General features: G+C 40.0%; 3 protein-coding genes across 4 annotated transcripts; all 3 read left to right on the top strand.

Annotated features, from left to right (window-relative positions):
* The first annotated feature begins 9578 nt into the window (after nt 1–9578).
* Nucleotides 9579–34219, top strand: LOC119777303 (creatine kinase U-type, mitochondrial). Its single transcript, XM_038276126.1, has 8 exons — nt 9579–9800; nt 15554–15649; nt 16972–17193; nt 22987–23072; nt 28912–29035; nt 29599–29733; nt 31360–31485; nt 33424–34219. The coding sequence occupies exons 1-8, from the start codon at nt 9639–9641 to the stop codon at nt 33535–33537; spliced, it is 1065 nt and encodes a 354-aa protein (XP_038132054.1). The 5' UTR covers nt 9579–9638; the 3' UTR covers nt 33538–34219.
* Nucleotides 34220–44919: 10700 nt separating this feature from the next.
* Nucleotides 44920–55155, top strand: pdia3 (protein disulfide isomerase family A, member 3). Its single transcript, XM_038276125.1, has 13 exons — nt 44920–45210; nt 46467–46545; nt 46625–46742; nt 50300–50407; nt 50533–50656; nt 50839–50955; nt 51985–52110; nt 52221–52403; nt 52604–52712; nt 53487–53615; nt 54715–54794; nt 54884–54941; nt 55026–55155. The coding sequence occupies exons 1-13, from the start codon at nt 45077–45079 to the stop codon at nt 55143–55145; spliced, it is 1485 nt and encodes a 494-aa protein (XP_038132053.1). The 5' UTR covers nt 44920–45076; the 3' UTR covers nt 55146–55155.
* Nucleotides 55156–56595: 1440 nt separating this feature from the next.
* On the top strand, nt 56596–60481 carry isg20 (interferon stimulated exonuclease gene). 2 transcript variants are annotated; one of them, XM_038276127.1, is made up of 4 exons: nt 56596–56704; nt 57351–57983; nt 58165–58365; nt 59605–60481. In XM_038276127.1, exons 2-4 carry the CDS (start codon nt 57375–57377, stop codon nt 59809–59811), a joined length of 1017 nt encoding a protein of 338 aa, XP_038132055.1. In that variant the 5' UTR covers nt 56596–56704; nt 57351–57374; the 3' UTR covers nt 59812–60481. The 2 variants fall into 2 exon arrangements, with proteins under 2 accessions (XP_038132055.1, XP_038132056.1); XM_038276128.1 differs by having other exon boundaries at nt 56596–56714.
* Nucleotides 60482–69982: the final 9501 nt, after the last annotated feature.

Here is a 69982-nt window from a genome sequence, read left to right as displayed (position 1 = left end):
TGCACCCACTCGGACATTTGGAATACATTGGCGGGCAGTATGGGGGAAATATTGCATGTTTTTTGTGGACTTTATGGACCTTTCTGCCTCGGGTGCTGGGCACCTCCATTATTTGAATGTCAGCAGACAGCAAGAAGCCTCCCAGATCTCCAGATGCATTTGAGATATCAAAAAAGTACACCAGAGTGTTGTTCAGCATGGGGGTGAGTAGAAAATGAAGGCTAATCATGTTTTGGGTGTACTATTCCTTTAAGGATTAAATCTCTTTAGGTAGTTTCTGCATCCATCGAGTTTCTGGCCACTTAATCACGTGTGGGGTCGCGAGGAGTGCTGGTGTCTATCTCCAGCTGTCTACGGGCGAGAGGTGGGATACACCCTTGACAGGTTGCCAGTTCATCGCAGGGCAACACAAAGAGAAACAACCATTCACACACACACTCACACCTAAGGAGAATTTAGAGAAGCCCATTAACCAAACAGTCATTTTTTTGGTCAGTGGGAGGAAGCCGGAGTACCTGGAGAGAACCAACTCATGCTCAGGGAGAACATGCAAACAACAGAACGACCCCGGGCCAGGAATAAAAACTCAGAACCTTCTTATTGCAAGGCGGCAGTGCTACCCAGTGGTCAAACTTCATCGATCATTAGACACACTAACCGACGCTGCGTGATGTTATTATCGTTGTCTTGGCAACCACAGTGTTTTACATCACGTGGCAATGTTCAGCCAATCATGTAGCCTAACGTAACTGGCATGAAGCAGGACCAGAGCAGATCTGGTACCTACACCGGCATGGCTGTCTGCTGTCAGTTCCCAGCCTGATAAACCAGACCAAATGTGAGAATAAATGTGTAATTTAGTCTGGCCCTGATGAATGAGACATCGGAAGATTATTGATGAAAACAACCTGTTGTCTTTTAAACCGCTGTCTGTGCCTATTGGCCAACGCTCTGACCTATGAGCGCAACTGAATGTGACATAGTAAGCGTGAGAGGAAGCTGGTGGGGGGTGTAAACAAACAACTTGTCGGTAAAACGGTGAATAGGTCGTCCTTAAAAATGACTTGGCGTAGAGCCTCTTCCTGCTCACGTTTCAACTAAAACCCCAAGTCTAATCCTTCCAGAACTGATTCCAAAGCTGAGTCAAAAATCGCCATCAGAGCCAGCGGTCATTCACACACGGCTATGCCGAGAGAGGGCCGCTGCAGACAGGCTACGGTTAGCCCTGGCTGCCCTTAGCCTTGGAGGACCGCTGGTTGCTGCAGTCCTCTAAACTTTGGTAACTGTTAATTACGCATTAAATCGGTAAATGGACCATATAGTGATATCTTTCAAAGCACAGGCATAACTCCCTAAAGGACTGGTGTGGACAGTCCCCACCAATCATTTCTATAGACTTTGGCTCTCAGCAATATGTGGGACAAATTTCTAAATTCGATTTTGCTCCTTTTGAAGGAGGATAATCACTGATGTAGCTGAAAGGGAAAACATCCAATCAATCCATCCACATTTATTCTGACTAGATTGATGAATGAAACTGAAATTGTGTGCAAACTAGAGAGGCATGATATATTGCTGTTGGCATCAGAATCGGCTGTTATTTATTCATTCTTTTTCTAATATACATTAATTTCTAACTACCCATAAATATAAATATCAGTTTATTTCGGTTCTATTGTGTTCTCAACAATAGGAAAGCATAAAAAAAAATATATGTTTGAGCTCAATTTTGGAAAATACAAACCCTATTAAAGCGTTTGTGTGGAGTAACTGTAGGTCCATCAGCCACCACTCTTAAAGTGTCCCCACCAAATTTCATCACAAATTTACAACTTTGCTTTAAAGTATATTATTCTCGCCTCAAATGATCTTAAAATGTACTTTTATTGAACAACAGCAACAGTAAAGAGAACTTTTAACTTTCAATGGTGCGCTCCATTGTTCATGCTAATGTTCAATAGTTGTTGCCATCTTCCTTGTTGTGCTTTCTCCAGCGTCGTGGAGCTTTGCCGTCACGCCCTCAAAACCGTGCCCACTTTGCATCCAAAAATTAAAAATACATCTCTGCGTTGTGATTGGCCCGCCAGTTCTAGGGCCTGGGGCATTGATCGAGGCTAAACCACTCACAGGCATAAATGATTTTGGCCGCTGCTGGGTGGGGCAAGTTTACTAGGCTAGTCAGTTCAGGTTTGGAGAGTAGAGGTTAGAGATGGACATTAGGAGATTAAGTAGAGGATAAGTTTAAATTTTCGGAATTGTCTTGGTGCGACAAAGGTTCAAAACTTGTATTCTGTTTTCTAATGCTAAATAGCAACAATGAGCTGGACTACTGACTCCTTTGCTGCTATATTGCTGCTATTCTGGAAATGCAGTGTTTCAACACGGTTGTTACTTCGCAAGTTTTGTGACCAATAATTTTTATTCATCTAGATTTTTATTATATACACTTAATAAATTATACACATTCTTTATCTGTGTCACTGTGTGTATTCTCATAAAGATTTAGTCTGGTGGATATAGTGAGTTGACTTTTCAATGGAACTATCCTAGTTCTCCAAAATAGGATAGCTATTTGACCGTTTGGGAAGCTGCGGAGTGCTGCGCACAGATGTCGGCTAGGTAGCGGTGGAAAATAACGGACGGAGGAGGAGATGCGCAAGACGGAGACAGCGGGGCTGCAAAGGGGGGCTAACTGAAAAGCTAGAGAGAGATCACCACAGACCATCCCTTCCATCAATCCTCCTCTCCGACGTCCGCTTATTGGAAAACAAAATGGATAATTTCTGACTCCAACTGTCTTTAAAAAAGGAGATATGTAACTGCTGCGCCATCATTCTGACCGATTATTGGCTGCGTCCAGCAGTATCGGATGGTGCTGTTGGCCTGGGAGGCGCTGATGCTGTACCGCTCCGATAGGAACAAGGAGCTCTGCGTGAAATGGAAACTCTGTTTCCCAGGCAATCTTCAGCATCTAGAGGGGAAGCACAGCCCTCTGCAGGTGAAAATGAGGAGACCACTCTAGAAATGCCAAATGCCAACTCTGCCAAATACTGAAACATCCCCAGCTGGCTCCTTCCGGCCTCCTCCGGCTTCCACACCTTCTCCAGCATCGTCTGTCGCTGCTAAACCTGCCGATGGCACCACTGCTGCTTCAACCACGTCAGCCTCTTCAACCCAGGGGGCTACCACCCTCACGGCATCGTCATCATCGTCCTCTTCCTCACCTGAGCCAGGAGAAGCAAGTGCTTCAGGAGCCGGAGGCAGTATTAGCAGCTCAACAACAACTGCTGCTTACCTTATCAAGGGTGCACTTTAAAACTTTAATTGTCTAGAGATCTGTTCTAAACGAAATTTCCTTTTGTGTACACTAGTGTATACAAAATGACAAAATAAATCAGTCAAAGTCTTAGGAAGCCAAGTCTCTTCATTTTTTAAGGGTTTTAATTGCATAATCTTTTAGCAGAGGAAACTATCACAGCAACCTGGGCTTCGTTAACAGAACCGCAGACAGATAATCAGAGCCACACTGCATTAAATCTAAAGGAGTTCAGAGCAAGTATTCAGTGCCTGTTAGACACAATACATTTACTTTTCAATTGGCAGACATGTGTCTATTGTAAATATTCTCTAATAAGTGTTATTCAAATTTTCTTTACAACTAAATTCTGCCTTTTTATTAGCATTATTCTGACTGCAGACACTCTCTTATTGTTTCAAAATGTTCTGAAGAGGATGCTCACTGTGGTCCATAATTTTTTTTCACTTTATTAATAAGTTTTCTATGTGAAAACATCTCTAGAGGTTCTAGAAAAGTTCCTAGAACAGAGCCGACCGTCTTCATTAGCTCGTTGAGCTTTTTCAATTAGTTAGCTCTGATGCTGTAACGCCAGCAGAGGATGGAAGAAGGGATCACACTCTCCACAACAGACTGGAGCTCTGTAAAGCAAATTTAAATAATACAAAACAAATACAGAAACAGAATATGACCACTTTCCCACTGGACGAAAAACTAGTTTAAACCCGGGAACAATGGGCTTTTAGTGGCAATGGGAACAGCTCACTGACGCGTTACCCGGGTCAAACGACTCAGCAAGCGATCTGTGTGAAAATCTCCTCGGCTCTGATCTGCTGTGGGAACACCAGAGTTAAACCCACTAAATGACGTGACATCATTGAACTCAACGTACGAACGTCAACACAAGGCGCCAGTCTCTTTTGACCTAATAAGCCGAAACAACTCTGTTTACATTCGATAAACATGGAGCAGTTCATTCTGATGAGGGGGATTCAGACAGATAATAGAGCAAAACAACAAAGCACACTGACAACACACTGGCTTCCTTCCATGTTGATCTCCATTGTTTACTTTCCTTATTTCTGTCGCACTGGTGACATCAACACTGTAATGATGTCACCAAACAAGCCGGGGCGGGGGCGCAGCGGCCACGCAGCTGCCATTGAGGGGTTAGACCAGCTTTTGATGCCAGTGTGAAGGGAGCCAAATGCAGATTGTTTGCAGGTTGATTCAGGTTTAAAAAACACATTAATGAGCTATTATCAGTTTTAAAGAGGCTAAAGACAGTTAAACGAGCAAAAAATAAATTCTTTTCATTTTTTTCCTCTTTTTTTTGCAAAAGTGTGTTTTAGTAATTAAATTGAAAGTGAGAATCAGGTTCACCTTTAAGTTAGACAGTTTGTAGCTGAGGTTTTACAGCAGATATTTGATTATTTTAATATGACTTAGTCTAACATCGACCTTTAACCAACTGAAGATCTTTTTCTTTCTATTAGAGGCAAGGCAAGGCAAGGCAAATTTATTTGTATAGCACAATTCAGTACAAAGACAATGCAAAGTGCTTTACATGATTAAAATATAGGAAAATAAAACAGAATCAAAGCAAGTAGGAAAAAAATAAAATAAAAAATACAGAAACAAAAAAGAACATTAAAAACAGTTGGACTAAAGAAAACAAAAAAGTTGAACTAATGATGTTTTAGTTAAACTGTTTAACTAGAACAGTGGAAGGCAATCCTAAACAAATGTGTTTTTAGTCTTGATTTAAAGGAACTCAGGCTTTCCGCACTTTTACAGTTTTCTGGAAGTTTGTTCCTGATAATTCAATTCAATTCAGTTTATTTATATAGCGCCAAATTCACAACACATGTCATCTCAAGGCACTTTACAGTTCAACCAGATCATACAGTCAAATTGATACAAAGTTTTCTATCTAAGGAAAACCAGTTGATTGCATTGACTCATTGACTCAAATACAATCCCCCACACTAAGCATGCTTGTAGCGACAGTGGAGAGGAAAAACTCCCTTTTAACAGGAAGAAACCTCCAGCAGAACCAGGCTCAGTGTGAGCGGCCATCTGCTGAGGCCGACTGGGGTTCAAGGAGACAGAAGCAAAGATACAAAAAGCAGCTGTAAAAGGCGGCCCCGTCCAGGAAACACACAGCCAGGCAGACGAGCTCCAAGGCAGCTCCCATGCCAGAGGACGAAGAGAGCACATCCACTCAGTCACGGTCAGAGAAACAGGACCACACTGGAAAACAGGCCGATCTCCAACATCTATTAACAAGGGTGTTGATAGAAGCAGCACAGCTGATGTTTTTTTTCCAGGATGACGTCACAACCAAACAGGAACAGACGAGGCAAAGCTACTCTGAGGAAAAGCAGAGAGAGCAGAAGGTTAGAGATTGAACTAACAGATTCTGCAGAATAGGAGAACAGAGAGAGAATGAAGCAGAATGATGAAATGGGGGTCCCTATGTCCTCCAAAAGTCTAAGCCTATAGCAGCATAACTATAGAGATAGCTCAGGATAACCTGAGCCACCCTAACTATAAGCTTTATCAAAAATGAAAGTTTTAAGCCTAGCCTTAAAAGTAGACAGGGTGTCTGCCTCACGGACTAAAACTGGTAGTTGGTTCCACAGGAGAGGAGCCTGATAACTAAAAGATCTGCCTCCCATTCTACTTTTAGAAATTCTAGGAACCACTAGTAAACCTGCAGATTGAGAGCGAAGTGCTCTGTTAGGAACATAAGGAACAATCAGATCTCTGATATAAGATGGAGCTTGGCCATTTAAGGCTTTATATGTGAGAAGAAGGATTTTAAATTCTATTCTTGATTTAACAGGAAGCCAATGAAGAGAAGCCAGGATAGGAGAGATATGATCTCTTTTTTATTTTCATTAGAACTCTGGCTGCAGCATTTTGGATCAGCTGAAGGCTTTTAACTACAGTTTGTGGACTTCCTGATAGTAAAGAATTACAATAGTCCAGCCTTGAAGTAACAAATGCATGGACTAGTTTCTCAGCATCACCCCTGGACAGGATATTTCTAATTTTTGCAATGTTCCTCAGATGAAAGAAGGAAATTCTAGAAACCTCTTTGATATGGGATTTAAATGACAGGTCCTGATCAAAAATAACACCAAGATTTTTTACTTTATTATCTGAAATCAGTTTAATCCCATCCAAATGAAGTGACTGGCTAATCAGTTTCTTTTTCAGAGACTCTGGTCCAAAGACTATAACTTCTGTTTTGTCTGCATTCAGAAGCAGAAAGTTAAGAGTCATCCAGGTTTTTATGTCTTCAAGACATGCCTGTAATCTATGTAATGGGTTAGCTTCATCTGGATTTATAGACAGATATAGCTGGGTATCATCAGCATAACAGTGGAAATTAATCCCATGCTGTCTAATAATTCTACCAATTGGGAGCATGTATAAAGTAAAGAGAATTGGTCCTAGCACTGATCCCTGTGGTACTCCACAGGTAACCTTTGAGCGTGTTGAAGATCTATCATTAACATGAACAAACTGAATTCGATCAGATAGATAAGATTTAAACCAGTCTAGTGCTGTTCCTTTAATTCCAACAAAATATTCAAGTCTTTCTAAAAGAATATTATGGTCAACTGTATCAAATGCAGCACTAAGATCCAACAGGACGAGCACAGATACAAGTCCATTATCTGAGGCCATGAGAATATCATTAGTGACTTTCACCAGAGCTGTTTCAGTGCTATGATGAGCTCTAAAGCCAGACTGAAACTCTTCAAAAAGTTCATTATGGTGGAAGTGATCGCAAACTTGTTTGGCAACTACTTTCTCAAGAATTTTGGATAAGAAAGGAAGATTGGATATAGGTCTATAATTGACCAAGTCATCTGGGTCAAGAGACGGTTTCTTAAGCAGAGGTTTAATTACAGCAATCTTAAAAGCTTTAGGTACATATCCCTGTAACAGAGATAGATTAATCACATCTAAAATGGAGGAGGAGATCAAAGGGAATACCTCCTTAAATAACCTGGTTGGAACTGGATCTAACATACAAGTTGAAGGCTTAGATGAAGACAATAATTTTGCTAATTCAGAGAGTTCAACTGGATCAAAGCAGTCTAAACCCGGTTCAGATTCCATGACTACCTCAGGTACAATCGCGGATAGAGGAGTGCTTATGATCTTATTTTTAATAAGATCAATCTTATTTATAAAGAATCCCATAAAATCATTGCTGCTAAGAGCAGGTGGAATGGACGGTTCAACAGAGCTATGGCTCTGGGTGAGTTTGGCAACTGTATTAAAAAGAAATCTAGGATTATTCTTATTCTCCTCTATTAATGAGGAGAAGTATGCTGCTCTTGCTTTACAAAGGGTCCTCTTATACAGCAGTAAACCATTTTTCCAGACTAGGAAGGACTCTCGCAGGCCTGTGGAGCGATATTTTCTCTCCAGTTTCCTAGCATTTTGCGTCAAAGTACGCAGCTCTGCATTAAACCAAGGAGCAAGCTTTCTATTTTTAACGGTTTTCATTTTCAAAGGAGCTGCGTTGTCTAAGGCAATACGCAGAGAACTAGCAACCCCATCAACAAAATCATCAACCTGTGAAGGGGAATAAGCTAAGCTTTTGCACTCTGCAGCACTGCTCAGTGACACAGAGCAGAGAGAAAGTGAAGCAGATTCTTTAAAATTTATAACTGCACTATCTGATAAAGATCTACTAAAATTGAACCTTCTTTTGGGGGAGGAGAACTCTGTTAAAGTAATCCTGAAGGTTATTAGAAAGTGGTCAGAGAGGACAGGGTTGTGAGGAAATACTGTTATTTCTTCACATTCTATGCCGTATGTCAGCACAAGATCCAAAGTATGAAGATGAGAATGCGTGGGACTATTCACATTTTGAACAAAGCCAATAGTGTCTAAGATAGCATTAAAGGCTGCTCTTAAGCTATCGCCTTCAATGTCAGCATGGATGTTAAAATCTCCCACTATGATGACCCTGTCAGTATTTAATACCAAATCAGAAAGGAACTCTGAAAACTCATCTAAAAATTCAGAGTAAGGACCTGGTGGACGATACAAAGTTACAAAAAGAAGAGGTTTTCTTGCCTTGAAATTTGGATCAGGGAAATTAAGGGTTAAATGTTCAAAAGAGTTGTAGGTATTAATTGTTTTGGGAGTAATCAGTAAGTCAGACTGGAAGATTGTTGCTACTCCTCCTCCTCGCCCAGAACTTCTGGGGATGTGAAAATTTAAATAGCTTGAAGGAGTTGCCTCATTTATGCTCACATAATCCTCTTGCTGCAGCCAGGTTTCTGTAAGGCAAAACAAGTCAATGTGATTATCACAAATCAAGTCATTAACTAGTAGACTTTTAGAGGAAAGCGATCTTATGTTAAACAGACCGCATTTAATTGTTTTAACTTTTTCCCCAATTGGAGTTATTTTGATTTTAATTAGATTATCATGATTTACTCCTTTGGGATAAGTGGAATATAGCAACTTTGGGATAAGTGGAGCATAGCAACTAAATGCTGCTTCTCCATGTTTAGTTCTGGTTCTAGGTATGCAGAGCAGGCTGGAGCCAGAAGACCTGAGTCGTCTGGAGGGTTGATACACTGATAGCAAGTCTGTGATGTATTTAGGTGCTAAGCCATTCAGAGATTTATAGACTAACAGAAGTATTTTAAAGTCTATTCTCTGAGATACAGGGAGCCAGTGGAAGGACTTTAGAACTGGGGTGATGTGCTCTACTTTCTTAGTCTTAGTGAGGACACGGGCAGCAGCGTTCTGGATCAGCTGCAGCTGTCTGATCCCCTTTTTAGGCAGACCTGTGAAAACACCGTTGCAGTAATCAATTTGACTAAAAATAAACGCATGGATTAGTTTTCCAGATCATGCTGAGACATTAGTCCTTTAATCCTGGAAATGTTAGAGACACAAAAAGCACTTGGATTAGTGTTTTAAAGCAGTTTGGGGTTTGATGCTAGACGGGCATTTATGTCAGATTGGGTAAAAAAAAAAAAAAAAAGTGGTATCATGCTGGTCCCAAACTTAGTCTATTGATGCATAAAGCATGTATTTGACATTTATTTTACTTTTTGGCTGCAGTAATCAAGTTGATCTCTTTTTTTTTTTTACTTCATATCTTAATTTATTAAATAAAGAAAATGACATTGAGTTATTCACAGTTTTGTGTTTTTCAACAGGCTAGATTTCCGCTTCTTTTAGTGACTCATGTTTCTGCACTGCTGTTGACCATTAAAAGCATCAATGCTGCTGCTTTATCTGGTTTTTCTATTTGCACAGTGCGGATTACCCTGACCTGCGCAAACACAACAACTGCATGGCCAGTAACCTGACACCTGCCATCTACGCCAAGCTGTGTGATAAGACCACACCCAACGGGTTCACCCTGGACCAGGCCATCCAGACAGGTGTGGACAACCCTGGGCACCCCTTCATCAAGACTGTTGGCATGGTGGCAGGAGACGAGGAGTCTTATGAGGTCAGATATAATATTAACCAGGGATTTTATCAAACAAAGTCCTTCCTCCTTGAACTACAGGTGGGGAATTTACTGGATGTATTGCAGCACTAGTGAAAGCATCTATTTCATTCAATCTAAATATCTGTGGACAAAATGCACTGATTGAATTATGTGGAATATCAGACTGGAAAAGGTGCAAGGTTCAAGTGTCGTCCATGTTGTGTGGACACAAGCAGTCCCTGTGGGGCGTGGCGGTGCTGACAGGTGGCCTCAGGCTTTTCTGTCCTGGTTTCTAATGCTGACCCAGGATCTTAAATACACGCCTTTCCTTCCTTTTCTGTCCCTCTAATATCAGATAAAGGCCACCGGTGCCTCAGAGGTGGGAGGGATACTGTTATGGTTGAATCAAAGTTTATTTAAAGTTGTCATGATGCTCGGTCCAGGTTTGGCGTTAACACGTGTTATTTTCCTTTCCTCTCAAGTCTAATGTTTGTACCTTTGAGGTACCTTTGTACCTCTAATGAAGTTTTTTTACAGCTCCAGCATTTTTGGAAAGTAAATTGTTTTAAAGAAATCATGCCAAAAGCCAAATGTTCATCTTAAATTAAACAGTATACCCCAAGCCTTCCTACTAATAGGGTTTATTTAGTCCTTCTTGTGTCTGAAATCAGCAGACTTCGCTGTACGCCATCCATCAACATGCAAACATCCCAGGCTTTACCTTCAACCTCATGAATTCAAGCCTTTATTTTGTATTCCAAGTCAAACTCCTGTCTTATCCTCTTGGTATCTGATTTTTTTTTGCTTTCTCACTCTTGATCTTTGACTTTTCTTTATTTCTTTTACACCTCTGCTGAGGAAATTAGTTCTTTGTTCTAGTTAATTGTTATTCTTATGATAATCTTATGTAAATATCTTATAATATTTTACTAATAATTTTACTAACAAGTTTACTAATAAGTTACCAGTTGCAGCAGTTTGAAACGACTGTGCTGCAGAGTGTTGTTTGTAGTGATAGTCTGAAGAATTCAAAGCCTGAAGGTTTAAGAAAACCTTTATTGGTTTTTATTCCTGCCAATGAGTTACAGGCTGTGTTCAAGCAAATGTATAAAGAGATAAACGGATTAGTGTCTGAATTGACTCTCTCTGAGCGTCATTGAGCAATAAAAGCTGTAAGATATACTAAGACTATCAGACTGTCGGCTTTTAGTTTCCTGTTTTGTGCATATTTTTAAAGTTGAGTCTAAAGTTTTTCACACAAATTGCAAAGATGGATTAAATGTTATTTTAACTTCATTTAACATTTCTTCCGATTAGATGTAACGTTAAACATTTAGAAATGGTTCAGCCAGTGAACTACTCTATTGACGGAGCTAAGTTGGAGACGATACATTAACTGGATGATATTTTTGGCCGTTATTCTTTTTTTTGTATCATTATCGATCAATATGTGTATGATTTCACTGATTCATTCGTTAACGCAGCAGCATTGCTTTGAGATTATCTGTAGCGCATGCATTGCTGCTCCCTCCTTTAGCTTTCTGTTAAGGTTATGTTTGATGTGTTAATGATTGTTTCAGCGGCACATATGAGTTAGACTGATGTTGAAATATATATTCTGCATTATGCAGTTTTACCGGTTTACCCTGAATACATTTATCTTCTGATCTACGTTAAGCAATAACTGTTGGTCTGAGGATTATGACTGATATTTGTCAAACACAAGGTGTTATTAACATGCTTACCTTGGTGGCTGGACATTTACACCGGCTATTAAAATCCAAGTAAATGTCATTAACCTTGATTATAATTCAAGCAGAGTTATTAATCATCAACTACCAGGAAAATATCCGTCTCTTTTAAGTCAAAGGAAGTTGATTCGGCCACTGTTGTAAAATAACCACAATTAAAATAATGGGGCATTTTTATTAAACATAGTATTCTCTATCACTCTCTTATTATGTGTAATAAACTCCATGATCATTACAAACTACTGAAATAAACACAGAATACATGAAAAATCAGTAAGCATAAAATAAGTCCTTGAGGTAAAGTCTTTGATTATGTTCAGTTAATTAGCTCCACTGGTATGTTTCACTGAAAACTGTCCATTAGATCAGCAACAGATAGATGTGTCTTCCATAGTCTCTGGTAACATTTAAATAAATTAAGTTTCATTTAATCCAACAATTATCAATGCACACAATAAATTTGATCTGACAGCATTGAAATATACAGAGACTTACAAACAACCTTTTGCCAGAATTTAGGCTTCAAACATTAATGTACAACATTGTAAGTCTTTGTGAAGAATCAACAGCAAATGGGACACAATCACAAAGTGGAAAGAAATGTATAAAGTCTCCATATAAATGCACCTGCTCTGTGATAGTCTCAGTGTGATAGCATCATGGAGAACAAGGAACTCACCACACAGGTCAGAGAAAATGCTGAGGAGAATTTCAAAGCTGAATTTGGATACACAAAGATTTCCCAAGCCCTAAACATCCCAAGGACCTCTGAAGAAGATAATATTGGAATGGAAGGACTATCAGACCACTGTGACAGAGGGACCAGGCCATCCCTCTAAAGTTTCAGCTCAAACAAGGAGAAGACTGATCAGAGATGCAGCCAAGGGGCCTATGGTCACTCTGGAGCTGAGGAGAGAATCAGTTAGTCGTATACTGGAGAAATCTGGCCTTTATGGAAGAAAGCCATTTCCTAAAGATATCCATAAGAATTTTCGTTCAAAAGTTTCCACAAGCCGCCTGGGAGACACAGCAAACATGTGGAAGAAGCTGCTCTGCTTAGCATCACCCTGAACACACCACCCCCACTATCAAGCATGGTGGTGGCAGCATCATGGTTTGGGCCTGCTTTTCTTCAAGTTCAGGGAAGGTGGTTAAAATTTATGTGAAGAGCCAAATACAGGACAATTCTGAAAGAAAAACTTTTGGAGTCTGCAAAGGACCTGAGACTGGGATGGATATTTAACAAGAGAATGATCCAAAACAGAAAGCAACATCTACAATGGAATGGTTCACAAATAAATATATCCAGGTGTTAGAATGGCCTAGTCAAAGTCCAGACCTGAATCCTATCAAGAATATCTGGAAAGGAGTAAAACATGGTGTTCAAAAACTCTCTCCATCCAACCTCATTGAGCTCTAGCTGTTTTGCAGGAAGAATGGGTAAAATTTTCAGTCTGTCGACGTAAAAAACCTGATAGAGACAAAACCCTGAGAGACCTGCAGCTCTAATCGCAGCAGAAGGGGGCGCTACAGAGTATTAACTCAAGGAGGCTAAATAATTTTGCACCCCCAAGTTTTCAGTTTGATTATGTGTTGAAAAAGTTTTAAATATCCAATACATTTTGTTCAACTTCAAGATAGTGTCCCTCTTGTTGTCGATTCTTCACAAAGAATTTGAATTTTATATCTTTATGTTTGAAGCCTGAAATGAGGCAAAAGGTTGAAAAGCTCAAGGGGTTGAATGCTTCGCAAGGCAGCCCTAACCCTAAGTGGTGATATGAGGATGAGAGGCTTCTGTTGTCATGGTAACTGATAGGTTAGCGGATAACTACAGCTAACAACAGCTAACTACAGTTAACCCACAGCTAACTAGAGCTAAGAACAACTAACTACAGTTAACCCACAGCTAACTACAGCTAACAACAACTAACTACAGTTAACCCCCAGCTAACTACAGTTAACCCACAGCTAACTACAGCTAACAACAACTAACTACAGTTAACCCACAGCTAACTACAGCTAACAACAACTAACTACAGTTAACCCCCAGCTAACTACAGTTAACTCGCAGCTAACTACAGCTAACAACAACTAACTAGAGTTAACCCACAGCTAACTACAGCTAACAACAACTAACTACAGTTAACCCCCAGCTAACTACAGTTAACCCACAGCTAACTACAGCTAACAACAACTAACTAGAGTTAACCCACAGCTAACTACAGCTAACAACAACTAACTACAGTTAACCCCCAGCTAACTACAGTTAACCCACAGCTAACTACAGCTAACAACAACTAACTACAGTTAACCCCCACCTAACTACAGTTAACCCGCAGCTAACTACAGCTAACAACAACTAACTACAGTTAACCCACAGCTAACTACAGCTAACAACAACTAACTACAGTTAACCCCCAGCTAACTACAGTTAACTCGCAGCTCACTACAGCTAACAACAACTAACTAGAGTTAACCCACAGCTAACTACAGCTAACAACAACTAACTACAGTTAACCCCCAGCTAACTACAGTTAACCCACAGCTAACTACAGCTAACAACAACTAACCACAGTTTACCCCAGCTAACTACAGTTAACCCACAGCTAACTACAGCTAACAACAACTAACTACAGTTAACCCCCAGCTAACTACAGTTAACCCACAGCTAACTACAGCTAGCGACAACTAACTACAGTTAACCCCCAGCTAACTACAGTTAACCCACAGCTTACTACAGCTAGCAACAACTAACTACAGTTAATCCCCAGCTAACCACAGTTAACCCCCAGCAGCTAACTACAGTTTACCCACAGCTAACTACAGCTAACAACAACTAACTACAGTTAGCCCCAGCTAACTACAGTTAACCCACAGCTAACTACAGCTAGCAACAGCTAACTATGCCGGTGAAGATTCTCAGTCTTCCAGGTCATTCCAAAAAAGTTAAAAAGCTTAAAAAAACAAACCGCTGGACTTTGTTTTCCACCTGTCCTCTTTGTCCAGTATGTGAACATTCTGGTCCTCAAACTAATGTCCTTTGTCCTTAACTTGGAGAAAAGACAAGACTCTGCTATCCATCTACAACTTAAGGACAAAGGACATTCTTTTGAGGAGCAGAATGTTCATTTTGGACATAGGTGGTTTGAGAAGGGTGTGAAGGAAGCCATTCATGTTAAGAGAGAAAAACCTGCCTTTATCAGAGAGGGTGGACTCAGGTTCCAGCCCCTATCATCACAACCCCATAGCTATGCAGGGGACCTAAACATTTCGCCTGATCAGCCAGGCCATCAATGACCCTAACAACTCCCTTTTCAGGGACATAGGCCAGTATCCAGTATTGCAGGCCAACAACGACCTCAATGACTCCCCATTACAAAGGTGTGGACCTGTTCATTCAGTTCAATTTGCATGTTTTCTAAGCCATAACAAGGCTTTGTTGGGTTACTCTGTCTATAAGCAGGGAACTAAACGCTTCTCCAGACATTTTGAATTGAAAAAGCTTCCTGGATGGGAAGCGGAACATCTTCATACTTGGAAAACAAGGTCCAGTGGATTGTTTTTTAACCCTTCAAGTACAGCGCACCAACAGGCCAGGTACTTTCCGTGACTGGTTTTAAAAACAGCTGTCTGGCGCTGTGATGTCAGAGGAACAGCTGCGTTAACATCTGTATCGGCATCAACAAAAAACTGTATCAGTAATTCTCTGCTAAATATTAGCGTGATGGTCAGGAGGCTTTTAAACTGTCAAAACTGGAAGCTCATCCCCAAAGAGAAATGTTGAAAATGCCTCTGTGTGGTACATCATGTAAAATTTGATTGGGATGGAAAGGTGCAAATGATTTGATAAGCAGTTCTGAATGTCACAGTTTAAATGAATATGTATGGATCCTTTTTATGCTGATTTTTGCTAACAAAATATTTCTTTTTGAAACCAACTTTTTGTGAAGAGTAATATAAGATCTAAATCTTCCATGGCTGTGATTAATCAAGGGTATATGTTCATATGCTTCTCTTTAGGTGTTTGCTGACCTGTTGGACCCTGTCATCAAAGAGAGGCACAATGGCTATGATCCCCGCAACATGAGGCATCCCACTGACCTGGATGCCAGCAAGGTACTTACTACCCCTGACTAGTCACTCCTCTCCTGTGGTTGGGTTATGTTTTTTGATGGGAACGATTTTTATTTTAGGCTGTTGAGGAAAATGTCTCTAACTCTTATTTAATTTCTTGAAACCAACCATGATGGATGCCGTCAAACAGCAGCCAATGAATGCAGAAACAGCAGGCCTGGATATATTGTAATTGAAAAATATGTTTTGGCGCCACAGAACGTAAAGGTGATTGTTCAAGCTGCAACTCTTTGTCTGAACTATGAACTGATCAGACAAAAAAATATCTTTATTTTATTCCACTGTTTGTTACCAGGTTGTTAAAAGGAGAATGACGGTCTCATTATGTCAGGGTCCAGATTATTATCACACTAGATTACTTGGTTTCACCTAAGCCGCTCTTGCTGTCAGTTTGTTGCGGTAATAAGACTAAAATGCAGGCAGGTGCTGTAAGAGGAAGAGTTCATACAAATGAAAAGAATTTTAATGTCAGTGTTAATGGAAAAAACATAAAAAAAGAAACACATTTTGAAGATCAGTCGCCTTCGTTTGGAACTGTACGAGGGAAACATGTTGATTACAACAGTATAGTTGCAACAAAGAAGTGAACCTTAGTGGAATAAATACACTGAAAGAGAGGAGGAATTTGATAAAATGGAATAGAAACATTTAGAGAAATAGAAAACTAATCAAACATAAAACAAGAATGCTGAAAGTACACAACAAAAGGGTGACAATAAGAATCAAAGCCCACAGAGACAAGGTGGTAAATGTATCCCACAGTCCAAAAAATGGGCTGAGATATGAAGATAAAGATAAAAACAAACCGAGGTCTATAATCTGAAAGCTTCAACGATGAGGCAAAGTCTTCAAGTTCAGAAGAAAACACAAAAACTGCAGTTTATTACATGGGAGATGCTGGTCTGATGGGAAAAATATTTGACCATGGAGGACATCTCACTGACTGAAAGATACCATAGGTACAGAACAAGCCCAAATCATCACCTCCATGCCTGACTCTTGAAATGTTTTTTACTGATGGACCATGATCAGGGTTTAGGTCATGGTTGAATATCTTAACCTTTTTCTGTCCTAAGAGCACGGTCCCAGAAATAGTTTGAACATCTATGCTGTTTTCGAAAGAAAGGCCAGCTTTCTCCTTAGAGGCCAATATATAAACGTTTTTATTCAGATAAAACCTTACAGAGATTTAAGATCTGTTCTGTAAGACAAACATGGGCTTAACCATCATCACTGTCTACAGACGTTTGCTTAGAAATATTTGCAGGAATACTGCTTGACGTTGATGCTTTTGCTTGTTTCAGATCCATTCAGGCGTGTTCGATGAGCGCTACGTGTTGTCGTCCAGGGTGAGGACAGGCCGCAGCATCAGGGGCCTGAGTCTGCCCCCTGCCTGCACCCGCGCAGAACGCCGAGAGGTGGAGCGGGTGGTGGTGGACGCTCTGGCCGGGCTGAAGGGAGACCTGGCTGGAAGATACTACAGTCTTACTCAAATGACCGATAAGGAGCAACAGCAGCTCATTGATGTAAGCGATGCTTGGATGAGATGTTTTAAATCAGCAAAAAGGGTAGCTGTGTTTTCATAGACTATCATAGAAAATCATTTTTTACAACTTTTATTCTAAATGCAGATTAGCATTGTTGGTATGTTCGCCTCATGAAAGTTTACATTTCGATTGTCCTCATTTATTCCTCAAATTTATTATAACATTAAACAGAATATATTAAAATTTCCTCAGTTTTGATTATTTGTTTACAGGTGCTGGTCATAAAATTAGAATATCATGAAAAAGTAGATTGATTTCAGTAATTCCATTTAAAAAGTGAAACTTGTATATTATATTCATACATTACATACAAACTCATATATTTCAGATGTTTATTTTGTTTAATTTTGATGATTACAAATGACAACAAATGAAAATCTCAAATTCATCATATCAGAAAATTAGAATATTGTGAAAAGGTTCAAAATTGATGGCCCCTGGTGCCACACTCTAATCAGCTATTTAACTCAAACCACCTGCAAAAGCCTTTAAATGGTCTTTCAGTCTAGTTCTATAGGCTACACAATCATGGGGAAGACTGCTGACTTGACAGTTGTCCAAAAGACGACCATCGACACCTTGCACAAGGAGGGCAAGACACAAAAGGTCATCGCTAAAGAGGCTGGCTGTTCACAGAGCTCAGTGTCCAAGCACATTAATAGAGAGGCGAAGGGAAGGAAAAGATGTGGTCGAAAAAAGTGTAAAAGCAAGAGAGATAACCGCACCCTGGAGAGGATTGTGAAACAAAACCCATTCAAAAATGTGGGGGAGATTCACAAAGAGTGGACTGCAGCTGGAGTGAGTGCTTCAAGAACCACCACACACAGACGTATGAAAGACATGGGTTTCTGCTGTCGCATTCCTTGTGTCAAGCCACTCTTGAACCACAGACAGTGTCAGAAGCGTCTTGCCTGGGCTAAAGAAAAACAGGACTGGACTGCTGGTGAGTGGTCCAAAGTCATGTTCTCTGATGAAAGTAAATTTTGCATTTCCTTTGGAAATCAAGGTCCCAGAGTCTGGAGGAAAAGAAGAGAGGCACTTCATCCACGTTGCTTGAAGTCCAGTGTAAAGTTTCCACAGTCAGTGATGGTTTGGGGTGCCATGTCATCTGCTGGTGTTGGTCCATTGTGTTTTCTGAGGTCCAGGGTCAACGCAGCCACATACCAGGAAGTTTTAGAGCACTTCATGCTTCCTGCAGCTGACCAACTTTTTGGAGATGCAGATTTCATTTTCCAACAGGACTTGGCACCTGCACACAGTGCCAAAGCTACCAGTACCTGGTTGAAGGACCATGGTATCCCTGTTCTTAATTGGCCAGCAAACTCTCCTGACCTTAACCCCATAGAAAATCTATGGGGTATTGTGAAGAAGAAGATGCAATACACCAGACCCAACAATTCAGAAGAGCTAAAAGCCACTATTAGAGCAACCTGGGCTATCATAACACCTGAGCAGTGCCACAGACTGATCGACTCCATGCCACGCCGCATTGCTGCAGTAATACAGGCCAAAGGAGGCCCAACTAAATACTGAGTGCTGTACATGCTCATACTTTTCATGTTCATACTTTTCAGTTGGCCAACATTTCTATAAATCCTTTGTTTTTATTGGTCTTCAGTAATATTCTAATTTTCTGATATGATGAATTTGAGATTTTCATTTGTTGTCATTTGTAATCATCAAATTAAACAAAATAAACATCTGAAATATATGAGTTTGTATGTAATGTATGAATATAATATACAAGTTTCACTTTTTAAATGGAATTACTGAAATCAATCTACTTTTTCATGATATTCTAATTTTATGACCAGCACCTGTATATTATATGATACTTTTAATGTTTTTAAAATCTGTATAAAATGTCCATAAGCCTAAAGGGTCTCCTAACTTTTTCATCCTGTGGATTAACTCATCAGATTCAGGTAGAGTAAGTTATGATAAGGTGGATCTGGAAAATGAATTTGATGATCGCAATTTTATAAAAGTCCCCTTTAATTCCCTGTGGCTCAGAAGCCAAGAGCGTTTGTACTCGACTTTTATTTCTCCATTGTCTTCTCGAGATAATGACATAACTATCTTGCTAGCACGGTTAAACCATAAAAAAAATTTTTCTCGGGACCATGAGAAAACAGGTATTGATTTCTCGAGATAATGAGATAATTCACCTGTCTGAGCAATGAATGAGGCTGGCAAATAGACCTGGATTCCCAGTCTATCCGTGCCCGCAGGGCCCATAGTTGTGCAGTCGTGGTGCTGCCTGTGCGCAAATAATCACCATTGTCAGGTGGTGGTGGATGATTGGATTGCATGGAATACAGTAGAAACAAATCTGACTGTTGTTTTTTTTTTTTTATCAAAATCTTTAATCTGGAATCATTTTGCGGGTTAATGCATCTTATAGCTATTACAGGTGAAACACCGTGGCGGTTTTGCTTATGAATCAGAAGTGGAACTAAATCATCAAACCAACAAGGTCATTTTGTTCCCTAAAAATGAAGCACAGGATCATTTACAGAATGACACACAGGCTGCCATGACTTATAAATCCTCTCCCGCTGTTGTGGTATTGAAGGATGTAATCAGTTTAACACACAGCAATCTTGTTATCATGAGTAAACGGCTTTCATTATCTTTAGATAATGAGAAAGTTAACTTGTTTTCTCTAGAAAACCACTGTGAAAAAGTATCTGAGGGACACGATGGCTCTGGGCTTCCGTACTCCGGGCCTTTAGGGGTAATATATACGATTAAATTGGGTTTATTGCCAGACAGAAGGGAAGAGAGAGTTGCCAGTAGGGCACAGATCCATGCTAGTAGTAAGAACAATGTAACGCTCGGCCTATTAACATAGCAAACTTTGCAGAAATGTAAGTTGTTCCAGAAATGATTGCGATAAATGAAGTCTAGGCAGAAGTTAAACTGAAGAAACTAAATTACCTGCCCTAATCATCAGAGGCTCACCTGCCTCTGACGCAAACCAGTCAACTTTGAACCTCCAGGAAGCCCAATCAACATCCAGAGTTCATTTTAAAAGGTCTTCAAATCCACTATCCAGCCTGCTGCCCAGCTAAGTGCAAGAAGTGGCTGCGCTGTGTCTAATATTGACTCAGATGACCCCGATTCAACCCCCCTCCATCCCCTTCTCCACCATCGTAGCTAAGCTCCATCTAGCTTCTTCAACCTTGTCCCTATCAGACTATAATTCCTCCCGGACTCTTACTGCATTACCCATCACATCTCAACCGGTCTGTCATGAGACCGCCATGTTGCGCCTGGTTCTGCCAGAGGTTTCTTCCCAAAGGGGAGTTTTTCCTCTCCACTGTCGCTTCATGCTTGGTCATCATCGACAGGCTCATGCAAACCTGTGTTTATCCAAGCGGGATCCAATCCTATGGGTCCCGAGTGAAGCACTAGTATCAACTCACACAGTCACCTGGATCTGACCAATGCAGTTCAACCAGATCATCTCTCCAACCAGCAGTCTATGGACTGAACCAGCTTCATCCATCTCCACTCAACCACCAGTTTCAGGCCTGGGGGGGAAACATAGCTGTTCTCATACACCTTCTTATGGATATTAAAGTAAAATTTAGCGCCAGTGTTTCCTTAAAATAATTATATAGATAAAATTCTTCTGATTTTCTTTTCCTTTCCGTTTGAGTTTTTCAGTTTGAAATGATCATATTGTCATTGGGGTTCAATCCAAAGTGTACCCACAATGCAATTGTTGTTTTCAGCTTTGAAACCAGTTCCATGCTTGTCTTCCAATTTTTCTGGCTCACTTCTCGTCATCATGAGGATCTTATGCTACGCTTGCTATGCTAAGGATGTGATAAGGGGGGCAGGGCTTGAATGAAGCTTCTTTTCATGCGGGTTGTTTTTAAATTCACAAGAACTAGTACGGACTCGTGTACGTTGTCTTTGGTGAGTAAAAAAGAAAGTGTGCATTCAGGGGGAACGGGAGCTGGCACAGAAAATCTGGGTCAACTGGAACAGAAAGCGTTCTTGTGACGTCACCACATTCAAAGCTGGTCTGGAGCTACGTTTCGCCTCCTGTTATTAACAGCAGACATCCCTAGTTCCAAAACATAATTTCTCGTCGAACCCCCCCCACCCCACCGAAGACAACCGACGCCCAAAACATACACACTTCATCATTCTTCACCTTCACTAGACATGGATATACTTAAGTATATTCTGCTGTAAAATGAGTCTTATATTTTCGTTTTTCACTCGAGAGTTCAACCTATTTCACAGGATAGACCGCTTTGAGTGGTCACTAGGTGACTGTCAGAGAGTAAACCAATCGCCTGGAACGCTTGTTGAACAGAGCATCGCTTTGGACAGATATGCACAGGTTTCACAAGCAGCCTCCTCCCCACACCCTCTTTCTCTTGTTGTCTGCGTAATAACAGTAGTTCTAATCCGCACTGGTGCACGAATAATGGTACTGCCTGCACGCCCTCACTCGCAAAAAAAAAAACCTACCTCATAAAGTCTAAAATCCGGGATAATTTATCCGACTCGCGGGCATCCGTGAACAACTATCTATATCAGGGAGACTCCAGTAACTTCCGGGAGACTTGGGATGTCTGTAATAGTCTCTAGATAATAATAAAAAAGTATAACTTTTTTCATTTAGTGGGGGAATAATGATTAACACAGTCAGATAAACACAAATTAAACAAATTTCTTTAGCCAAATAAAACAAAAAAATCGCCATCAGAGCCTTATAGTGAAGCTTAAAGTATAATATTCTTGCCACAGATGATCTTAAAACGTACTTTTATAGAACAACAGCAACAAAACAGTGAACTTTTAACTTAATACTCTGAGCTCAGTGAGGCTAGACTGGAAGCTGCTGCTGCCGCAGTGCATGCTGGGACAGCTGTCAGTCTGGAGAACGGACAAGTCTGCTCTGATGCATGCTGGGTAAAGAGGGAGGGGCGAGAACAACATCCAGGGACTTTGTCCGTTCATGGTCTTGTCAATTGGAACAGGACTGATCACACGAGAACACACAAGTACACGAGAGAAACGGACCCAGACTCTTTATTGGGACGAGGAAGACATGAGGAAAGAAAACAGACCAGCTAATGCAAATGATGACCTTTTCTGAATTGACCATTTAATGAACTGATTCATAGAGTATTATGGCTGACCTACCTGGAGCCAAACAGTTAAAGGCTGATTAGTGCAGAGGAAAACTTTTAGAAAATAACAATTTAGATTTTCTGCTAAATTATTGTGGTTCAATAAGATACTGATATATTCCCAGAGCTGTAATGAAATGTCCTAAAACGAAATCATGTTTATAGCCTGAAAACAACCTTCTGCTGCTGCTGGCAAAACTCTGTCCAGTCATGACAAGAATTAGTGATCTAAAATGTGACTTCATGAAGTGAAGATTTAGCTGTAAGCTTATTAGTGAAGCTGGAGGAGGTTAGCTAATGGACCTTCCATCCCTCTCACTTAATCTTAATGGGATTTATTTCAAGTTTAAAACTTTCTTCAGGTTTTTAAGCTCTAAAGTTTATTTTTCATAAGATGCAAAGTTTTAAGGTAATTTTAACTTTATAAATCAATCAAAATACAACACAGACAAAGAAGAAATAATTAGGCTTAATTATAAATAGTGGTTTGTGCTGGAACATATGTTACAGTCTTTTATCATGGCCTAAATTGTTAGATCAACGTATTTTTCCTGAAGGATAAACAGTTTTGAGTTCTACGTTGTGTATGAACAAATCTTTGATTTATACCTTTTAGGATCACTTCCTGTTTGACAAACCGGTGTCGCCCCTCCTGACCTGTGCTGGCATGGCCCGTGATTGGCCCGATGCCCGTGGGATTTGGTAAGTTCAAATAAAAATGTTGCATTAAAAGGGAACAGCGTTTTTTTTTTTTTTACATTGGGTCCTTGATTTTACGTTATTACATCATGTTCTACTCACCCATATGAGTTTTGTGTCATTTGGAGCCGTTCTGAAGATATTCCGTTAGGTTATATTCAAGTAACGTCTTCCTATGGGCAACGACTTGAAGGCACAAACTAAACTGTTCATCATTTATTCTTTATGGTACGCCAGCATTCATAGCATGTAGGTGAATCACTGTCCCCCAGACATCCGCCGTTATATTTTTTAGATTTATATATTTTAAAACAAAGCGGACTGTGTATGACGTCATCCGCGTGCGCCGGCTACCATTGATTCATCCTGTCCGCTGAACTGCTGCTAGTTTTCCTCACATGCCTGGAAGATGTCTAGTGCTGCTACCACAGATGATCTCGCTCTCCAAATGGAATTGAATGATTCAGATTAGCTAGAATGAATAAAAGGGGTAGAGCGTAGCCGCCTGTGGCCCGGGCTGCCTGTCACTACTCCAGTCTGGTGCGCGGATGATATCATACACACACCACTTTGTTTTTAAAACATATAAATATAAAAAATATATAACGGCGGATGTCTGGGGGACAGTGATTGGCCTACATGTTCTGAATGCTGGCATACCATAAAGAATCAATTATGAACAGTTTAGTTTGTGCCTTCAAGTCGTTGCCCATAGGAAGACGTTACTTGGATATGACCTAATGGAATATCTTCAGAACGGCTCCAAATGACACTAAACTAATATGGGTGAGTAGAACATGATGCAATAACGTAAAATCAAGGAAAAAATGTAAAAAAAAACGGTGTTGCCCTTTAAGCATATTGTGGTATTGTTTATTATATAACAGGACTTTTTCTATCCATTCATGCTTAAAGAATTCATTTTCCACAAATTTGTATTTTGACTGAATTGATTTGTATTTTTTTTACCAGGTTGTAGTGAAAATGCCTTCATTGATAATGCTAGAAGTATCAAATGTCAGCGTTTTTACTGGAATCAGTTTAATGTGTCAGCCAGCTGTAATCAAACACCTGCCTCCCTGTTTATATCCCCACCAAGGCTTATCAGACGTTCCTCTTTTTAATAATTCAGCCGTTGCCTCCTCAGCTCCTCTTTCAGGGGAACTGGAAGCTATTTTTTTCTCCGCCTGCTTTTCCTTACACCCTTTATCCTGTGATTTCCTCCCTGTCTCTTATTTTGTCCTTTCTCTTGTTCTTTGTTAGATCGAGGCTCCACCCTCAATTATTATCAAACAAAAGTAGTGTGAGGGGGGAAAGGTTTTGTTACTCTAAAGTAATGCTTAGATGATGTCCAGATTTTATTCATGAAAATAAAGACTTGATATGAAACATAATTGTTTTCAGTAAATACTAACACAGGCTGTGGAGCAATAAGACTCTGAGTTGGCATCTGTGATTAGAGCAAAAGGATGAATGTTTTTCATGCTGTTTGCCAGGTTTTACTCTAAAGTGACCTCATTTCAACAGTTTGTTTAGAAAATTCAAGCTCTTATCAAACTGTTATCATTTTTATTTCAATCTTTCCTTTGATAGCATTTTTTTGCTTAAAATATGTAAAATTTAAAACAGCTGAATCGTTTCCTCGCTGCCATGGGGTTTCTGTTGTCAGTTAAGCTTCTCATTAATCAGCATTATATAATTTGGCATAAAAAAGAGAAATGGATTTCAAAAATGTCTCAGTTAAAAAGAAAAGCCATTCATAGAATTTGAAGTTTACAGCCTCAGTTATATAAATTATTAATGGATGTTTGATTTTATAAATTGGATGTTTAATTTATAGAGTTAGCATATGAATAATAAAGGCTAAGTCTGTTTTACTCCTCATTAAGAGACTTGTTCATCTCACCCAATTACCGTATTTTCACGACTATAAGGCGCACTTAAACGTCTTTTTTTTCCCTCAAAATGTGCGGTGCGCCCTATGGTGCGGTGCGCCCTATGTGTGTTGTAACTGCGACTTTTGAGACCACCTCATTGAGGAGATGATGAAAGAGTGGCTGAATGTAAGGAGACCAGGTGTTTTTTTTCCACCCCTCACCATCGCTGTTAATATGTAACTCCATGCGTGCCCATCTCACAGCTGATGTGAAAAACATGGGGAAACAAATTAACGCTGTGCTCGCTGTTCAACCGCTCGACATCGGTGTGAACCGGACCCAGCAGGTGCAGCAGAAGCAGCGAGTTTACATGCAAAGTCAATGGTTGACGCGCATATAGGTGCAGTAAAAGGTCCTGCAGCGCATTTTGGTGCAGCACGTCGGGAGCGTTTAAGCATCTGACGCACCGCCAACGCGCTGCTGCAGCTCAGATGGAAAAATTGAAGTTTTGTTGCTGGACGCGCCGCATCAACCAATCAGAGAAGCTGATCTGGGAGCTGACAGCGAGACACAGCGCTCTGATGATATTAACGCAAATGAAAAGGCTGGATGAATGAGGAGATGATGAAAGGCAGGTGTATGTGAGGAGACCAGGTGCTTTTTTCCACGCATCACCATCGCTGCGTGCCCATTTCACAGCCGATGTGAAAAAAAGATGAATCAAATGAACGCTGTGCTCGCCGTTATCCCGGGGGTCTGACAAAGGAGCTTCCACCGCTCGACATCGGTGTGACGCGCCCGTTCAAAGTAAGGCTGCGAGCGGCGTGGGAGCGATGGATGACAGACTGAGACCACAGTTTCATGATAAATGGAAGGCAGCGCCGTGCAAGTTACGCCACCGTTTGCGGATGGATTGTAGATGGACTGTGTCTGCTGGCTCTGTTGTTCAAGCTTTCGCAAAAGCCGGCATCATTTCTGAGGAGCCGCGCTGCACGGAAAGTGACTCTGACAGCGCAGAAGGGGAAATTGGCATGTCTGATTTAGCGCAGCTGTTTTATTCAGAGGAATGCTGAGGATAACAGAGGATGATGACTTTGATGGGTTTAAGGCGAATGAAAAAGGCTGGATGGACGAGGGGATGATGAAAGCTTGGCTGAGGGAGGTGTATGTAAGGAGACCAGGTGGTTTTTTCCACGCATCTCCATCTCTGTTAATTTGTGATTCCATGCGTGCCCATCTCACAGCCGATGTGAAAAAAAAGGTCAAAGAAATGAACGCTGTGCTTGCTGTTATTCCGGGAGGTCTGACAAAGGAGCTTCAACCGCTCGACATCGGTGTGAACCGCCCGTTCAAAGTAAGGCTGCGAGCGGCGTGGGAGCGATGGATGACCGACGGAGACCACAGTTTCAGGAAAAGTGGAAGGCAGCGGCGGGCAAGTTACGCCACCGTTTGCGGATGGATTGTAGATGCTTGGACTAACGTGTCTGCTGGCTCTGTTGTTCAAGCTTTTGCAAAAGCCGGCATCATTTCCAAGGAGCCGCCCGGCACGGAAAGTGACTCTGACAGCGAAGAAGAAGGGGAAACCGGCATGTCGGATTTAGTGCAGCTGTTTAATTCCGAAACAGAGGATGAGGACTTTGATGGGTTTGATTAATACTCTGTAATAAATACTTGAATAAAGCACAATCATACTCAGTTTTGCTCCCGCTCTATTTTTCTACCTAAAAAACTTAATTCAACAGCAGGCTCTGGGCCGCAGCGCATCCGGGCTCACATCAGCAGGTGTTTTTTCATCTAAATAATCTAAATCTTTTTAAGTGAGAAAGCCCACCGGAAAATTTAATCATTGCAGTCAGTTCATCCAGATTATTATCCTGCCTATGTTTTAAGTTAATTTATGCGTCAATAAACGAAGAAGAAGGGGGAACTGGCATGTCGGATTTAGCGCAGCTGTTTAATTCAGAAACAGAGGATGAGGACTTTGATGGGTTTGATTAATACTTTGTAATAAATACATGAATAAAACACAATCATACTCAGTTTTGCTCCCGCTCTATTTTTCTACCTAAAAAACTTAATTCAACAGCAGGCTCTGGTCCGCGGCGCATCCGGACTCACCTCAGCAGGTGTTTTTTCATCTAAATAATTTAAATCTTTTTAAGTGAGAAAGTCCACCTGAAAATTTAATCATTGCAGTCAGTTCATCCAGATTATTATCCTGCCTATTTTTTAAGTTAATTTATGCGTCAATAAACTGTATCAGAGGAGTAATCACAGCCCTGTGTCATCAGCGATGTGTCTCTCACGGCAGGTTCCCAGGTTTTAATAATACTTTGTAATAAATACACCTTGCAGCTTTATTTGCTGTGATCAGTGGGAATAAAGTAGTTTTAATATGTTTTTAAGTGAGAAAATCCACCTGAGAGGACATGTACCTGTATATAAAAAACGCGCCCTATAGTCCGGTGCGCCTTATGTGTGTGTTAAATACAGAAATGGCACACATAACTGAGAGTGCGCCTTTTAGTCCGGTGCGCCTTATGGTCGTGAAAATACGGTAGGTTTGAGTTTTTCCAGGAAGATTTATGATTTCTGACCCCACAGCCAATAGAATCCCACTCAGCCCTTCACTGCATTGATCTACATACATGAATAGAGGCCAGTCGAATAAGCAGTCTAGTTCAGATCAGATTTCCTACATCAGTCTTTTTTTAATTAGACCAGACATTCTTCAGTTTTAACATATATTAGGTTCAATTAGGAAATACACCTAGTCTTTGTATGTGAGACAACAGAAGCGTAATGTTAGCCAGCTTTTCTCATCTACAACCCGTGTTAACTGTGTTTAGCATCATATTACCTCCACCATACTTCACAGCTGGTACTATGCTGTCAGATTATGATGCTAACTCTGCTCCTTCAGGTATGCTTCTCATCATTGTAAGTAGGTAGCTCAATCTTTGTCTGGGAACCAGTCCATAGCTTCAATACCTTTACACTGCAGGTGCTGCTGACACACTCCAGCCCCATGAGGTCTAGCATTGTCCTGCATTAGGAGGAACCCAGGGCCAACTGCACCAGCATTTGGTCTCACAAGGGGTCTGAGGATCTGATCTCAGTAACTAATGGCAGTCATGCTACCTCCTCTTTCTTGTCATCCCACACCATTGCTGACACACTGCCAACCCGGTCATGCTGAAGGATGTTGCAGGCAGCAGATCGCTCTAAACGGTGTCTCCAGACTCTGTCATGTCTGTCACATGTGCTCAGTGTGAACCGGCTTTCATCTGTGAAGAGCACAGGGCACCAGTGGAGAATTTGCTAATCCTGGTGTTCTCTGGCAAAAGCCCAGCATCCTGCACAGAGCTGGGCTATGAGAACAACCCCCATCTGAGGACGTTGGGCCCTCATACCATCCTCATGGAGTCGGCTTCTAACTGTTTGTGCAGACACATGCACATTTATGGCCTGCTGGACGTCATTTTGAAAGGGTCTGGCAGCGCTCTCTTCTGTTGCTGAGTTGTTGCCCTCCTACAGCCTGTCATAATGACCAAAACATCAGTCTGAAAGCATAGGTACTGAGAAGTGGTCTGTGGTTCCCACCAGCAGAACCACTCCTTTATTGAGTATGTCTTGCTAATTACCAATAATTTCCTCTTGTTGCTTTTTCCATTTCCACAGCGACTGAAATTGATTGTCGATCTGTGTTGCCTCTTAAGTGGACAGTTTGATTTCACAGAAGTTTGATTTAATTCAAGTTATATTGTGTTGTTTACATGTTCCTTTATTTTTGAATCAGTCTATAAGAGCTTTTAAAAAGGTTAAACAGTTTAAATTAACATTGAAAGGCCAAAGGGAATAGTCCGCATGTAGATTGTATGTTCATGCAACTGTGAGGGACAGATGGGGCTTTAGTCCCATTCATCTGAGCTGTTGATCAAGCAGAGCAAACTCCCTCTCTGCAGGCACAACAATGAGAAGACATTTTTGATCTGGGTCAATGAGGAGGATCACACCAGAGTCATCTCCATGGAGAAGGGAGGCAACATGAAAAGGGTCTTTGAGAGGTTCTGCAAAGGTCTCAAGGAGGTAAGACAGCTGAGAATGGATCCTTCTAGATTATTCAGGGAAAAAACTGGTGAGTAAACAGAGGATAAACAGAAGTTCTAGTTAATGTTTTCTAAATATATCTCTGTCTTTTAATATGTTAAAGTCAGCCAGCACAGACTCTGTTCTGCATGATCTAATCCAGATGCTGGGTGTTGTTATTGTGGAGCGTTTCTGCTCCTAGACACCTTTATAAACTCAATAAAGGAGCATTAGTCTTGTTTAAAAGCAGGAAATGGCTTCCACAGGTCATCCGTCACAGATAAAGCCTGCTGACAGACATACACAAAACAGCGTCCAAACTTGGTCATGTGAACATAAATAATTTATTCAAACTTTCCCGTTCCCTGCTAGTCAGAGAGCAAACGACAAGCGCTGCAGCACATGCTGCTGCTCTGGTGCACAACTGAAAACAGGCACATGTTTATGGTTTGATTTCCAACTCCCACTTTCACAGCGTTACATTCTTTTAGATTTCTCACTTGAAAGTTTTGTAGGAAAACTGAAGAGCTGCACAGCTCTAACTGTGAGCATCTCCCCATCAGGTGGAGCGTCTGATCCAGGAGAGAGGCTGGGAGTTCATGTGGAACGAGAGGCTCGGCTACATCCTGACCTGTCCCTCCAACCTGGGAACTGGACTCAGAGCCGGAGTCCACGTCAAGCTGCCGCTGCTCAGCAAGGTAACACAGCAGCTGCAGCAGAGCCGGACCAAAGACCAACATCTGCAGGAGTTTTAGTCCTTGTTTCTCTGGAAAATTATTAAACAGTTATTTTACTGTGCAGCCCAGAGGATGGATTAAACTTTTTATAACCACTAAATTACACTATTAACACCTCTAGAACTTACCTGATTTCTGTCAGATTACAGCTGCAAACTGGGTTATTTGTCTGCTGTGCGGCCCAGGCCTCCAAGGGGCCCGAGGCAGGGTGGGATTATGGGGGCCTCTTATTTCTGACAGTAATATAAATTGCTGTGTTCAACAGTTCAACAATCAGATGATTCAGACAGTTCATATTCATCTGATGTCACTAAAAGCAATGAAATCAATTAGCATGCTGTTTATTTCCCGTAGAAGTTCTTGTGGTTTATACTGTAACCTGTAGTACAAGAATGAATGAATGAAATGAAAAAAAAAAACTAAAACAGACATAACTTAATCAAACAAACGATAAAATATCAATTATTTTCTTTCTTCAAAGATTTATTTTTTTTGACTGTGTGTCCATCAGGCCCCAAGAAAATAAATCTAAATCATTCTTCATGTTTAAGATTAAACATATTTTGATTGAAAAAACACAAAATTCAATCATGAATTTATGCGTTTTTCTTTCTATATTCTTATATGGATAATCGTAAATGCAAAAAACCTATACAACGCAACGTTCTCCGGGGCCCTCTGTTTGCCCTGGGGCCCTAAGCAGTCTCTTTAGCCCCTTTTACTCTACCCTTTTGAAACTGTGCTGAGATTGGTCCGAGCACGGTAACCGAGATAATTGTTGAGTGTAAATTGCCAGACAACTGAACCGGACCTTGCCAGTCACAACTGAACCCCGGTAACATGGTAGTAGCTCATCAGTAGGGCTTGGCGAGGTTCAGTTGTGGTTCTGTTTTCAGATAACAAACAGAGCATCAGCAGACCGCATCATCTCCTTACAGTCAGCCTCCGTAATCAGGAAATTTTAGACATTCATAACAATACAAGCTTCCCTACCGTGCCGCACCGTTTCCAGTGATGATTCTGCTTAGCAGTGTGATGAACATCAACGTCTGTCGTTGTTTCCTGCGTCTGTAAGCCCTGATTAGATGATCGTTTGTTGTATCCACTTCCCAAAAGCCGACTCTGCCAAGTAAATTCATCAAAGGCGGTCTTCTTCGCCTGACTTTCCACAAACTTCCTGAATATTAGGGGCACCGCCATGTTTGTTTGGTTGTTTCCCTCTAGAGAGCAGTAGTACCGTAGATAGCCACTAGGAGGTGAGGAACCGTGCTAGCGTGGTGTGTAAACGGTCATTAGGAACAGCGCTCAGCACGGATTGGTTTTCAGAGGGTAGTGTGAACGGGGCGTTGGTTTGCCCTGCCTCAGACCAGCCCCGTCTCTTAGCCCAGGTCATTAGATCGCTGCAGGCGGGTCGTTTTTGTAGTGAGAAAATCTAACAAATGTTCAGTAACCTTTTCTTTTCTATTCAATCCAACAGCTCATACCGACATGTTTTTAAAAAGCTCCATTTTCTCTGGTTTTACAAAACACGGGTCGTTAATCAGAGACTCACAGCGTTCAGTGGGACTCCTCCTCTCTGCCTTACAGGATCCACGCTTCAGTAAGATCCTAGACAACCTGCGTCTGCAGAAACGAGGGACCGGCGGCGTGGACACTGCTGCTGTTGGCGGAGTGTTTGACATCTCCAACCTGGACCGCCTGGGACAGTCTGAGGTAGGACACCTGGGACGGGAAGGCAGCCTTCCTATCTTTTATCCACAGTGAAGAGTATCCACATGTCACTGGAGGTTCTATCAGTTAATGTAAAGTGATCAAAGCAATGCTTGGATGGTCAAGATCCAGTTTAATTATGTTATTTATGCATCTTTTAGGAGGTTACAAATGTTAGAGTGCCTGATTTTTTTTTAATCAAATTCTGACATTTTTTTTTTTTTTTTTTTCAAATTTTAGTCACAAAAGGAGTTCTAGATCAGGTGTTGCTAATCTGAATGAGAGTGGGGGAAAGGTCAGAGAAATAGAACAGGATTTCTCAATAAGTCCTAGTTTGGCTTATCAGATGAAAAAATGCCTTTAAGAATGCAGGATAATCTGTAAATAATGAATTCCAGGCCCAGAGCAGAGGAGATGCATGTTTATTGATTCACTCATCACTGAAAACTTCAGAATCTCTGTCATGGCTTAGGTTTTAAAAATTCCATTATTGTTCCAGTTTGGAAAAAAAATCTTATCAGAGACGGGGAAGTTTACAACAGAAAATACTGGGCAGGTTTACAAAAGGACTCAATAGGATGGATGGCGTAATGTATGGATGTGAAATATTTAATGGAAATGTTGAAAGTAGAACAAATGGTCGTAACATTTTTAACAACTTTCTTTCTTGTTTAATCAAACAGACTGGTTTTTATTGATCTTTTATGGGAGGTGCTTTAACCATTTGGATCTGTTCAGAAGTGTCAAGTAACAAAGTACAAATACTTTGTTACCTTAAGTAGAATTTTTGTTTATCTATACTTAGTGGTGTAAATCTTTTTTAGGCAATATTAACTTCTACTCTTTAGATTTTTTTGCTGTTATCTCTGCTATCTACTCCTTACATTTAAAAAAATACTGTTTAGTTTTGTTTAATTTAAAGTCGTAGGGAAATCATATTTAAAGGTCAAATCATTCTAGCTTAAATGTGTATAAATGTACTTTTTATCAGACCATATTGTCCCAAAAGTTTGAAAATTTCTATTTAAAAAAAAAAATCTTCTCTTAAAATCTGTGTTTTTTTTTCGTTATCTTCTGCAGGCCAGTTAGTTATACGTCAGCCTGAACACCTAAATTCGGCCAATCATATATCAACGGTCATCTGTCAATCAAATGTTTTCTTTCATAGCATCTTGATTCATATGTTGGAGCTAATATATGCAACGGTTGAAATAAGAAATGAGAATCATTTCCTTTCCCATTGGGAACCTACTAGCACTAAGTTGCTAACTGGTTAGCAACAATGCTTCTGACAAACCGGCCACAAACAAATGTGCTTGTGAACCTTCCGACCCAACAATCCCGCCCCCTTGATAATCGACCAATCACATTCACTTTATTCACTCGTGTAACGTCGTGCGCCACTCGAGAGAATTCAGAAATGTAACGTTTGGAACAGCTGCTTCCCTACGACTTTAGTGTCATTTTCGTTACGGCCTGTTGGTGTGTAAATAAAATAAATCAATCAAAAAAATTAGTTTTATCCAGAAAATAATTTCTTTGTGTTTGGACTCGGTGCTGCCCCAACTTGTTTTTCACCACATACCAAAATAAATAGTTTTTCAAGATGATGTAAAGCTAAATTTGACACTGTTACCATTAGTTATAAAACTAAGACATCAATAATTGTAGAAAATTTTCCTTTATTAGGGTAGTGCAGTAAAGTTTCTGTCCTTAACATTTTTTCCTGTATTACTTTTATTCTTTAAGTAGTTTTAAAAATGGTACTTTTACACTTTCTTTGGAGTAAAAAGCTGAAGTTGATCCTCTAACTTCTACAGAAGGGTTTTTAAATGGTAGGAATTGTGCTTTAGTAATAAACATGAATACTTTAACACTTCTGGATGCACTAAAGAAAACCTTTAAATATCAGGAAGTAAATGTGGTTTGATTCTCTCTTAGGTCCAGCTGGTGCAAACTGTGGTGGATGGTGTCAACTACCTTATTGAGTGTGAGAAGAGACTGGAGAGAGGTCAGGACATCAAGGTGCCTCCCCCCCTTAAGCAGTTCAAGTAGACACTGATCCCTGATGGCTTCACAAACCTCTGGGCACACAGCCACAACCCCCTCCCCGCCTCGTGCCCATAGATACTTCAAATATCTATGATATTCCCAAATTAATTATTATTATTAATATCATCACTATGCTACCTATCTAATCCACCACTCCTCCCTGCTCGTCTCTATACTCCGTCATTTCATCTATATCTGTTATATTTATGGATTTGGCTGAACAATCTTAGGGCCCAGAACTTCATCAGGCTCCAATGCAGAAGATTGAAAAACTCTCCAAGCTCAGATTGATGCTCTGAAATCATAACAGGGATTTAAAGAGTTGTGGAAATTGTTGAGAAAGAAAAGATCTGCTTACCTGCATGTCCAAAAAATCAAAACCAAAAGAAAGAAACACTCCCTCTGCACCCAGCTCCCCTCACTCCTCTGTAGCGTTTGCCTGTGTAGTCCGTCCATCTGTGCTCGTCCTCCATCGTGGATTGTGTGTACATAGTTTGTTTTAAAGCAATTAATGATTTTTTGAATGTAGACTTAGAAGCTGAAGATTGAAGAGGAAGGTTTGTTTGACACCTGGGTGTCACGCTGGCCGGGTCGGGCTCCGTACTGTAAGCTCCTGAAGCTGATATCACATGAGCCATAACAGAATGTTGTGTCTTTTAATAAACAAATCATCTATTTAACAGTATCTGCTCTGTTTGTTTGGTTTCTTACTTCACTGCATTGATTTGTTAAGCTTCTATTGAAGCTTTGTGAAATCTGAAGGATTTATTTTCAAAAACAAGAAGCCAGAGCTTTAGGTAACCATGACAACTAAGCTTTCAGGTCATAATTGTGATTAGTGTAGCTGTTTGGTGTCATGTGACCATCTTTGGCTAAAGGTGTAACAAGATCAGAATTTATTTGTGTAATATAAAAGCAATCATAGCTCAAAATGTTAAAATTACAAATATTAGACGTTTTACATGTTTTATGTGATGATTGCACTGCAAAAAATCAGAATCTAGATAAGTCATTTTTTTCTTAAAGTAAGTGCATTTGGTCTTGAATTGAGGAAGTAAAAAAAACATTTTGCCAATGGAACAAGATAATTTACACTTAAAATAAGGAAACACAATTGCATCGTCTTATTTCAAGTGCATTTTATCTAATTATCTTATTTTAAGAGTAAAATTGCTCATTCCGTTGGCAAACCATCTCATTTACCTGCTCAAATTAAGGGTAAATACACTCAATTTAAGACGTGTTTTACTAATTTTTAGATAGTTTTTGCAGTGTGTGTAGGCTAGTTAATGCAAACTGTTTTTATGTATATATGAAGAAAACAATTATATATAATAAAAATAAATTAAATAATAAATAAAGGTACACAGTAAGAAAATCCAATGAAAAGGATCTAAAAAAACAACCATTAATGTTTGAAATCTAGATTCTATATTGGTTTAATGTCCTTTATTTTACACATTTCCATTAAAGCAAATAATGTTTGTGATGATAAAATGTGAAAGGATCAAAGATATTCCTACTTTAAAAAAGCACGTGATATTATATACAAATTCCCACACATTCTCTGTAAACCTTAATGAAAAGATTAGTTTTATTTTTTTTTCTCTGTTTATAAATCCTAGTGTTTTAATCCTGCTGTTTAAAATTCTGCTCCACAACTTCTGTTGTTTCAAAGCCTTTAAGACGTTTCACTGCCGAACCCTGTTCCTCTGAGGAAAGCTAAACTAGTTTTGTTTTTACAAGTACTAAGACAAATACTTTTTGATTTTGCTCCTTCTACTTCACATCCAGACACGATTTCTTTTATCTTTCACTTTGCAAGTATCAATAAAAAAAACACTCAATGCAAAAAGCCTTTGTTTTTTGCATTCCTGGCAGGACGTCTGTCACATGGGCTCCGTCTCATTGTGAACGGACAGAGATTTTCTTGTTGTGATGAAAACAGCCAACAGATTTCCCAGTGTTTTCGTCTGGAAGCTGACGGGACAACAAGGGCTTTCTCTGTTGTGAGGAGACACAACAGCTGTAGGAGGTGTGAGGCATGAGGGAGCATTTTTTCTCTTTGGAAAGACGGTCCGATGTCCTCAATGCGCAGATTTTCTCCACCTGCTCCTCCCCTCCCTCCCTCACTCCCATACCATGGCGGACCTCTCTTCTTCTTGCTCCAAATACGGCAGAGGTGTTGGCTGGTTGTCATGGCAACTCCTTCTGAGAAGCAGTGAGGCTATGATGGGGGAGGGATGGAGCTTTGTCGCATGAAATAATCTGTAGAGCACAGAACATTCTACAGATTAGACGGCAGGTTTGTTGTTGATCTGCGCCATCATTTCATCATAGAAAAGCTTGATTAGCTTCACCCACTAGATCTAATGAACTCAGATGCTCATGGGCTCATTGGGATTCTAGATCACGTCTTTCTATTTCTGTCACTTCTGTCTCAGCTCTATGGTTTACTGTAAACAGCAGCAGGTTTGAAAGAACGGCATCATGGGACTGAAGGATTTCCACGGCAACGACAGAAACAGGCTCTCCGACTGTTTGGTGTGGTTTCCTTCATAGAGGCGGGTGCTTTTGGCACCAATGTTAGCTATGGCTTCACTAAATGTAAACATTTTCACACACTTTTTCTTTTCCTCAGTATTTTTTGACAGGTTTCCTTTTAGCTTTAAACTTTAGTCAAATTTTGGTATTTATTTGTTTAAATATAAATTATAAAAGGTTTCCTGTGCTGAAAAACAAATTATCATTTAGGTTGATTCCCTTTGAAGAGTTTTTTTTTTTTTTTTTTTACTTTAATATTTCAGATCAGACACATTGTGAAATCTTCTTCTCTCTCTTGGATTAAGATTGTTTATCAGAGTAAAAAGCAATCATAAAGGTCATTGTTCTCTGGCTAAATGATTAAACAGCGAAGGCCGGATCACTGCAGGACAAATAGAGCCTGGTTTACAACATAAAGCAGATCATAAAAAATAATAAAGAGCAGACCAGAGGAGGGGGGGTGTTACTGTACCAATATTTGCTCCAAGGGATCCTCACAGAAGACTCATCCAGGAGATTATAAAGAACCAGGCCAGCATCTAAAGTAGCATTCAGCTCGTCTGTTAACGTTGGTGCAATAATTTAGCAATCAGAAAAATTGGGTAGAAATCCCATCCATGTGAGTTCCTTGGTGAAAATCACTGCTGCCCTGAAACAAGACAAAGGCCCAGATCACATTAAATGAATCTCATTATTTGTATGAACCAAATTAAAATAAATATATATTTAGATGAATGAAATAAAGCCCATTAACAAACAACAATAAATGTAATACCTGGATCATGTTTGGCCTTCTATCCCTACATAAAGTTTGTTTCTCGTTCCAGTCTAGAATAATAACTATATTTGGAGCAAAAAGGAATAAAAACGTTTAATAATAAGCAAGAGATAGACTGGAAGCTGTAAATAATGTATTGTCAGGGATCGCCATCTGCTGGCTACATATTTAATGACCAAAGATACAAATAAAAAGCTTTCAAGAATCAAGCCTAGGTTCCACTTGCACGTCTTTAATAGTGATTTCTTAAGATAATTTTCAGGCTTTCATGTTTGTTTTGGCCTTTAAACAAAAGAAAATAAAGGCAAAAAACCGCTCTGAGTCTCACACAATTACTACAATTCTGGATGATAACTTCCTTAGACTTCATTTTCTCAGTTTTATAATTAATCATAACAGTTTCACATTTAGCTTTGCATCGTCTTGAAAAACCATTTATTTTGGTTTGTGGTGAACAACAAATTTCAGAAAAAGAAATGTTATGTATAAATAATTATTAGATAGATTTTATTTTTATTTTGTTTTAAATACCAACAGGCCATAACGAAAATAAGCTTAAATGAAACAAAACTTACTAGTCTATTTATAAAATGTAAGGAGTAGAAAGTAGAGATAATTGCAAAAAAATATATATAATAATAATAAATAAATAAGGAGTAGAAGTAAAAAGTTGTCTAAAACATAATTATTCCAGTAAAGTATTGCCAACATTTCTACTTAAGTAAGGTAACGAAGTATTTGTACTCCGTTACTTGACGCCTCTGATTTTAAACAAAGTAGAACAATCAAATCAGGAGCGTGGCGGTACTGCAGGATGGGTTGTGAATTTTTAAGCATCCCTTCATCAGCTGTTGACCACAGCCCAGTCCTTTTTCTCAGGTAAGAACCCTCTGACGTCACTTTGTCAGGAAAGACCCGACCTGAGTGCCCAGAGGCTCTCATGTGCCAAATACAGACATTCACTGGGAAGATCCCCTGATATTTAATTCTTTTTTCTCAAAGCTGCAGTTATCTGCACTGCTTGTTTAGTCTTTCCTACCATATATTTTTTTCTTCAACTAATTTTACCATGAATGTGTTTTAGATCCATCTTCTTCAGCAATCGCCTCTGGTGGGTTTACCCTATTGTGGAGGATCTCAATGCCTGATTCGGACTGAGAAACCAGCATTTGAAGGTTTAATACAGCTGATTAGGATGTACTTACAATATATAGAATTCTAACAATGTTATGCATTTCAACTATAAAAAATAAATGCTCCGGTTCTAGTTACTAAACTAATGGAAAAGCTCATATGTGCATGTTCAACCTCTTCGCAAAATGTTTTACCCTCATTTTCCAGTGTTATCTCATGCTGTTGAAATGTATGCTTTAAAGTTTGATTATATTTTTTTATGTATCTGGGGGTTTTGTATACATTAAAAATGCTTTAAAAATAAAATACTGAACATTTTCCTATGCTCTCATTGTTATAGATTCCCTTGTTGTGGCAGAGAGTAAATGGTTATGAGTTGCTTTTAGCCAAAGGATCCATTCATACCACAGTAGGATAAAATCAGCATGAACTAGGTAAAAAAAAAAAAAAAAAAACGAGTAAAATCTAGGGCTGCAATTAACAAATTTTTGGCTAATCGATTAAATATGTTTATTATTTTTTTGATTAATCGATTAAAAATCGGATAGCTAAAGATTCTTTGAAGAACTAAAATCAGGTGAAACTCAAGGTTTTCCACTTGAGGAGTTCTGGATAGAGCATTTTGACAGACGGAAATGTTTTTTTTTATTTTTTTTTTTTATATTAAATGCCAAATATTTACATACCGGTATGTTTTTACAATCTTGGTAGAGTTAATGCTCTAAGTGGGTCGCTCTGTCAGCTAAAGGCATGTTTTAGTCTCTATACTCCGGCTAACAATGAATCGATTATTAAATTAGTGGATGATTATTTCAATGTTCGATTATTCACAATTAATCTGATTAATTGTTTCAGTCCTAGTTAATTCTTCCCCTAATGGGTAAGGTTTGTCCCAATCTGTGTCATAAAACAGGATATAGCAGCACAACATATTGACTAAAAAGGATAAACATGTAAATAACTGAATGCAAACTATGAGATGTTGGAGCCACTTTATTTAACAAAAAAAAAAAGCAACCATGTTGTCAAGCTGAGATATTAACAATTACCCCTTAAGTACGGCTTATTTCTTTCATGTTGTAAGATTCAGCATCTTATGCATAAAAGACATCAGGCTTTTAAAAAAAGGATGAGAGAGAACGAATGTCATTCAGTAACACTCCTGTTTATGTACTGGTAATCATATCATGGGGGGGTGAGAAAACAATCTACACAGTGGCCATTAATTTTTGAAAAAGGTTCCTTATCAGCAATATCTCTTGTACACTAAGTCCCAGCTGCTTTGTTTTTCCACTCCTCCTACATGGAACAGAGGCTGCAGAGACCAGCTAATCAGAAATATTGCCTGAGGTTTAACATAGGGGTGTCTGCAGCATGGGGGTGCTCCTTCTAACTGCAGAAATGAACACAGTTTTAGATAAAAGGAATTAAATGGCTTTTTTAAGAAGGTTTCTCCAAGTACTTTTGTACCATTTTAATTGAAACTCCCAATTATAATTATATTGATGATAAAATATATTTTTTTCCTCAGGTCCCACACTGGGCCCGATTTCTTTTTTAAGTCCATAAATCAAATATTTTTTAGTTCTAGAAATTCTATTCTTTCTTTTAAAAAAGGCACTTTCTTTGTTCTATACAGAAATAAAATAGTTTTACTTTAACCATAAGACTGAAATGTTGGAACCTATTAAACTGCTGAACTGTTGAAAAACCTCTAAATAGTGTCACAGACTCTGCATCACACTGATAACACCAAACTACAAATGCTGCATTTTTGCATCATAAATATTAATGCTCTGAACTTCCATATCAATGCGTTTTTGCATCATTTTTTTCTCCCACACTGTTTACATTTGATCACTGCTGCACTTTATGGAATGGAAATGTCATGAAAGCTGTATAAAAAACGAAATTTTGTTTTGTATACGCTCAACAATAAAAGTTGTCTAAATCTAAGTCTAATTTTAGCCCTTCTTGAACTTTTAGATATTTTTTCTGTTTGCTTCTGTGTTTCTGTAATTAGAAAATGATTTAACATCTTATTTTGTTTGAGAATTTATAAAAAAGTTTTAAGGATAAATGGATTTTGTATCACGGAATAAATTTTTTTATGATTTTTTACTAATGAAAATCCAACAATTATCCCATGTCTCATAGTTAGAATCCTGAGTTAATAGAAACAGAGCAATGCCCCAGGTTTTAACAAATGTCCAGAACTCTGTCTCTAACAGCTTAAGACTGAAGTCTCCTATAAAAGGACAGGGTGCAGAGGAGATCCTTAGGAAGGCGCACAAACAAGCTGCTTAGTGAAAGAATAAGACAGACTCCCTTCACAATTGAAGCTCTCTCTCACAAAATAGATCAGACGAGGCCGAAGCTGTCCAACCTTCTCCCTGAACCTTTGTTTAAAGAAGTTGTCACGTCTGTTGATAAGGTCCAGCTTTCACAGCACCAGAAAACCAAAGAAATACAAAAAGCTAAATTTAATAAATTACAACAGAAAGCGGCAATTAAACAAGAAACCGTCATACCACAGGAGGAAGCCGCCAACATGGAGGTCCAGGACAAGTGGATTAAAAACCTGTCTAGCAGATTGCTGACAAAACCAGAGATGGATGTTCTGAGTAAAGGCCTGAATTTTGCCATTTCTCCACAAGAAATACCCATTATGGAGCTGATCACTGCCACCGAATCTGCCATCAGGACGACAACTTGGCTGAAACAGAGGCTGAGCAGCTCAGGATGAAAGTAACAGCTACCCTGTCTAGCGCCAAACCACCTCATTCCAATCTCTCATCACTGAAAAGGAAAACCATAACATCCCTTAGCCAGGACCAAAAATGCAATTTTTGGTCCTGGGTAAATCCCAGAACATTTCAAACCAGTGCTAGTGCTCCCTTTTTCTCCAAATCACAGTTATTGAATATTTATGAAATTAATATTTATCAAACATGTACCTTTGTTTTAATGATGAACAAGGTCAGTCTACTGATAGTTTCAAGAAGTATTTTGTTAAGAATGGCCAAGTCCATTCTTATAATACTAGACAAGCGTTGTCTTCATTTACCATTAAGTATTAAAACCCAAGTGCAATTCTCTTTTTGGCATCGTGGTGCAAAACTATGGAATGAATATAGAAAATATTTGGAATCTTAAGAGATAAAAGCTAGAAAGGCTTTGAAAAAAATAGTATTATCCAAAAAAGACAGTGATGTATGATTTTACAAATATTGACTCCCTGAAATCTGAAAATTAAATTGTAAAAAAAATCTTAGTTTACATGTCTTTTCTGTTTTCTCTCTCTCAAATGAAATGTCTTTCATAATGTGAGCTGCCTGATGTTTTGTTGCTTTAGGGGTGTGGCCTTTGGTATAAGCCCTATGGGATTTCTGTCACACTCCATCACATTTCTTATTTTATTGATGTATTCTGAGTTTCTATTTCGATTTCTGAAAATAAAAAATAAAAATAAAAAAAAGGAACTTAACAAGACCCTTAAACATAGACTAGTGCATCCTAAAGACAAAACCCCCAGACCAGATATGAGTGGAGTGGTGTCTGCAATTCAATGCAGTGAGGAATGCTTTGATCTTTATATTGGAGAAACCAAACAACCTCTCCACAGACGCATGGCCCAACACAGAAGAGCGCCCTGCTCTGGACAAGACTCTGCGTTACATCTACACCTTATGGACAAAGGACATTCTTTGGAGGACCAGAATGTTCACATTTTGGATAGAGAGGACAGGTGGTTTGAGAGGGGCGTGAAGGAAGCCATCTATGTAAAAAAAACAAAAAAACAACCTAAACAGAGAGAAGGGTGGGGGGGTGGGGGGGGGACTCAGATTTGAAGACCTTGCCTGTTCAGCCAGGCCAACAATTCCCCCTTTCAGAGACATAGACAGGTATGGGGCATTGCAGGCTAACAAAGAAGCCAAACAACCCTCATTACTAAGAGGTGGACCCGTTCATCCGTTTCAATTTGCATGTTTTCTAAACAAAAACAAGGCTTTGTTGGGCTGTTGTATAAAACCAAGAACTCAACACTATATCTGACATTTTGAATTGAAAAAGCTTCCTGGATGGAAGAGAAACGTCTTCAAACTTGGAAAAAAAGTCCAGTGAATTATTTTTAACTTTTTTGGAATGACTATGACCTGGATGACTGAGAAACTTCTCCAACATCTGTAGCTAAGATTCTGGTTTTAATGCAAAATTACATGGATGCATTTAAGCCATTTTCACTCACTTCACCAGCTCCTATATCCACCAGAATACATATAAAATGTTTCTTCTGACTTATTATTCATGAATATCCTCCCTTATCTTTATTAATGACTCTCCTCACAAACCACAACATGCCCCCATGGTTCCATTCAGCCAAATCAGCCTCAGATTCCCAGAATCAGACTAAGCTCTCTGGGACAGACCAATCTGTGCCTCACTTCCTCTATTGAATGCCCTCATTTAAACTTTGGCACCACAGTCCACAGACAGCTTTAAAAAGATAGTACCTATTTAAATAGTCTTATTTATAATTCTGGGTTGTGATTTCACCTTTAATTTCCACTTTAATCATTGTAAGTATGGTATGATTTGAATAAAAAGCAGCAAAACAAAATGCATTATTATTATTACCAAGCACTTTTTGCTGCAGTTTGGTTCTACCGGCTTTGCACGGGTTGGTTCTGAAGGTAGTGCTTTACCCTGGATTTTATTTGGAGGAATCAGATTCAATGGGGGCGAATCGATTTAATACACCTGTGCGATTATAATTATTAAGAAATATCTTAATTGATTAATTAATTTCCTTCCATTTCTGAATAATTATCTACTTCGTGTTAATTTGCGACTTAAAATCTTCGTAACATACTCTAAATTGTGCTTTGAAAGCTGACAAAGTGACAGCAGCTCTGCAGGGCACTGCAATGCGATCTTAAACCGGATCTTCATAGTGAACTACACACTAATATTCGTTGTGCTTTATAGGCTCTGGTGCTAAACAGAATGGAGGTGATTGTAAACATGGAAAATCTGTCAGTCGGAAAGGACACGTTTAGCTTTTTGCATTTAATAAACAACCGCTGGTTCCGAGAGTCCAGTTTGTAACGTTTCTTCTTCTTCTTCTTATGAGATTTTATGGCGGTTGGCAAACTTGTGAAATGTGCATTACCGCCACCAACTGATATGGAGTAAAGCAAGGAAACAGGAAACGATTCACCCCCCCCCAAAAAAAAAAAAAAAAAAAAAAAAAAAATACAATAAAATAACCTGTGTAACTTAAACCCACATAATACTAAATTATACTAAATTACATTTGCCCGTATAATTTTAATTTACTCTAGGTCATCGTACCTCTGCCAGTTTCTGATGGTCCCATTGGTCTTTCCATCATGCTTCCAACCATCTCCCAGTTCATATCTTTAACATCCAGATATTTTTCTGCAGCCTTCACTATTATTTTGATTTTTTCTGTTTTTTTTGTCGTCTGAGCAGTACAATTAATCACTTCCACCATGAAAAGAACAAAATTTGTCTTTTTAACAATTAGTGAGTCTTCATCAATTTTTGGAGATTTCTCTAGAGGTTTGAAATTTGCCGTGTGTTGAACTGTAGGTTTGGGTTTTTCTGACTGAGATGGGATCCTTTTTGCAGCTTCAGCATAAGTTATTCCAAGCTCAAATTTCATTTTTTTTATTTCTTCAGACCTTTTGCTTGCTTCACAGCCGCGATAAGCAGCAGTATGTTCTCCACCACAATTACAGCATTTTATTTTAGCTTCTTTTCCACATTTACCATATTCATGTTCTCCTGCACACCTTCCACACCTCTGTTTCTCCTTTACAAACGCTGCAATGTGTCCGAATTTTTGACATTTGGAAACTCAATGCTGGTGGATGAGATTTTTCCACATTGTAGCTGATTGGTAACATGAAAATTAGCTGGTCATTGCCTTTTCCTCAATTCAATTATACACAGAAATACTATCAGAATTTTCTCTTCTGTTATTTTATAATACCTTTTACTTTATTAATACTTCCTCACAAACCACACATGCCCATGGTTCCATTCAGCCAATCCCTCAGAATTTCCCAGAATCAGACTAAGCCTCCGACAGACCATCCTGCCTCATCTTATTGAATGCCTCATTTAGAACTTTGGACACTCAATCCACAGACAGCATTTAAAAGATGTACCATTTAATAGTCTATTTTTCATTCTGGGTGTGATTTCACCTTTAATTTCTCACTTTAATCATTGTAAGTAGGTATGATTTGAATAAAAAGCAGCAAACAAATGCATTTTATTATTACCAAGCACTTTTTGCTGCAGTTTGGTTCTAACCGGCTTTGCAGGTTTGGTATGAAGGTATGCTTTAACCCTGGATTTTTTTGGAGGAATCGATTTCAATGTGGCAATCGATTTATATACCTGTGGAATTATAATTATTAAGAATATGCTTAATTGATTAATTAATTTCCTTCCATTCTGAATAATATCTACTTCTGTTAATTTGCGACTTAAATCTTCGTACATTAATTTGCTTTGATGCTGCAATGTCAGCAGCTCTCAGGCACTGCAATGCGATCCTTTACCGATCCCATCAAGTGAACTACACACTAATATTCGTTTGCTTATAGTCCTGGTGCTAAACAGAATGGAGGTGATTGTAAACATGGAAAATCTGTCAGTCGGAAAGGACACGTTTAGCTTTTTGCATTTAATAAACAACCGCTGGTTCCGAGAGTCCAGTTTGTAACGTTTTCATTTCCGCGTCAAAGAAATACGGTTTTGATTTTTGTCGGCTTCTGATTGGCTGAAATGTCTCGATGTTTGTTCTCTGGCTTCTCATTGGTTAATCAGCGCTGAGTGACGCAGTGATCAGACCAATGGGTGGCTGCCACACTATGATTACCAGCCGGGGCCCTGCCGCCTGTGAGCATCTCCTCCTCCTCCGTCCCTCTTTCTCTTTCTCTATCAGTGCAGTCCGTCTCTGCCTCTTTCAGTATCTTTCTGAAGACGCGGCTCGCGCCTCCAACCTAAACGTCCTGCTGTCATTGAGGCGAACAGTGTTCTCGGGGTGCCATGTTGAGGCTGATCTTCTTGGCCGCCCTCGCCGGGTTCAGCCGGGCCAGCGATGTGCTGGAGTTCACGGATGACGATTTCGAAAGCAGGATTGGAGACCATGAGCTCATCCTGGTGGAGTTCTTTGCGCCCTGGTGAGTTTCTGCAGCTTTCATTCTGTAATGGTGCCGCTGGTTAGCAAGCGTAGGAGGGGAAAAAAAGGAATATATATATATATATATATATATATATATATATATATATATATATATATATATATATATAGAAGCATCTGGGGGCTTTTAAAATATTTACACTGACGGAACTCCTTTATTAGTTTTTATTTGGGGAATAATGAACTTATTTGGTTTTATTCTAATCGGGTTTGTCAAATCCTGCTCTTTGGCTGCAGACCATATATAGCATGCTAGCTAGCTAGTTAGCGGTGGAAGCGTGAAGCTTTCCTAACAGCGGGAAATTAAAACAAATTGGTTTATTTGCGTCTTTTCATGGTTTAATTGGACTTAAAGCTGTCTTAATGCAGTCTAGTTACTGATTTATTATCTATTCCAGCTGTTGTGTAGCTCTTTAATGATGCTATAAGGAAGTTAGGGGGCGTGGCACGTCATCGTTGTAACGATCCTATTGGTTGGGGAAGTTTTGGTGTCCAGCTCTGATTGGTCAACACTATATTTCACGTGTTTCTACGGTACCGCTTAAAAAAAAAAAGATTTTCTGGATTTACATTTTATTTGTATGTATATGCAAGGTTTAACCTCTTAAATCATCCCCGTTGAAATGTATTTATGAGCTTTTGAATTAATTGACTACTTTTGAAAACTTAACATTGGGTTCAAACGTATCTTTTTTTTTTTTTTAGCTTTATTTAACCCATAATGTTTCATTCCCATTAATTCTTCCAATATACTGTTATATTAGTGTCTAAATTGTCCTTTATTTCATACATGTAGAATAACAAAGAAAACATATGTAACAGAAATAATCAAACTTCTTTAATCTGGAAACAAGCTAGTGTTTCACTTCATACATGTCGATTAGATAAGTCAAATATCCAAACCATATTTTACATCAATATGTTCATTTTTACAGCTGCTTAACATGTCCTTGGTTTGATTAGTTTATACACTGAGAATATTATTAGATATTACCTATATCTACAGCACTGCAGAGAAAACTCTTGTGCGTTTGCAGAAATAATACAACATGAATAGTGTGCAAATGTGATTTTATTTTTATTCTCTGAAGTGATATAAACCAAATCTTTAAAATAAAGGGGAAAAACATATTTGCACTGCTACGTTTACTTAAGTTTAACTCTATTTAAACACCTCCCTGTGTAAGATGAGTAAACTGGCTTGAAATCTCCTGACTTATCATCTTTGTCCTTTAGGTGTGGTCATTGTAAACGGCTCGCACCCGAGTACGAGGCAGCAGCCACACGTCTAAAAGGCACCGTCGCGCTTGCCAAGGTATTGCATAATACAGTTTGACATCCTGTTTAAAATATCATTCCTAAGTGTTCCTAACTGTGGTGTTGATCCTGTGTAGGTTGACTGCACAGCCAACAGCAACACGTGTAGCAAATACGGCGTCAGCGGATACCCAACCCTGAAGATCTTCAGAGATGGAGAAGAATCTGGTCCCTATGATGGCCCCAGAACTGCAGGTATCCCTAACATTGATCTATTTTATTGGGTTACCATTAGTAAATCATTACTGTGTACATGTAGCTGAAGGCCTCAGAGGTTTGTTAGAAGGACATTGATGGAACAATAGAATTAAAGGAACAGAGCAGAAAGTTGGAGACATTTAAAGCTGGGTCAGATTTTAAAACTTCCTCCCCTTTGAGCACTATGATTATTTACTTATCTGGACATTATGTCTGATTGTAAATATGACACAAATACTAACCTACTAGGATGTTGTCTTAAACTCCTAAACTGACAGGCTGGGCAAGGAGAGTGTTTTTAAATTGGCTCACAAACCAGCCGGGAAGTTACAGTGATAAGATCAAAGGTTGGCATGGTAGCAGAGCAAGTCCTCTTTCGCTTCCTACTAGCTGTGTGGCAGACGCATAAATAATGATGGAGAATGGAAATAACTGAGAGGGCCACATGTAGAGCTGTGTTTACATCACATGATATGAACTTCATTCAAATGGCGTTACCAAGAAGTTTAATATTGGTGTTGTAGAAACATGGTGGGGGCTGTGTCATTCTGTGGTCTTCCTGTTCAGATTCGTCACATCCAGTCTGCAGATGCTTTCTTGACCTCTGCTAAGTAAATGGTAAATGGCATGTACTTGTATAGCGCCTTTATTCAAGTCAGGAGACTTGACCAAAGCTCTTTACACTACATTCATTCACCCATTCACGCACACACTCACACACTGATGGTGGCAAGCTACATTGTAGCCACAGCTGCCCTGGGGCTAACTGACAGAAGCGAGGCTGCCGTACACTGGCGCCACCGGGCCCCCTGACCACCATAAGTAGACAATGCAGGTGAAGTGTCTTGCCCAAGGACACAACGACAATGAAAGTCGGGGTTTGAACCGTCAACCCTTAGATTTCAGGGCAAACTCCTACATCCAAGGCCACTGTCGCCCCAACGCCACTGTCGCTAAGAAAGCATCTAAATTAGCTGTATTGATTGAGGGCTGGTTATCCTCCCGCAGCAGTGGGTCGCAGTTAGCTTGTTGCAGGTATGATGCAGATATTTTTGATTTATGCCCAATATTGAAGCGTAGTCTGTGCTATGTTATTCCACGCCACAACGCAAGATGGACAATCAGGATCTAGCTAGGATAGTGAGTGTCCGTGTGTCGGACGCTGGACAACGCACAGTTCACCTGTGAGTGTTTCCCAAAGACTGGCCAACAGACAGTCTCACAGAGCTATAAACTAGCGTCCTGTAAGGTGTCTGGATAGTGTCCGAGGTGTGCCAGGCGCTGTGGACGGCACTACAGCCAGAGTTTCTGCCATTAGGTACCAAAGAGAAAATACACATAGTGTAGAGTGGATGTAGAATTGACCAATCAGAGGCCTCCTGTCTGCAGTCACCTATATTTTGGGAGAGGTGCAGCAGAAGGGGGCATATTTGCGTTAACTGCAGACGACCTGGATTCTGAGCATAAACCAGGATTTAGTTTGTGTGCACAGACGAGGGGCAGGACTCTAGATTTAGGCAATTTCATCCCAGCGCTGCGTGTCCCGAGCCCGTGACATCATCAATGACCCCTCACCCCCCCACCATGGACTGTTCTCCCTGCTGCCCTCTGGGAAGAGGCTTCAAAGCATTCAATGCAGATCCAGCTGTTTCTGCAACTGCTTCTTCCCAACCGCCATCAGACTGATGAATGCTTTATAAAATGGGTTATTTTATTTTATTATATACGTAGGTGTTCGTCATGGAAACAGCCTGCGTCTGTCGTAAAAATCAGTTTAGGATGGCGTCCGTTTTATTTTCATTTGTTTAAAACAAAATCAGTAAAACAAAAGAAATCAAATATCCCATATTAAAGGTCGAATGTTGCCCGATCGTGTATACAGGTGCTGGTCATAAAATTAGAATATCATGAAAAAGTAGATTGATTTCAGTAATTCCATTTAAAAAGTGAAACTTGTATATTATATTCATACATTACATACAAACTCATATATTTCAGATGTTTATTTTGTTTAATTTTGATGATTACAAATGACAACAAATGAAAATCTCAAATTCATCATATCAGAAAATTAGAATATTGTGAAAAGGTTCAAAATTGATGGCCCCTGGTGCCACACTCTAATCAGCTAATTAACTCAAACCACCTGCAAAAGCCTTTAAATGGTCTTTCAGTCTAGTTCTATAGGCTACACAATCATGGGGAAGACTGCTGACTTGACAGTTGTCCAAAAGACGACCATCGACACCTTGCACAAGGAGGGCAAGACACAAAAGGTCATCGCTAAAGAGGCTGGCTGTTCACAGAGCTCAGTGTCCAAGCACATTAATAGAGAGGCGAAGGGAAGGAAAAGATGTGGTCGAAAAAAGTGTACAAGCAAGAGAGATAACCGCACCCTGGAGAGGATTGTGAAACAAAACCCCTTCAAAAATGTGGGGGAGATTCACAAAGAGTGGACTGCAGCTGGAGTGAGTGCTTCAAGAACCACCACACACAGACGTATGAAAGACATGGGTTTCTGCTGTCGCATTCCTTGTGTCAAGCCACTCTTGAACCACAGACAGCGTCAGAAGCGTCTTGCCTGGGCTAAAGAGAAACAGGACTGGACTGCTGGTGAGTGGTCCAAAGTCATGTTCTCTGATGAAAGTAAATTTTGCATTTCCTTTGGAAATCAAGGTCCCAGAGTCTGGAGGAAAAGAAGAGAGGCACTTCATCCATGTTGCTTGAAGTCCAGTGTAAAGTTTCCACAGTCAGTGATGGTTTGGGGTGCCATGTCATCTGCTGGTGTTGGTCCATTGTGTTTTCTGAGGTCCAGGGTCAACGCAGCCACATACCAGGAAGTTTTAGAGCACTTCATGCTTCCTGCAGCTGACCAACTTTTTGGAGATGCAGATTTCATTTTCCAACAGGACTTGGCACCTGCACACAGTGCCAAAGCTACCAGTACCTGGTTGAAGGACCATGGTATCCCTGTTCTTAATTGGCCAGCAAACTCTCCTGACCTTAACCCCATAGAAAATCTATGGGGTATTGTGAAGAAGAAGATGCAATACACCAGACCCAACAATTCAGAAGAGCTAAAAGCCACTATTAGAGCAACCTGGGCTATCATAACACCTGAGCAGTGTCACAGACTGATCGACTCCATGCCACGCCGCATTGCTGCAGTAATACAGGCCAAAGGAGGCCCAACTAAATACTGAGTGCTGTACATGCTCATACTTTTCATGTTCATACTTTTCAGTTGGCCAACATTTCTATAAATCCTTTGTTTTTATTGGTCTTCAGTAATATTCTAATTTTCTGATATGATGAATTTGAGATTTTCATTTGTTATTTGTAATCATCAAAATTAAACAAAATAAACATCTGAAATATATGAGTTTGTATGTAATGTATGAATATAATATACAAGTTTCACTTTTTAAATGGAATTCCTGAAATCAATCTACTTTTTCATGATATTCTAATTTTATGACCAGCACCTGTAAATGTAAAAAGGAATTTCATGTGTTTTTTTATGTGTGTGATCTGTTTTCTTCTGCCCTGTAAAGACGGGATCGTCAGTTTCCTGAAGAAGCAGGCAGGCCCAGCTTCAGTGGAGCTCAAAACTGAGGGAGACTTTGAGAAGTTTATCACAGATCAGGATGCCAGCGTTATCGGTAAGTGAAGTCTCATTGGTTCCTGCTTTAGTAATGGATTATCTGATGTTTTCAGTTTAGTCTTGATCCACCAAGTTTTCAGAAACCTTTAAGACTTGTTTCCTACATGTGATTCGTCTCCTCAGGTTTCTTTGCTGATGATAAGAGCACAGAGCAGGCAGAGTTCCTGAAGGCTGCCAGCGCCCTGAGGGATGACTACCGCTTCGCTCACACCAACGCTGAGGCTCTCCTCAACAGCCACGGTGGAGAGTGAGTCCGTCCTTCTGCCTTTGAAAGGAAGCTCAGATAGAATGAAGAGCTGCTGAGATTTAAAATAAAAACTCAATTTAATTTTTCTGAAAACTTTGAGTTTTCTCTCTGGGTTGGAATAGTTCAGACCACATATCAGCACACAGCTGATGCAGAGAAACCTTTTCCCTTCTTGTCTGCAGGGGAGTCGTACTGTTCCGTCCGCCACGTCTCAACAACAAGTTTGAAGACAGCTCGGTGAAATTCAGCGAGGACAAGTTCACCAGCAACAAGGTCAAAAGATTCATCCAGGACAACATGTGAGTTTTCTCCCAGACACCAGTCGACAAAACAGCTCCCTGCCGGAGGGCAGCATGGAGACGTTGGTCTGTGGCGTCCCCAGTAACTTGATGGTCCCATCAGAACCGACGTGTTCCAAGATGCAGCTTTCTACTGAATCACTACAAGAATCATCATCATCACCTGCTTAATAAGAATTTTATTTTAGATTAATAAGTAAAATAAAACAAGTGCTGCAGTTTCCTTGACAGAAGTAGATTCATAGATGAGCAGTAATTATTAATCAACCATATATGCCCTGAAATCCATTTTTGACCCCACTGAACTCAAAACAAGGACCATTTCTCAATTCACAAGAACGCAAATATAGACTTGTGTCCTCACCAAGTCTGTTCTTGAGAAGAACACATGAAGGTTGGGGCTCAGGGAGCACGCAGAATAAATCTGGGTCTATTGGAACAGAAGCTAGTCTGGAGATGCATTTCACCTCCTGTTATCAATAGACTCTAGATAATAATTACTTTTTCCATTTATTGGGGGGAATATAACACAGTCGGATGAACTCAAATGAATGTTTTTCCCAAATAAAACAATTAAACCTCCATCAGAGCCAGCGGTACTTCACACACAGCTATGCTGAGAGAGGGCTGCTGCAGACAGCCCAACGCCGGAACTTTTTAAATTGCACACTAAATCAGTAAATGGGCCATAAAGTGAAGCTTAAAGTATGTTTCCACCTCAAATGATCTTAAAACGGAGGGGCGAGAACAACATCCGGTCTTGTATTCTTGTGAACTGGGAAAGGGTTGAGCCTGACGTTTCATGAGAACGTACAAGTACAGATTTGGTAGTGGAAGTCCGTTTGTGATGCTGACTTTCTGTGTTTCCTCTGCAAACAGTGGTTTTGCTTTTAATTTTTTTACTGCCAATAATTACACAAATTTTTTAATATTTAGTTTCTATATTTGCTGGTTTCCTGCAACCTGGGCAGCTTTAGCGGCAGTGGGTGCACCCCCAAACTGACTCTGTTACTTTTCTCTCTCTCTCAGCTTTGGGATCTGCCCCCACCTGACAGAGGACAACAAAGACCAGCTGAAAGGAAAAGACCTGCTGGTGGCTTATTATGACGTCGACTACGACAAAAACTCCAAAGGTTCCAACTACTGGAGAAACAGGTGAGCGTTTCTAACGTCTGCCGACGCCGCATAGCAACGGCTTTGATCAGTCACGGCTGGTCTGTATGAGCTACATGGTCAAGAACTGATGAGTCATGAATCTCGTTCAGGGTGATGAAGGTGGCTAAAGGCTTCCTGGATCAGGGGAAGAAGATGACCTTTGCTGTAGCCAACAAGAACCAGTTCAGCCACGACCTGTCTGACTTTGGTCTGGACGGCGGCTCAGGAGAGCTTCCTGTCGTGGCGATCCGCACCGCTAAGGGAGACAAATACGTGATGACGGAGGAGTTCTCGTAAGTCCAGATCTGATCTTCAGACTCCATCTTTAATAAACGTCCCCTATGATCAGCCGCTGCTCTCTTTGGTCTGCTGTGGTCGCTGACTGTTCTGATGGTTCTCAAGCAAATCAGAGCAGCTGGAAACATGTTGGTTTCATCACAATAAGCTGCAGCTCTTCCCCCATTGATGGTATTTTTTGTTTTCCTGTTTGCAGCCGAGATGGAAAAGCTCTGGAGCGTTTCCTGCAGGACTACTTTGATGGCAAGTTGAAGCGCTACCTTAAATCAGAAGCAGTCCCAGAAGACAATGATGGACCCGTTAAGGTGGGAAGATTCTCTATTGATTAATGCAGACTTAACCACCCCCCATGGCCGTACTCATTCGTCCTTTAATGGAGTTCTGTTTGTTTACTGAAAATAATTGAATAGTAATACATTTTATTTCAAAGGCGGGTTAATGGACACTATAGGTCATCGTACAAAATATTAAAACACAATTGGAGAAACAAAGTCAAAACACAGAATAGTTAATGATGGTAGATAATTAATGATGGCTGCCGGCTCAGAAACCTTTCTGCTCAGGGTCCTAATGCATGACCACATTTGGAGGGAAGGTAAACAGGTGGTTGGAAGATTGGTTTTACAAACTTTAAAGTGCTATATCACAGGATCAAACCCGAGGAAGGACCCAATAGTTAAAATGATTGTAGGTTAAAAAAATACAAATTTTTCGTGAAATTAAGATTACTTTTTTTTTTTCCTTGTCTAAGTATATTTATGCAGATTTTTCATTAAAGATTTTTAGCCAAGGTTGCTTTTTGCCAAAGTAACTGGAAGTTATATTGACTTAAAAATTAAAATACCTTAAGAGATAAATAGTTAATTTGCATTTTCACCAACGGCTGAAAACTGCTGTCTTCCTTCCACTCTGAGCGTTGTTTCTGTGAGCTTGTTAGATATGATGCATCCAGCGATCATTTTCACGGCCTCCAAAGACCGATTACAGGATGACGTCCACATCATTTCAGATCTGAACATCTCCAGACTGAGCAGAGCCTCTGGATGTTTAAATCACACCTTTGTCTGTGTTTTCCTCAGGTTGTGGTCGCTGAGAACTTTGACGCCATCGTCAACGATGACAGCAAAGATGTGCTCATTGAGTTTTATGCGCCGTGGTGCGGACACTGCAAGAACCTGGAGCCCAAATACAAGGAGCTGGGAGAGAAGGTGGGAGCAGCTTTTTATTTATGTATTGCTGTACTGTTACACTTTTAGCCTCTGGCTTTGATTTATTTAATGTTTAACGCACAAGAGAGTCAAACTACTTTATTTCTTCACATTCGACTAAATTCTCAATTTTTCTGTCTTAATAACCAAATGTGACGTTGATTCTTCGCCTGCAGTGGTGTTGCATCATGGGAGTTTGATGTCAGTTGTTCCATCTTCCTGTATTATTTACGAAAACCACTTTTAAAATGACCCTGAAATCAAAAACGGCTGTTTTATTTTTATTTTAGCTTGTTTTTGTATTAAAAAAGATGAACACACATTTGAACAAACCTGAACATTAGAAACTAGCTAATTGGAAACGAAGCATCATCTATTGTTTTATTTTGTCTTAAACTAGATGGTAAATTTACTGATGAGGATCTAATTGACCACATGATTATAATGAGTTTATGTTAAGATAAATATGCTAAGGATGTTATTTATTAACAGACTGAAAACTGTCCTTTAGTGCAGGCTGGACCCCCAGAACCTCAGTCCTGATGTCATGGAGATCCTTAGCTAGTTTTAGTAGCATATTTTGTTTTTAAGCTAAGGATGCAGATTATTTATGTTTAAAAGTTTTGCAGGAAGTTCAGTTACTTTGCTGCACTGATGTGTTTATTTTTTATTTTTTAAGGAACTAGACACATTTGGCTGGTATTTATCAGAACCAGAGTTTAACAGCCAAATCACATCATGTTGCCTTATTTGAATAAAGGCAGCTAATGGTGGAAAAAAAAACTAAACATTTTTTATTTTTAATGACTATCCCAATTCTAAACTTACATTTTCTTTTTGCCTGACCTATTTTCAGCCAAATGATTTCAAACACGTTCTCCTATTTCTATATTATCTTATCTTTGCTTCATAATAACTTATGAGTTCTTTGGAAATACAGAAATTATAAGATAAAAGATGCTAAAGATTGAAATAATGTCTGTTTTTCCCTCTGAATACCTCATTTTATTTTCCTTTTTTTGAAGAAGAACCTTGTTTTTAATAATGAAGTAAAAACAAAATCTTTAACGGCCACATTTGCTTACCTCTCATTGTGCAGCTGGCCGACGATCCAAACATTGTTATTGCCAAAATGGACGCCACAGCGAATGACGTTCCATCGCCATATGAAGTCAGCGGGTAAGTCTGTTAACTTCATTTTTTTTTTTTTTTCTCCTGCTTCCTTAACATTTAAGAGTTTTAAATGTAATCCTGAATGTTTTCCTCAGATTCCCGACAATCTACTTCTCCCCTGCTGGACGTAAAATGAACCCAAAGAGATACGAGGTGAGCTGCTGCCTTTTGTAATCAGATTACCTTGGTTGATGTCTGCGCTCTGCCGGCCGTAACATCGGGCTGCTTTCTCTGCAGGGAGGTCGTGAGGTGAGCGACTTTATTTCCTACCTGAAGAAGGAGGCCACCAACCCTCTAGTTGTCCCAGAGGACGCCAAGAAGAAGAAGAAGAAGAAGGATGACAAGGCAGAGCTATAAAGGCTCCAACCAGAAACTTAACACCCCCCACATCACAACAGGAGGAGGAGAATCGGGGGACAGAAAGAACTCAATTATATTCCACTCGTAGTGAACTACCAAAAGCTCTGAAGCCGAAGTCCCAAAGACTCGGCGACTCTTTAGGTCCTCTGCTGCTCTGGAATCCTGTGGAGAGGTGGTGGCCAGGGTCTGCCCGCCGTTTAATGACAATAAGAAATTTTTAGGGAAGAGGGACAGCTTTTTGAAATGAGACTTCTATTTCCTCTGGTCTGTCTATTACACCTCAGGCTGATGCACTTTGGTTTGATACCAGTTTCCAGTCATCTTTCGCCCATTTGTGTCCTCATCATGCGGGATAACTTTTTTTTTTGTTTTTTTTTTCTTTTTTTTGTTGTTGTTTGTAACTGGTCTTTGTTTTTGTACATTTGGAAGGATTGTGAAATAAAAGGCCCACAAAAGTTAAATGCCTATCTTGTTTCTGAAGTTTTATTCTGACAATTTGAGGCCTTTTTATTTTTAGAAATCTGATATTTAGTTTCAGGAGCAAGGGATTTATTTATAGTCTGTCCTGTTTTTAACATTTTATCTGAATCTCTTTTACTTGAACCATGATGTGAAGATCATCTTCATCAGAAATCTTTATTTCATTATGGAGAAACTTTCTGGCACAATACCAAAACACGTCACTAGGTGGTGCTGTCTTTTCCTCAAAGCACAATAACGAAAAGGATTACCTAATTTTCTATGAATTAATGTTTCTGATAAATAGAATCCGCTTAACATCAGAGTTGGGATTAAATGTTTAAAAGGTTTGCAGTATATATCAGAAACAGAAATTATTTTCTTCATACCTAGCCGTTTCTAGACCTTATTCTATTCTGGTTGAAGAGTCTCAGTCAGCCAGGTCATTATCATTCCAAAAAAGTTAAAACAATCCACTGGACTTTGTTTCCAAGTTTGAAGGCGTTTCTCTTCCATCCAGGAAGCTTTTTCAATTCAAAATATTAAAAATGGGGTTGAGCTCGAGGCTTTATAGAGCTTTTCCCCCCCTGGATATTTGCATTTTTTTTCTACTTCAAGTTTCTTGCCTGAACATACACCGGTAATGTGGATAAAATTGGAATCTAACTCACAACTTTCTTACTGCGGTTTCACTTCTGCCATTGAGCAACTCAGTAAAGTAAATAAAGCAGAACCTGGGATTTATGAATTTACAAGTGTAAAATGTTAAGCACACATCAAATTTAAGCTACAAAAGTAATTTCCCAATGTTTAATACATAGAATATTGTTACCACACATTGCTATATATAGTATATACAGTGTATAGGCCTATTAGAAAGATTTGCGATAAATTTAGTCGACATAAAGAGCCTTTTGATGCATACGAGTATTAACTTTACGCCGCAATACCGCATCCCATCGCTGGGTGGTGCTGAAGTCTAGCGCTCCTTCTGATGAATAGTAAGCGAAGAAGAGGAGAAACCAATCAGCTGGATGTAGCTGAGATCCTGTCCGGGCATGTCCTGCGCTCTGCCTGTCCACGTGCTGCTACAGACGGTACGGCCTAATAAGTGTCTTTTTTTATTGTTATTCATTTTAATCGTTACTATAACAGAAATATTGGAAACATGAGTTGACTTTTACTTCTAATCTAGTTTCTTGTTAGCCGGCTGTTTTGCTTTGTAGCTTAGTTTTTCATGTCACTGAACCAATTTCCATTCATATATATGTTTTTTTTAAGTTAATTGAAGCTAAACACACATTTTTTAAATAAAATTACTCTTAAAGTTGTGTTTTTATAAAGTACTCGGCTTAGTGTTCACTTCCGCATGTGTTCTTCTTGCTATTATTATTGTTATGGAAGCTAAAACCTGTTATGTGACTGTTGCCTTTATGCAGTTTAAATCAATCTATATCTTTATTTAGACACAATTATGCTCCATAAACAGACAAAAACAAGAACATTAATATAAAAGAGAAAAATATAAAAAATGATAATATATATATAAAATAATCATTTGATCATAGATCACATCTGAACTCCATAAAGACTTATACTTCTGAATTAGCCTTGGATTATAGGCGTTGGTATAAAGCTGTTTATTTTAACTCTTTGTTGCTGTCCTCACATTGCTGTCTCTGTAACAACCAGTGACTGAAATGTCTATAATTCCTGCTTTCTGAATCTAACCTTTTCTCTCAGATATGATCATGAGACACTTGTTACATGATGTCCCATCCATCGAAAAGAAATCCAGCTTCTTCCTCACGGGGCCTTCTAGGTAACTACAGGTATCTGTGCAAGAAAACCAAACTGATACGTTCAATGGAGCATTCGAGAGCCAGGAAAAAACCCCAGGATATGAGGATGGTCTCCAACAGGAAGACGAAACTAAGCAGCTTTCCTAGTGAAGCCCTGGATGCAAACACGCCGATGAAGAAGGCTAAACTAGCAGATCCAGACCTGCAGTGCCAAAGCACTATCAGCTCTGCCTCAGAGCCTGATCACCACAGCGTGGTTACTGCCCTCAGAGACAGCTGGGAGGTGGACAGTGGCTTCTCTGAGAGCAGCCCCCCAGCCAGCGGCCGGAGTTCTCCCTGCCTCGCATCAGGCTCCGCCTCGGTGGTGGCGTTGGACTGTGAGATGGTGGGCACTGGGCCAGGGGGCCGCTGCAACGAACTGGCCCGCTGCAGCATCGTTGACTATCAGGGCAACATCTTGTATGATAAATACGTCCGACCGTGTCAGCCTGTCACTAACTTCCGGACGCCCTGGAGTGGCATCCGCAGGCATCATCTCCACAACGCCACGCCCTTTGCTCAGGCAAGGGAGGAGGTAAGACCTGCTTGGATTGACATCAAGATCCAGTGTTTGATTTTTATGCTTTAGAATATTTTTCTGTCTGGTTTAAACATTTATATTCTGATGTCAGGGCTTCACGTCTCAGTTTTTAAGCATAGGGACTATTTGGGGCAGATATGACTGTGGAAATGATCTCTCTCTCTCTCTGCTGCAGATCCTGGCTATACTTGAAGGCAAAGTGGTGGTCGGTCACTCCGTCTATAATGACTTTGAGGTGCTGAACATGGACCATCCCGGCCACATGGTCCGAGACACGAGTTCCACCCGTCTGCTGAGCCGACTGGCTGGCCTGCCCCGCGGACGCTGCTCTTCTCTGAAGCTGCTGGCAAATAAGCTGCTAAACAGGCGGATACAGGTGAGACGTATTGTAGATTACCTAAAGATGAACATTCTGGATCCAAAACATACCAGAATAGAACCGTTTCTGAGTGTCTCTGGGTCAGTTTACTCTTCCACAGCTCAAGCACAGTTTACCTACTTCTGTTTTATACCCAGTGATGCTCCAGTGCTTTAGGCCAGGGTTCAGGGTCCCTGCAGAAAATGGCGCGGCCTTCTGTAACGTTGCAACACAAGCTCTGTTTCCATTAATCAACAAATTGTAATTCTGAAAATAAATTTGCCAAATAGAAATGCTATGCTATAATTTCAAAAAAACAAACTCAACATTTTACCAATTTTTATGCTTTAAGTAGTTTTTCAGGTGCGATGCAAACAGTTTTCACATCAGGTGAGTCACATGCTTTGCTACTTCACTACCTTGTATGAAGAAAAAGAAGAGCGGAAGTAGTTGGAGAGTGATTTGGATTCATGGGGGGCTGGAGTATTTTTTTTACATTTAGATCAACATGATGAGCATTAGAGCCATGGCTGGATCTGTGGAAGTGTTAACATCCGCCGCTGCCATGTTGTTTTCATAAGTTATGGAAGAACAAACATGTTCATGTGCAATTTGATTTTTCGTATTCAAATGGAAATACTGCTATTGCTGAATGTTGCATTTCAAAATCAGCAGAATAGTGACAGTTTTGCTCACATATTTGTAATGGAAACAACTGGAGACTCTCCTACAGGCTGGAATTGTCGAGAACACTGCAGTGAATAAACCATAACCTTCCTTCCTTATGAGACAGCATATTCTCCCACTCTGCAGAATCTGTTAGTTCAATCTCTAACGTTCAGCTGTCTCATTTTTTCCTCATAGTAGCTTCATCTGGTCTGTTCCTGTTTGGCTGTGACTCCATCCTGGAGAGAAATATCAGCTGTGCTGCTGCCATCCAAACCTTTGTTTCTAGATGTTGGAGCTTGGTCTGTTTTTCAGTGTAGTCCTGTTTCTCTGACTGTGACTAACTGGATGTGCTCTCTTCATCCTCTGACATGGGAGCTGGCTCGGATGACCCAGTGAATTGTATAGTGCCTTGAGATGACGTGCTGTGAATTGGCGCTATAGAAATATAGAATTGAAATTGACATGAAGAGCATTAATGAAACATGGTGCTAATTTTACATCTCTGGGGGGAAAAGGGATTTTTCAGAGATGGAAACAAAACACTGAGTCTCTGTTTGCTGGCTTATCGCTGTCTGTTTTTGTGTCCAGGCTGGGAGGCGAGGCCACTGTTCAGTGGAGGACGCTCAGGCTGCCCTGGATCTCTACAAACTAGTGGAGGGCGAGTGGGAGGAAGAGATGGAGAGAAGGATGAGAGACGACGACGAAGCTGCTCCACAGGAGCCAGCCTTCCTCTCCTCTGATCACTACATGCAGGACGAGTTCTGGCCCGATGAGGTCCTGACAGACGGCCTATAAGGACAATTTATGATTCATTTAGTGGAAAATATCCCACTGAGGGTCCACAGTCACCCAAGGCTCAGATTTAACACATTATGGTGGAATAATGAATAAAAACGCATCATTAGCTGCGCTGCAGCAAACAGAGCAATAGTTTCTACATCACAACAACTTCTGGTTTTGATGCCAAACTTCAGATTCTAAAGATTTTTGTTATATTTATTTATTTGGATCAATGCTGAGGATCAATGGTTCTCTATCATCTTTAAAATGTTAAGTTATGAGTTGATCAATGAAAGTGATGCAGAGTCTGCAATGAATTTATCCTTCAATAGATATCAATGTTAGAAGATGTGGTAAAAACCCTGCAGATCTGGATTTAGTTTATCTATATAGGTTTGTTGTTTTTCTTTCCAACAAACTATAAACTATGGTGTGAACATTGGCAAAGGTTCCTGTAACCCTTCTGTGGCTGGAAGGAGTCCAACTATTTGAAATCTGTTGCTTCCAGATGTTCTCACTGGCTGTAAACAGGTTAAACCTCCTAAACCAGAACCGCTCCAGTTGAGTTGTTTGAAATGCTTTTGTCATCTGTAGTTCAAATGTGAAATTCTTCCTCCATTACCTCTCATTTCATGCTGCCTGTTGGTGATAAATGTGATAAATAAAGCAGATTGGTTCAAACCAATGAGACGTTTCTTTGTTTTTAATCTCCTACATTTATACAGTTCAAATGGTCAAAAATGTTTATTTAATTTGAAGAAATCTTAGATCACAGCAATTTAAAAAGTAGGAATGTAGAAAGTAGAAGGTTAAAACAAAAATAAAGCTGTTTTTTATACTTTGGGGACGTAACGTTTTGATAATAATGTAAAGGGTAGGAGCATATCAAATTATCTTACTTTTTTTGGCATTTTTATGCTGAAGCTCTTTATAGGTGGGGTAGAATTTCTAGCTGGTGGATCTACGCATCAACACACAAATACGCCTAGTAAACCTGCAGATTGAGAGCAAAGTGCTCTGTTAGGAACATAAGGAACAATCAGATCTCTGATATCAGATGGAGCTTGGCCATTTAAGGCTTTATATGTGAGAAGGAGGATTTTAAATTCTATTCTGGATTTAACAGGAAGCCAATGAAGAGAAGCCAGGATAGGAGAGATATGATCTCTCTTTTTATAGCTTAGTATCATCAGCATATCAGTGGAAATTAATCCCATGATGTCTAATAACTACAGATTGGGAGCATATATATTGTACCTGAGTTAGTCATGGAATCTGAACCGGGTTTAGACTGCTTTGATCCAGTTGAAGACATAAAAACCTGGATGACTCTTAACTTTCTGCTTCTGAATGCAGACAAAACAGAAGTTATAGTCTTTGGACCAGAGTCTCTGAAAAAGAAGCTGATTAGCCAGTCACTTCATTTGGATGGGATTAAACTGATTTCAGATAATAAAGTAAAAAATCTTGGTGTTGTTTTTGATCAGGACCTGTCATTTAAATCCCATATCAAAGAGGTTTCTAGAATTTCCCTCTTTCATCTGAGGAATATTGCAAAAATGAGAAATCTCCTGTCCAGGGGTGATGTTGAGAAACTAGTCCATGCATTTGTTACTTCAAGGCTGGACTATTGTAATTCTTTACTATCAGGAAGTCCACAAACTGTAGTTAAAAACCTTCAGCTGATCCAAAATGCTGCAGCCAGAGTTCTGATGAAAATTAAAAAGAGAGATCATATCTCTCCTATCCTGGCTTCTCTTCATTGGCTTCCTGTTAAATCCAGAATAGAATTTAAAATCCTCCTTCTCACATATAAAGCCTTAAATGGCCAAGCTCCATCTGATATCAGAGATCTGATTGTTCCTTATGTTCCTAACAGAGCACTTCGCTCTCAATCTGCAGGTTTACAAACTGAAATTGGTCAGATAGATAACATGTAAAGGAAAAGTCCGCTCATATTAAGAATTCAAACTTCTGAAAGTACTTTAAGTATGAATTTATTACATACTGTTCAATAAATGATCAGTGTTTTTAATTGAGTAATTTCATTTGAATGTGCTGTGTCTGATTAGATTCGTTTTCAGTGTTAGAAAAATATCCATAAATTTCTTCAAACATCCTCCTTTAAAAACCGGTGATGATTTCAATAAATGTACAATAAACTGTGTATAAATGTGTGTTTGGCTTCATTCTTTGACACGGTTACAGACATGTGGTGATGTGTGTTTAACAAAGGGAATAAAAACAACCAAACAATCAAAAACAACAGGCAAACAATCAGAGACTGCAGAGATACAGGAGGCTGATTTATTTACAAAACAAAGCTGATAAAGGTTACCGTCTCTTTAAAGGAAAAGTCTGGTCATATTCAGAATTCAACCTTCTGAAAGTATTTTAAATATTAAATTATTATATCATCCTGTTCAATAAATGATAAGTGTTTTTAATGTTTGTCAAAGAACACTACTGCCACCTACTGGTTTGTGACGTCACGGTGCGGTATCGGCTGTTGATCAAGTCCCAGTGCTGTATCTGGTGTTTGTCACAACGCGCTATTATCCAAGTCATCTTGAAAACATTCTTCTTCCAAATGTTGGCTACATATTACGTGTTTTTTCTCTGGCCAGAAGTTCGATGGCAAATCCTCCCTCTTCAAGTTGGCGATCCAACGACCAACCTGTCCGTGGAGGATCAGGAATCAGAAAGGGGAAATGACTCAATTTCCACTTTTACCCGAAGTATTCCAACATCCAGCTGCCATGCACGTGGGCATTGTCAGTTTCACTATAGCTCTGGTGAATTTCAATGGTGAAGTCCTCTGGAAATCTTCAATAATTGTTGTTGATTGCAGATGTGTCTAGTAGTTCCCATTGATTTTGCTTGTAAAGCGGGGAGAATGGCGCTAGGCTTACCGCACCGTGACGTCACTGCCAGAAGATGGCAGGAGGGAGAGGCTACTATATTTGGGCAAAAATGTCCGCTCCCAGACTCAGTGATGGCAGCGAAAATTGTTTTTATTTGTTTGCTGATTAACACTAAATTCATTAACTCATAGCAAATTTAATAGTTTTAGGTATAAATAATGATCTGTTGATTATTCAGTTGCTGACCAAACTTTTCCTTTAAACCAGTCTAGTGCTGTTCCTTTAATTCAAGCAAAATCTTCAAGTCTTTCCAAAGAATATAATGATCAACTGGATCAAATGCAGCACTGAGATCCAACAGGATGAGCACAGATACAAGTCCATTATCTGAGGCCATGAGAATATCATTAGTGACTTTCACCAGAGCTGTTTCAGTGCTATGATGACCCACAGTAGTGCTATTTCTGTGACTTTGTACAGTTTTATATATTTAAACAGACATTTTTTTAATATCACTCCATAATACTTCACTGATGTTTTAAATGCATATAATTTCCATATCTGTCCAGTTATATTTTATTGTTTCCATTTTTTCAAGTTCTTTATATGGTTCTTTTGACTAGAGAGCTCTGCACAAGAACTCCTGTGTCTGATCTGATAACCTATAAAACCTATAAAATCCACCTGTAAACAAGCACAGGTTGATTTTCTAATTAACATTCCTAGTTTCATATGAAGGTTAAAATATATGCAAGCAGTACATTGGGGGGGAGGTGGAAGTAAACATGGTTTATGGGGATTGTTTTATATGTTTCTGCACATGAGCAGATCAGGCAGACATGGAGAGCAATGAGCTGCAGGTGGAGCAGCACCCTTTGTATTCGGTACATCATTGGTCCCTGTTCTCCCTGAAGCCCATGAGCCAGGGCACACTCTCCAACCCTGCAGGTTCAGCTCGGTGCGTAGCACTGAGTACAGAGCGGCATTGTTTGACAAATCCTTCTAATTTTGTTGCCCAAACCGCTTTAAGGAGCCGATCAGGCCTGATTTAGCAGATTACTGGCTGCTTCCCTCTCTTTAGGAGGAAAACGTGCCTCTGTGACGTCCAGAGGACCAGGGTCTGTTAGGGGGAGATGGACAAACTCTGAAGCTTCATTAAAGAAACACACCCTGTGTGGCCATCAAGTATAACTCTGAGTTAATTTTCTTCCGTCTCGTTTTTCTTCTTTTCCTGCTCAGGTGTAGGTTTTACAAATGTTTGATGTCCTCCATGTTTTCAATGAAGTGAACTCTGCTTTAAAAAGGGAATATTACCTGCTCATAACATACACTCTGTTACTGGCTAAATGTAAAGGAGATTATCAGGTGCAGTGCAGCCTAACCTTCACAGAGCTGAGGCTGGTCGTATGTGAGAACTAATCTAATCCCGGGAGTCTGGGGGTGTTTTGGTGTTGTGTTTGCGTCTACAGCTCTCTAAGCCTTCATTGAAATCCTAAAAATGTTGCTGTTTACCCTCTGCTGTGTGTCTGTATTTTGTGTTTTGACACCTTCCAGATTTTTATCTGTTTCTGCTTCTTAGTCTGAATTTAATAAGCTTTTCTCCAACGAGTGTTTAATCTGTTCACCCGTTATAGGGCACTCAGTGAAATACTTTGAAAATCTAAATTTAAAGCCAATAAAAAAGCCAATAGTGTTAGTGGAATCCAGGACCTTATTACTTTTGTAACATAAAAAAAAATATATGGATATTTTGATAGAAAAAAATTAATGTCAGTGTAATAACAAGAAACACCAACTTCCCCGAATTTATCAAGAAAAATAACAAAAGTGCTTTTATAAGAAATTCATGAAAAACACACACTTTTTTGGTACCTTAGAGGCATTAATGCTGATATTTGCACTTACATTTTTAGTTTATAAACCTAAATATAATTGTTAACTAGGCTTTTTAATTTTTTAACTTTACTTTTTAACTTTTCAGTTAGCTTTTTACCTTTTTTCAAGTTAATTTCCAGTAGGTAATATATAATCTAATTGGTCAAATGCCAAATTAAGATGTGCAGCCATGTAGCAGGATGTCTGCTGAATGGCTGGATATAGATCTGGTGCTTCTAGACCTCGCTGAGGGACTCCATTTTTTAAGGGGTATGGAAGTGATCAGAAACAGTAATTTGCCCTATAAAGGGTTAATGGTACAGCCCATCAAAGCCAAGCGGAAGAAAGTTATTTCACCGTTAATGAATCTTGAATCTTTCCAGGAGGAGGAGGAGTTTTTTTGATTGATTTGTTTTTTCTTTTAAAATATAGAATCCTAATTTAAAACCAAGATGTGTAAATACTATGGTAACAGCATACCCTGACATAATCCATGGTTAAACTTTTTTTTTTTAAAGTAATATGTTGGTTACCTTATGGGAGATAGACAGCTGGATATCCCTGTCTGTACCCCACTGTGCCTCACTAAAGCATTCACACCCTCTGACTGTTAAAACCATAATGCTGAATGTGTTTTACTGTGAATTTATCTGAGACACAAACACAGCATAAAACATTGTTACTGATGTGGAAAAGGGGTATTCATCTATGCAATCCAGTTAAATAAAGGAGGTAGATGGTACTCAGTCTGCACTTTATTATCTTTGCAATGAAAGAGAAGAATTTGGCATAATGTCCAGCCATGCTCTGACCAGACAAAGTTTGGCTCACTAACATGAAACATGCAGAAAGGCTGTGTGGGGGAGTGTTGGCCTAGTGCAGGGGTAACCATCGGGAGAAAGAAAATCATCAACCTGTAAAGGTCCAGAGACATTTTTAATTATAATCTGTTACTTTAAACAGAATTTAACACTGAAATATATGATTGAAGTAGAGAACAAAAATCGTTTAGTTATTTTTCTGTCTTAATGTTGGCAGTGGGCTTTATGCTGCCCTGCAAGGCTTTAAACCTGGGTTTGAATGGAGACAAAGCCATTCTAAAGCGCATATCAAGGTGCTAATTTTGAGCCTGGATCCATATTTATTTTTGATTCTGTTCATGGTGGAGAATCCTGCTTCACAGCAGCAGGTTGAGCCAAACATCCTCTAAATGTGCAGGGTCATCTTTGAGCACCATTTCACTTTTCTTTCACCAGTTTCCCGCAGTTCTTCCAGCAGTCCACACTTTCTCTGCTCTCTTTTTCTCATCATCTTCTCCTTATTTCCCATCGCCCGGCTTGCCACAGGTTTGCCTGCTGTGTCTAAAAGCAGCAGCAGCAACCCAGACTGACAGCAGCTTATTGGCTAATTTGGATCACGTGCAGCCTGGAGCCGGACGCTCTGGAGGGCTTTACAGTATTAACAGGAGAAGAGGCACAAATGAAGTTAGACACTGTCGTCAGACAACATGCAGTAATTTATAAATGTTTTAAATTAGGTTTGGTCCTTATTAGCCAGCAGGTGGGTCAGATCTGGACTGCGGTCCGCTAATCCATGACCTCTGGCCTAGTGGTTAGAGCAGTACGCTTGTGCTCTGAAAAGGTTGCAACTACCGGATTTGATCCCCACAGACTGCCACTCTGGGTTCCTGAGAAAAACCCTTAACCCCACACTGCTACCCAGGCGCCACACAATGGCAGCCCACTGCTCCCCAACGGATGAGTTAAATGCAAAGGTTAATTTCTCCAATGTGAGATCAATAAAGTTCAATTATTATTATTATTAAGGTCTCCACATACAGATAATCAAAACAATTACAAACATTTGGAGAAAACAGTTAAGTGTTAAATAAAACCATGAGAAACAGTCTATCTTGTTATGAGACTGATTATTTTTTACACTCCCTAATAGGAAAAACCATCCCTCTCCCTGTAGCCTTGAAGCTCTGAGGCCTGAATGAAGGAAACTCAGCATTCATAAATCAATATATGTAAAAGAGGATTGAAAGGAGACAGATTTATTTACCAACACAGTTACCAACTCAAACACAACATTTTAAAACATACTAAACGTCTAGATCAGAAAAGTCCATCCTGCTAATAGTGGTACAATCCAAGTATGATTTTTTTAATCCTACGATTCTGTGAAAGCCCTCAGAGGTTGTTTTTTGTTTTTTTTAGAGAAGCAGCTAAAGCCCCATGGTAACTCTGAAGGAGCTGCAGAGATCCACAGCTCAGGTGGGAGATAATGTCAACTAGACAATTGAAGCAAAGTGAAAATGTAACCTGGAAGACTAGCCAGCCTCACCTGGATCACCTGCTGATGTGCCACGCTCAAAGCTCCAGCCAATTAACATCCTGAATGCACCTCCTCTGAAGCCAGTCATCACCCAAGATCTCCTTCATAAGCTCCTCCTCAACCATTTTACCAACTGAACTTTCATCTCCTCCCTCACTTTTTTTATTCATGTGAGTCTCTCCAGGTTGAACCATTAATAATGCATTTAACCAATCAACCTTTTACAGAAGAATTGTTGGGGAAAGTAAAAATGGACCAAAGAAGAGTGTGGATGGTTTCCGTCTGCAGAGGCAGTGAAACCAGTCAGATTAAATACAAAGCAGGATGGAGCTAAACGTAGAGGAAATCCTGGAACCAGAGACTACCGAGGATGAAAAAGGTGGGGAGGTTCATGTTGCAGCTAAGAAACAACCCCGACTCACTGCATGTGTTAGAATGGCCTAGTAAAAGTTCAAACCCAGTTGGGAATCTGCAGCCATACCTAAAACCTGATCCTTTACTGATGAGCTCCTTATTTAGTCTGACTTTTCCTTTTTGTGGTAAAATCACAATAAAATACAAACAAGATTAAAGTTCTACCATAAAAAGTGGTAGGATGTTGAAACGGTGTGAGAGATTGCTGAAGAGTCAAAGAGTCGATGCAATCAGCTGGGTTTCCTTAGATAACAAAAACTTTGAACCAATCTGACAGTATGTATCTGTCTGGTTGAATTATCTCTGTAATTTGCCTTGAGATGATGTGTTGGGAAATGGCACATTATAAATAAACTAAATTTAATACATGAAGAAGTACCAATGTGAAGCAGATTCATGGTGTTTTTTTTACACTTTAACTTATAATTACAGTAGGTATTGCATAACCACATATATTAAAACAATATCTAATAGATTAAATATAAAAATAGGATGGCAGGGAGGGCAAGAAGCCAACATAAAAAAAAAAAAGCTACAAAATTATGTCAAACTTCACAATCCAGAATGAACCCTCCGGGGAAAAAACACACATATAAACAAAAATACTCATGCAATAGGTTTTCTTTAGTTCATGTTTGTGTCTCAATAAACTAATATTTGGATACAAGATTGATGACATTTTTCCAAGAATTGGCTGCATGGAACCAACTACCAGTTTTAGTCCGTGAGGCAGACACCCTGTCTACTTTTAAGGCTAGGCTTAAAACTTTCCTTTTTGATAAAGCTTATAGTTAGAGTGGCTCAGGTTATCCTGATCTATCTCTATAGTTATGCTGCTATAGGCTTAGACTGCTGGAGGACATAGGGACCCTTTTCATCATTCTGCTTCATTCTATCTCTATTCTCCCATTCTGCAGAATCTGTTAGTTTAATCTCTAACGTTCTGCTCTCTCTGCTTTTTCTCATAGTAGCTTCATCTGGTCTGTTCCTATTTGGCTGTGACTCCATCCTGGAGAGAAATATCAGCTGTGCTGCTGCCATCAACACCTTTGTTTCTAGATGTTGGAGATTAGCCTGTTTTCCAGTGTAGTCCTGTTTCTCTGACTGTGACTAACTGGATGTGCTCTCTTCATCCATCATGGGAGCTGGCTCGGAGCTCGTCTGCCTGGCTGTGTGTTTCCGGGACGGGGCCGCCTGTGGAGCTGGTTGACAGTTGCCTTTTGTATCTATGCTTCTTTTTCTATGTCTGCTTCTGTCTCCTTGAGCCCCAGTCGGCCTCGGCAGATAGCCGCTCACACTGAGCGTGGTTCTGCTGGAGGTTTCTTCCTGTTCAAAGGAAGTTTGAAGTCAAAAATAAACATACAAGTCACAAAAACATTGATCTGAAAGATATTTAATAGTAGTTAAAATAACCAGGTGCACTTTGAGTACAAGGTATGGAAAAAGTTGCTCTTGTTGGGATCCAAGGGTTTGCCCTCCAGAGGGCTGTGTGGATCCCTTCCTGTGGGCTTCTATTTCTGTTGGGATCCAGAGGTTTGCCCACCAGAGGGCGCCATGAATCCTCTCCTGGGAGCTGGTTCTCTGCGCTCAGCTGATTCCTATCAGCTCTGCTGATTAACCTCTCCCTATATAAACTGTTTGATAGCTTTACTCTGAGCTGGATCGTGGTCATAGTCTTTGTTGCCATGTGCTGCCTTGCTTTGCCTTGCCATGCTCTTCCATGCTCAGCTGTGCCATGCTTTGCCATTGCCACGCCTGCCTGAATCTGCTCTTCTGTGCCTGTTAAACCCAGCCTGTCTAACCAGCGAACCTGTGAGTTTGAGCTTGTTAATCTGTCCCTGAGTTTAACCTGTGCTCTGTCTTCTCTGCCTTCCAGGGCAGAACCCTGTGTGGATCCAAATAAATATTGGACTTTAATCCTGCCTCAGAGTCTGTGGAGTTTCTGCATTTTGGGCTAGTAACCTGCTAAATCATGACAGAACGATCCGGCCAACAGACTAGCCCAGCAGACTCCTTCCACGCTCACCTGGTGAGGCCCGCTCAGCGCCGTCCGCTCCCTCCCAGGTGGGAGGCGCTGGTTCATCACTATGATGAGTTAGTGGCCGCCTTTGCCCCTGAGTTAGCCCCGTGCCGTCCAGAGACCCCTGAGTTGGCCCCGTGCCGTCCAGAGACCTCTGAGCAGGTCGTGAGGGAGAGGTTGTGCCGGCGTTTTTTGGATTATGAGTTGGAGATGGAGCGGCGTAGACGAGATGAGGAGTGGAATCGTCGAATGCACGAGATCTGGAGCCGTCCAAGGACCCCTGTTCCTGAAGTGGAACCGCAAGGGACGGCCTCCTGTGTTCCAGTGGAGCCACAGCCAGTAAACTCCTCTGCCCCACATCCGGAGCCACAATCGGTGGTTTCCTCTCCTCCTGATGCGAAGCCGCAATGGGCGGCCTCTTCTGTTCCTGATCCTGAGCCGCAGTCGGTGGTTTCCTCTGAGCCTCCTCCTGAACCGCAGTCGGTGGTTTCCTCTGAGCCTCCTCCTGAACCGCAGTCGGTGGTTTCCTCTGAGCCTCCTCCTGAACCGCAGTCGGTGGTTTCCTCTGAGCCTCCTCCTGAACCGCAGTCGGTGGTTTCCTCTGAGCCTCCTCCTGAACCGCAGTCGGTGGTTTCCTCTGAGCCTCCTCCTGAACCGCAGTCGGTGGTTTCCTCTG

This window comes from Cyprinodon tularosa, unplaced genomic scaffold (genome assembly GCF_016077235.1).
Source record: "Cyprinodon tularosa strain WSP-4 unplaced genomic scaffold, ASM1607723v1 ctg999, whole genome shotgun sequence".
Classification (NCBI taxonomy): domain Eukaryota; kingdom Metazoa; phylum Chordata; class Actinopteri; order Cyprinodontiformes; family Cyprinodontidae; genus Cyprinodon; species Cyprinodon tularosa.
Note: the sequence above shows the minus strand (reverse complement) of the source record. Positions and strands in the feature narration are given on the sequence as shown.

Excerpts from the sequence above, each read along its gene's own strand:
- LOC119777303 (XM_038276126.1), top strand. The coding sequence starts at position 9,639 with ATGGCCAGTAACCTGACACCTGCCATCTACGCCAAGCTGTGTGATAAG. Across the intron at positions 17,194-22,986 it reads AGCAACAGCAGCTCATTGAT|GATCACTTCCTGTTTGACAA; the intron begins GTAAGCGATGCT and ends TATACCTTTTAG. Across the intron at positions 31,486-33,423 it reads ACCGCCTGGGACAGTCTGAG|GTCCAGCTGGTGCAAACTGT; the intron begins GTAGGACACCTG and ends ATTCTCTCTTAG.
- pdia3 (XM_038276125.1), top strand. The coding sequence starts at position 45,077 with ATGTTGAGGCTGATCTTCTTGGCCGCCCTCGCCGGGTTCAGCCGGGCC. Across the intron at positions 46,546-46,624 it reads GCACCGTCGCGCTTGCCAAG|GTTGACTGCACAGCCAACAG; the intron begins GTATTGCATAAT and ends GATCCTGTGTAG. Across the intron at positions 53,616-54,714 it reads ACAAGGAGCTGGGAGAGAAG|CTGGCCGACGATCCAAACAT; the intron begins GTGGGAGCAGCT and ends CTCATTGTGCAG.
- isg20 (XM_038276127.1), top strand. The coding sequence starts at position 57,375 with ATGATGTCCCATCCATCGAAAAGAAATCCAGCTTCTTCCTCACGGGGC. Across the intron at positions 57,984-58,164 it reads TTGCTCAGGCAAGGGAGGAG|ATCCTGGCTATACTTGAAGG; the intron begins GTAAGACCTGCT and ends TCTCTGCTGCAG. Across the intron at positions 58,366-59,604 it reads TGCTAAACAGGCGGATACAG|GCTGGGAGGCGAGGCCACTG; the intron begins GTGAGACGTATT and ends TTTTGTGTCCAG.